The 72,089-nt window shown below is 48.0% G+C and overlaps 1 protein-coding gene and 1 pseudogene across 1 annotated transcript; both read right to left on the bottom strand.

The window, feature by feature from the left end:
• Positions 1-17,456: 17,456 nt before the first annotated feature.
• LOC9266505 (uncharacterized) lies at positions 17,457-18,774 on the bottom strand. The gene has a single exon (XM_015763937.3). The coding sequence runs from the start codon at positions 18,674-18,676 to the stop codon at positions 18,071-18,073; it is 606 nt and encodes a 201-aa protein (XP_015619423.1). The 5' UTR covers positions 18,677-18,774; the 3' UTR covers positions 17,457-18,070.
• Positions 18,775-24,805: 6,031 nt separating this feature from the next.
• On the bottom strand, positions 24,806-59,156 carry LOC136354535 (uncharacterized; annotated as a pseudogene).
• Between the last annotated feature and the right edge of the window lie 12,933 nt (positions 59,157-72,089).

A 72,089-nucleotide genomic window follows, 5' to 3' on the forward strand; every position in this document is an offset into this window, starting at 1 on the left:
AGCACGTTGTCCCTGCACTTTCCTTTTAGCCTTACAAGCAAGATGAAACAATCGGGTGATATTAGTGTAATCTTTATAGTCTACGATGTCATAAATCTCGCGGTTTAAACCACCCAAAAATCTAGCCATGGCAGCATCCTCGGTTTCCTCTAAATTACAACGAAGCAAGCCCATTTGTAACTCCTGATAACATTCCTCTACACTTTTTGCACCCTGTCTCAATTGTTGCAACCTATTCAGCAAGTCACGTGCATAGTAAGAATGAACAAATCTAGTCCGCATGACCCGTTTCAACGCATCCCAAGTTTGTGGCATGTTATTAGGATTTTTCTTGCCATGTTCTATCCACCAAACCGAAGCAAAATCAGTGAACTCACTAGTAGCAGCTCTAACTCTAGTGTTCTCAGGAAACTCATGGCATGCAAATTTTTGGTCAACAGCAATCTCCCAAGAAAGGTACGCATCAGGATCATATTTTCCATCAAAAGGAGGAATATTAAATTTAATTTTAGAAAAAGCATCATCATTGTTGCGTACCTCACGTCGGCAGCGACCACCCATACCTCTACGATTGTTGTGTAGCCGTCAACGATCACGAGCATCTCGATCATCTTGTTCAGTGTCAGCAATATATTCATCCTCCCAATTATCCCCGATGTACTCTCCATCGATGTCCTCTTCACTACGCCCACCATTGCCTCCAGCATTGAGAGCATCAAAATGCCTCACAAGAGCAGCAAGGCTAGTGTCAATGCGGGCGACCGATGTCTCCAGCCCTGTAAGCTTGGTGTTGGTGGCGATCTGCGTTGACTCCAATTGTCCAATCTTCTCGTTTGTCACCTGCAAATCTGTATCATGTCCTTCTGTGTGTTGCTTCACTTGCCTTGTAAAATATTGGATGATGCGTTTGGTGCGTGGGGAATGAGATGCACCCTCCTCGTCTTTATCCTCGGGACCTGCCATGGTTTAGAAAAGAAGGACAACAAAACAATAGAGGATGTAATATAAGCCCTACAACTATTGGGATGTAGCTTTTGCAAAATGCTCACTCGCAGCCTATCTCACAAGCTCTTAACAGTTCTTATCTTGCACACAGGAGGGGACGGTAACACACAAGTTAGCAACCGTGGAACGAGGTGTATTAGTGCTGTAGCAACAAGACCTGTCAAGCTGTAGTCGGGTTTGTGGTGGAGCTGTCGGTGGGCTGAAAGCAATGCTCAAGAGAAAACTAGAAACCACGTTAGTCAAAGCAAGTTGAATAATCGCTCAAGGGTATAGTGTACAGTGCTGGTCCTAGGCTAGTCGAAGTAGAGACGTGAGCCTAACCACAAAGGATGCCACAAAACACAAACCAAACAGCAACGATAAAGGGGGAATGGTGGTTACTCGAACGGTGGAAGGTGGTGACCAAGGGGGAATGGTGGGGTGTGCTCACAAGTCGGCTTCCTCTCTTCTGCCTTTTTTTTTTTGCTTTCTCTCTCTAGTGCTGAGGAGAGAGACACGACTTTTTTTATTTTTTTTATTTTTTTGATATTTTTTGCACAACTAGGAGCACACTGGAACCAACCACAGAAAATCTTATCTCAAACGGACAAAGTATGAAGCTTGTAGAATTTTTCAAAGTTCTATCCGAATAGGTCCCAAAGCTTCTCGCCACGAAAACAGAATTTTGCAAGCGGAATTTGGCGATTTTAAATTTGCCGAACCCGGCGAAGATGGGAAGAATTGGATGTAACTTTTTCTGTAGATGTCCATGGATATATTATAAGCCTAATTTCGAGTCCGTATGAAAAAGATATGACTGTTTTAAGGAAGGTCACTCGAATCAGGGTTCTATTTCCTTTCTAGTGGTGGCAGGATACAAGGCAACTCACAAACGCTATCGGCAACAGATCAAACACAAATAGAAAGTGATTTGGTGGGTGACTGCGATGGCGGTGACGGTGGTGATGACGACAAAATTGATGAGGGTGGCGATGTGCGGTGGCAAGAACTCGAAACTCTAATCGCCTAACACTAAGACCAGCAAATTAACACAACCGATGCAATCGAAAACTCAACAAGCCTTAACTAAGCAGTACTAGCAAAAAGGTACAATGGTCTCTAGGATCACGGGAAACTAATCTACTATTTTTTTTTGTTGGCCTTTTCTGGACTATAGGAAAAAAATTTAATAACAAAGGGAAGGGTAAAATCTCTCACTGATGAACCACGCTCTGATACCACCTGATGCGAACCCGCTAGGGTTTGTGGCCCGATCTTTCGATGAGAGGTGGGGATAACTCGATTGGATGAAGACGACGTTCACGGCCCGATTACAACCGTCCAAAGATGCTGCGCCTTAGCAACCGATACACTGTCTCCAATGGTCACCGCGAACTTGTGGTGCGCGTCAACCCTGCCACGAGGGCACTCATCTTGCAAACAATCAAAGAACAAGCAAGAACAAGTAGAACAAGCACTGAATTGCTAGATGACGATGAAAGTTTTCACAATCAAAAACACAATATGGTGGGGTTCTGATTACATGCAGACAGGCGGTTTAGCCAACATGCACGCTGCGAGCCGGTAGCAAGTAGCTAACTCTATCATCAAAACCCAAGTGTTCTTGGCGGCGATTAGAGGTATAAGAAGAGGGGAAGAACAACCACAGGGTCGTGCTCCAACCCTAGGACGCACCCCTAATGGGCCCAACTTGATACACAACCCATTGGGCCAAAGGAGGTGACGCAGCACCATGGACAGAAAGCAGTTGGGACTAAAACGACGATTGCGGCCGCTCCAGAACAGATATGAACATGTGGCTGGATCCATTTGAAAGTAGACTTGATAAGCTTTCCATGAAGTACTTGCACGCCGAAATCGCATGAAATTGTGAAGACCGTCCGATGTTGGTGCTGTCCTGTAATCTGAATCCAACCGGCGGAAATCCTCTCCCCTTTGGATCCTCTCCATCGTTCCTGAGTAAAACAAGAGTGCACGCGTCTCCGGGGTATAAAGAAGAGGAAAATGAACTCAAGAAAGAACTCACCTAATTGTTCAGTTGACGTGCACGAGCGCGGGTAATAGGACCATGAAGTTGTACTTGTGGGGACGTGGATGTATCGATGGTGTTGATATCCTCATCACATGTTAGCGAAACCGGGCATCCATACTACCTCGGGACCTTTTTTGGATGGTTTTATATAGTTGAGGGGTACACATTTCTGGTATTGCGGTTAGGGGACCTTAGACAGACTCGGCGTACAATTGAGGGATGTCACGTGAACTTATTCCTTTTAAGAATATCTTTTAATGGAAGTGTAGCGTCTCATGTATTATCGTAGATTATAGGGTTAATTTGATTCATGCCATTATATTTGCTTGTTTTGAAATATACCATTATAATTCATGAAATTGGAACCATACCATTACAATTTACCATAAAGATGTGCCATTGCTTACCATTTCAATACAATTTTTACTTCTTCCTGACCAAATTACCCTTGTCTTCTTGTTCATCCTCTTCATTCCCTTTCTCTCTTCTCTCAGCTCCAAGCTCGATAGAACAAGATCCGTTGGTTGCCCTCGTTTTGAGGCTGTCCTACAACGTCGCCACCGCCGGACCTTGCCACCACAAGGCAAGACTGAGTAGAGGTCAGCAACTTCGCAGGATGGCTAGGTGATGACCTATGTCTCAGAGACTCCGCCACCGTAATGTGCAGCAACGACCTAGATGATGCTGCTCCCGGAGACGATGATGTCGGCGACGCCTACAAGATCGTCTTCCTGTTGTTGTTCTGGCGGAATTCTCCAGAAGTGAGTTGCTGGGGCCCGGCCCCATCCTCACATAGTTCTCTTCTTCCCCCAATTAGACTGCTTTAGTTATGTCAGTATGTGTATATCTGTGTTTTGTAGTTTGTACAGCTCCCAGGAAGGACACCTATGGAGTTTTCTAGAGCCCATTGACCTGGAGGAGATGGTTGTTGGGATATGCGTAGGCTACGATAACATAAATCAAAACTTTTCTACCGCGTAAACTAGGAACCATGCAAGTATTAGATCATAGATCGTTATCACTCGACGCGCTGCGCAGCGGAAGAAGGCGCTAAGAAGTCGAAGGAATTCTCGCGAAGTAGTGCGCGTCGATGTAGAGGAAGTAGTCGATGGCACCGGCTCGACCTTCTCCTCCTCGTGTACTCTTCTCGCCGTACTCCCATTCCGATCAGCACCGCAAATCAGCGGCACCTCTACTGGTATCCACACGTACAAGGACGGAACGCCACGCGCAGATGTGCTAGCACCCGCGTGCGGCTAGGGTTTTGCTCCGGGAGGGGAGTGACGGCTAGGGTTTCTCACGTGATGCGATCCCTCCGCTGGTCACACCTCTCACGAATATATAGAATCCATCACTCGGGCCTCCAAGGCCCGTAGGACTCCTATTCGGATCCCTATCTGAATTAAGCTCATATTGGATCTCCATCCAATCCCCTTATTCCGGCCCATTAAGCATGCGACCCTGTAGGTTCATGTACACTCGGCTGTAACCCGAAAACTCCTTTTCGCTCCACGTGTCAACAGCGGCCCCTAGCAGAACGTATTGACCCACCGAGCATACATAAAGATCATATCAGCTGAACCTCTAGCGTATACTTGTATGAACCCCTTTGCCTCACGATATCGATTAAGCTCAAGAAAAGATATGTGCCATCCTCTAATAGCTCAATCATTCACTCGAATCTGTGATAGATAGATTATATAACTTGTGATTGACTCCTCAATCACTTTTGGCATGGCCATGCACTTCCATAATCTATAACATCGAGGGGCCCAGAGATATCTCTCCATAGGAGGGGCCAATCCCATCTTGATTATTCATATTCCACTACATGTTTCACAGCATACCCAAAAACTACTTTTATAATTTCCCAATTACGGAGTAGCGTTTAGCAGTCCCTAAGTAAGCTACGACACATGTTGGGAACCATGATAATCTCAGGTCTAAGGATTCAACACCAACACTAAATGAGATCACTGATGACACAACACAGATGGCTCTTGCACTGTATCATGTTGGGTCTATCCAACAACATGTTCCCCAACATGTGTTCACATTATTAATTTGGTATCTCTGTACTATGATCCATGAGACATGATCATCAATTAATACTTGTGCTGATCATTTAAACATATTTGTTCCACATATGATATTTGATCATGGATCCTTAAGAAATAGTAACAAACAACATAAAGAGTCTAATGAAAGAACCACATATTCATTAACCAATAATGAGTTATCTATTTCAAAGAACAAAGTTGGATAAATATATAAACATAGTATGTGATACAATCATCTGTATGATTGCCTCTAGGGCATATCACTACAGTGGTGGGAGTGATGATGCATGCTGCACGTTGTACAATGAAGCCAACGACGGCCATTCCTGCCTCTTGTTCCATCGGAACTCGAAGCTGAGAGGAGGGAAAGAACGGGGAAGGAACAGGAGGAGGATGGAGGAAGAAGACGACGGTAATTTGTTCAGAAATTGTATTGAAAGGGGTAAGTATTGGCACATCTTCGATACTTACTAAATTGTGGTTCCAATTTTATAAATTATAATGGTATATTTTATAACGAGCAAATTTATAATGGTATGAATCTAATTAGGGCCCCTTTGAATCGTAGGAATAAAAAAACGGAGAAATAGGAAAAATATAGGATTCTGACAGGAATGCTAGTGTAAAACAAATGATTGCAAAACACAGAAAAAACACAGGAATGATCGTTTGATTAGACCACAGAAAAAACATAGGAATCGGATGAGAGAGATAAACTCAAAGGATTTTTACCAAGAGATTGGACCTCTCCAAAACCTATATGCAACAAGCCATTCCATAGGAATTTTGTAGGATTTCAATCCTTTTCATCAAAGAGCTACATAAGAAAATTTCCGGTAGGATTTCAATCTTATGAAATTTCCTCCATAATTTGTTTGATTCAAAGGGCCCTTAATCCTAGATTATATTGGCTTACATGAGTCTACTACTAGTCTACTACACGTGGCTTCCATCAGGGATGTCCTAACGGACTCAACCGGTGTTTCTTCTACGCCTAGTACCTTCCAGGCCGAGATCTCCCATTTGGATCCTCTGTTCTGCAGTCTGCACGGCTTTCTTCTAGCTGTCGGAAGGGTGAAGTCTTGCAACAGATGCCATACCTACCAGGAAAGCAAAGTGTCGAAACATGAATTCGGCAATAATAAAAGGGGGTTGCGTACGAGACCTAAAGTGGATGGATGCAGAGACAAAGGATTTAGACAGGTTCAGGCCCTCTCGATGAGAGGTAATACCCTACTCCTGTTTGGGGATTTGAATCCGCCGAGTGTGTATTGATCTGACGATCAGGTTGTCTCATGCCCCTAGAGGGGGCTCCCTGCCCTCCTTATATAGGTTGGGGGGCAGGGTTACAAGATAGAAACCTTAACCAATACGGTATCGGTTTCCTAAATCTACTTTACAATCTTATCAAACCAGGACTTTAGGCCGTTCCATAATATACAGGGAAACGTAATACCCAAGTCATGATCTGTTACATATTTCATATATATAAGTTATCCCCTATAACTAGTCGGATAATCATGCCGTGTGGGTATGGGGTACCCATAATCTCCACAGTAGCCCCTGAGACCTTCACAGTCGGAAAGATAATCTTCTCTCGAACTAGATTACTCCAAAGCCGAGTGCTTCAATCATCTTCGCCATGATCTCCCGAGTACTTTTTCCAAATCAGAAGACTGTGGAGGGCTGAAAAAATAAAGTCAGATGCATCGACTAGATGCACCTAATAGGTGTAACCCCCGACTATGTGGTTAATTGAACAAACCAAACATATAATCAAGGAATAAATAATCTAACCAACCGAGTGGTTTCGATAATTGTAGTCAACCAAGCGACTTAATATTAATATGTAGCATATGCGGTGTGAATCCCTGAATAATATGATCCAAGTGATATACCGACTGCTTTGTAAAATATGATGAGTGTAACCTAAAGTTGGCTACATCATTGAAAATTCACATAGCAAAACAGCTATAAAGAAGCTTGTATGTTGTGAATAAAGAAATTTCCATAGTATTGGGCATACGCCATGCGCACACTGCTTTAACAGATGTGCTTAAGTCCCTAGAAGACACATGGTTCCACCACACCTGGAAATATATGGCATATGTGGTATAAAATCCGAGTAAATAAACTCATAAAGGATTCACCAACCGCCTGAAAAATGACCACAATATATAATCAGCCTAAGCCATAATATTGGTCAATAAAAATGCACACTTACGTGGCGAAAAGCAATGATATTGTATCCAATCAATTGCTTAAAAACCCAAACAGCACCATGACTATATAAAAAAGTCAGCGGGCCAGCTATATAAAGCTTTACTGTTTGACACCTTTTAAGATGCATTGTACCAACTCCTAAAAAGTTGAGTAACTGCGGTATAAAAGGATTTTAAGGTATTGGGCACTTGATCACGCGCACTTTGGCCTAAGCAAAAAGTGCCTAAGTCCCTAAAAGAACGTGACAGGCCACACCTGAAAATATGGGCTGCAGACATATTAGGCCTAGGCCAAAAAATATGCCTTCGACACCCTTTAAAGGATGACGCATATAACATGCTCCCGAGTAATAAATCTTCCGGGTAATATAGACCAAGCGTAGCTCATATGAATAGCTTCTGATCTGAGTGATTATCCCTTATGGGATACTCCAAAATAGATGTAACAATTGAATCCCGACTGGCGCAAGTATTCAGTTGATAACCCTTACGGGGAATAATAAATAGTCCAGTCTTTGAGCATATAAAATAGACCCATGATCATGAATTCATGTTGCATGTATCCGGAGCAAGTCCAAATTGAAGATATAATACTTGTATTTGAGCTAGTAAGCCCCTGAGCACGTAGTCACAATTGTTCATCGATGGTAGCTGACGCAGTTGGCATAGAGACAAGACGACCAATATAGAGATAATATTGCCCAACAGAGGTGGCAAAAATATTGGTGGTAGTGAAGATAGTGATACCAATCAAAAGTGATGAAGTTGCACAGCCGTGGAGGCGAAGAAACCAGTCGGCGGCAGACAGATCAACTAACAATGAAGATGAAGAAAATAGTTGACGACGACAAACGCAACCGACATGATGAAGATGATGATGTCGGCGATCCAGTCAATAGCAGTGTCGCAACCAATGATAATGACAAAGACGCTCATCAGCATTTGCATAGTAGGTCAACCGTGAAGGTGAAATAATAAGTCGGCGAAAACATAATCATCCATTAGCAACAGCGGAGATGTCAGGGCCGATGAAGCAGAGGTGCTGGTGATGATGTCAGTGACAATAATCCATCAAATTAATGTTATGGCTGTTGTAGATGCTTCACTTGGAGGAGAGTTGATGTTGTTGTCTAACTCGTCCAAACCGAAATATTTGAAGTTGTTGAAGTAGAATGTCTGCTCCGAATCAAAGATGAAGATAATGACTCCTGGAGTTGACTCGTTGGTTGATGAATTGATTTCTTCAGCTTGACATAAAATTTGGCAAATTTTGAGCCTTATATTTGTGTAGCCCCCGACTCTTTGGTTAGTTGGGAAACAACTGAACATAGAGTCGAGAATTATAGCTTCTTGTCGTCGAGTAGTCATTGCTTGATTGAAGATATGTGTTGAAGATGTCCAAGTAGAAATCCTGAATATTGGAGAGCCTCTTGTTGTAGTAAAACAACATGGCATCGCATGCCGAGATGTCGAGGCATGATGACAAAGTTGCATTGCCGTGATGAAGTGAATACGAGTCGGCGGCAACAGAAGCAAACTGGTAGTGAAGATGCGCAGTTGTGAAGATAAAAGCACCAGTCGGCGGCGGCATAATCAGTCGGCGACAGAAGATGATGATGTCCATCAGTAGTGGTAGCTGTATAAACCAAATGTAGAGGCGAGGGCACTAGTCAGCAGCAGACGAGACGACCGGCGATGAAGATGGTAAGGCCAATCAACACTGGCAGAATCATGCAGCCATGGAAGTGAAGAAACCAGTCGGCAGCCATGGCAAACGTAGGCAGCTTGTGTTGAAGATACTGATGCCTATTAGTAGTGACAGCGATGTAGCCAGCCGTGAAGAAGATAGCATCAGTTGGCGTTATAACAGGCCAGCCGTGCAGGCGGTGACACCAGTCAGCGGCGGATGCGGCGGCCGGTCGGTGAAGACGTAGACGCCAAACAACGGCAGCATAAAGGCCAGCCGTGCAGGCGGAAACACCAGTCGGCGGCGGCGAAGGCAAGCCGGTCGGTGAAGACGTAGACGCCCAACAACGGCAGCATAATAGGCCAGCCGTGCAGGCGGAAGCACCAGTCGGCGGCGGACGAGGCGGCCGGTCGGTGAAGACGTAGACGCCCAACAACGGCGGCATAAAGGCCAGCCGTGCAGGCGGAAACACCAGTCGGCAGCGGCGGAGGCAAGCCGGTCGGTAAAGACGTAGACGCCCAACAACGGCGGCATAAAGGCCAGCCGTGCAGGCGGAAACACCAGTCGGCGGCGGACGAGGCGGCCGGTCGGTGAAGACGTAGACGCCCAACAACGGCGGCATAAAGGCCAGCCGTGCAGGCGGAAACACCAGTCGGCAGCGGCGAAGGCAAGCCGGTCGGTAAAGACGTAGACGCCCAATAACGGCGGCATAAAGGCCAGCCGTGCAGGCGGAAACACCAGTCGGCGGCGGCGAAGGCAAGCCGGTCGGTGAAGACGTAGACGCCCAACAACGGCGGCATAATAAGTCAGCCGTGCAGGCGGAAGCACCAGTCGGCAGCGGCGAAGGCAAGCCGGTCGGTAAAGACGTAGACGCCCAACAACGGCGGCATAAAGGCCAGCCGTGCAGGCGGAAACACCAGTCGGCGGCGGCGAAGGCAAGCCGGTCGGTGAAGACGTAGACGCCCAACAACGGCGGCATAATAAGTCAGCCGTGCAGGCGGAAGCACCAGTCGGCGGCGGCGAAGGCAAGCCGGTCGGTGAAGACGTAGACGCCCAACAACGGCGGCATAATAAGTCAGCCGTGCAGGCGGAAGCACCAGTCGGCGGCAGACGAGGCGGCCGGTTGGTGATGTTCTGACTGATCCATTCCTGGAGCGTAAGAGATAAGCTTAAAGCCATGAATCCCTTTTATGCATGTCTGGATCTGGATCCTGCAGAACAAACATATAGGATGAGTAGTATCTGATATAAATATAATACTCGAGAAAAAATCAAGTATTTTAAAATATTGATAAATATGTATTTCTCCTCTTGTCAATTTTGATTTCCCCGAGCAGATGACTCTGTACGTTTAAACACTCTGTCCGACTAGTCATAGCCCCCAAGCATCGGGAGTCGGCCTAGGCATTTCCCAAACATGCATATGAGTGACATGAGTTCGTCATTAATGGAACAAAGTTTCACGGATCAGAATTTACTACTTAGGTACTTTTGCAATTATTAAGAGCAGAAAATAAATTTATCTCATCTCTATGCTTTTGATTTATTCCGAATAATACTTAGCACCTTGCGTTACTCGGTCCATCCAACGAGCCCCCGGGTGCTAGGAATCGGCCCAAAGGCAACCATCCATTGGCAAACCAAACGGAAAGCATAGGAAGATAGAACTCCATAACTCGATAGGTACTTTTGTACTCAGATTACATCTCAAGCAATCAAGATAAATATTATAAAAAATATGATATAACATCTGTAGCCCCCGACTCACTACTCAATGGAAGACCAATTGGTGTAGTGAGGCAGAGGAAAAGGAAAAATATCATATAAAGAATAAAATAAATGATGACTTAGCTTTGTCGTATTCCCTCGGTGGCAGCAGAAGTAGCCGATGTGGGAACGAAACAGTCCATCAATAACAATGAGGACACCAGTCGGCGGCGACGAAGGCGGTCGACGGTGAAAGCGAAGATGCCCACCAACGACGACATAATAGGCTAGCCGTGTCGGCAGAGACACCAGTCGGCGGCGGCAAAGGCAAGCCGGTTGGTGAAGACGTGGACGCCCATGAACGGTGGTGTGACCAACCAACCGTATAGGCGAGGACACCAGTCGGCGGCGACGGAGGCAGGCCGGTCGGTGAAGACGTTGTTGCTATCAGCGGCGGTGGCAAAGGCAAGCCGGTTGGTGAAGACGTGGACGCCCATGAACGGTGGTGTGACCAACCAACCGTATAGGCGAGGACACCAATCGGCGGCGACGGAGGCAGGCCGGTCGGTGAAGACGTTGTTGCTATCAGCGGCGGTGGCAAAGGCAAGCCGGCGGAGTGGACTCGCGGCCAATTGACCGAATAGCTGGGACGTCTCGAGTCCATGACCAGCATAGATCACCTAGCAAAGTCGAAGATTAAATCATTCAACTCGCCGAGTGTCGAAACATGAATTCGGCAATAATAAAAGGGGGTAGCGCACGAGATCTAAAAGTGGATGGATGCGGAGACAAGGGATTTAGACAGGTTCAGGCCCTCTCGATGAGAGGTAATACCCTACTCCTGTTTGGGGATTTGAATCCGCCGAGTGTGTATTGATCTGACGATCAGGTTGTCTCATGCCCCTAGAGGGGGCTCCCTGCCCTCCTTATATAGGTTGGGGGGCAGGGTTACAAGATAGAAACCTTAACCAATACGGTATCGGTTTCCTAAATCTACTTTACAATCTTATCAAACCAGGACTTTAGGCCGTTCCATAATATACAGGGAAACGTAATACCCAAGTCATGATCTGTTACATATTTCATATATATAAGTTATCCCCTATAACTAGTCGGATAATCATGCCGTGTGGGTATGGGGTACCCATAATCTCCACAGTAGCCCCTGAGACCTTCACAGTCGGAAAGATAATCTTCTCTCGAACTAGATTACTCCAAAGCCGAGTGCTTCAATCATCTTCGCCATGATCTCCCGAGTACTTTTTCCAAATCAGAAGACTGTGGAGGGCTGAAAAAATAAAGTCAGATGCATCGACTAGATGCACCTAATAGGTGTAACCCCCGACTATGTGGTTAATTGAACAAACCAAACATATAATCAAGGAATAAATAATCTAACCAACCGAGTGGTTTCGATAATTGTAGTCAACCAAGCGACTTAATATTAATATGTAGCATATGCGGTGTGAATCCCTGAATAATATGATCCAAGTGATATACCGACTGCTTTGTAAAATATGATGAGTGTAACCTAAAGTTGGCTACATCATTGAAAATTCACATAGCAAAACAGCTATAAAGAAGCTTGTATGTTGTGAATAAAGAAATTTCCATAGTATTGGGCATACGCCATGCGCACACTGCTTTAACAGATGTGCTTAAGTCCCTAGAAGACACATGGTTCCACCACACCTGGAAATATATGGCATATGTGGTATAAAATCCGAGTAAATAAACTCATAAAGGATTCACCAACCGCCTGAAAAATGACCACAATATATAATCAGCCTAAGCCATAATATTGGTCAATAAAAATGCACACTTACGTGGCGAAAAGCAATGATATTGTATCCAATCAATTGCTTAAAAACCCAAACAGCACCATGACTATATAAAAAAGTCAGCGGGCCAGCTATATAAAGCTTTACTGTTTGACACCTTTTAAGATGCATTGTACCAACTCCTAAAAAGTTGAGTAACTGCGGTATAAAAGGATTTTAAGGTATTGGGCACTTGATCACGCGCACTTTGGCCTAAGCAAAAAGTGCCTAAGTCCCTAAAAGAACGTGACAGGCCACACCTGAAAATATGGGCTGCAGACATATTAGGCCTAGGCCAAAAAATATGCCTTCGACACCCTTTAAAGGATGACGCATATAACATGCTCCCGAGTAATAAATCTTCCGGGTAATATAGACCAAGCGTAGCTCATATGAATAGCTTCTGATCTGAGTGATTATCCCTTATGGGATACTCCAAAATAGATGTAACAATTGAATCCCGACTGGCGCAAGTATTCAGTTGATAACCCTTACGGGGAATAATAAATAGTCCAGTCTTTGAGCATATAAAATAGACCCATGATCATGAATTCATGTTGCATGTATCCGGAGCAAGTCCAAATTGAAGATATAATACTTGTATTTGAGCTAGTAAGCCCCTGAGCACGTAGTCACAATTGTTCATCGATGGTAGCTGACGCAGTTGGCATAGAGACAAGACGACCAATATAGAGATAATATTGCCCAACAGAGGTGGCAAAAATATTGGTGGTAGTGAAGATAGTGATACCAATCAAAAGTGATGAAGTTGCACAGCCGTGGAGGCGAAGAAACCAGTCGGCGGCAGACAGATCAACTAACAATGAAGATGAAGAAAATAGTTGACGACGACAAACGCAACCGACATGATGAAGATGATGATGTCGGCGATCCAGTCAATAGCAGTGTCGCAACCAATGATAATGACAAAGACGCTCATCAGCATTTGCATAGTAGGTCAACCGTGAAGGTGAAATAATAAGTCGGCGAAAACATAATCATCCATTAGCAACAGCGGAGATGTCAGGGCCGATGAAGCAGAGGTGCTGGTGATGATGTCAGTGACAATAATCCATCAAATTAATGTTATGGCTGTTGTAGATGCTTCACTTGGAGGAGAGTTGATGTTGTTGTCTAACTCGTCCAAACCGAAATATTTGAAGTTGTTGAAGTAGAATGTCTGCTCCGAATCAAAGATGAAGATAATGACTCCTGGAGTTGACTCGTTGGTTGATGAATTGATTTCTTCAGCTTGACATAAAATTTGGCAAATTTTGAGCCTTATATTTGTGTAGCCCCCGACTCTTTGGTTAGTTGGGAAACAACTGAACATAGAGTCGAGAATTATAGCTTCTTGTCGTCGAGTAGTCATTGCTTGATTGAAGATATGTGTTGAAGATGTCCAAGTAGAAATCCTGAATATTGGAGAGCCTCTTGTTGTAGTAAAACAACATGGCATCGCATGCCGAGATGTCGAGGCATGATGACAAAGTTGCATTGCCGTGATGAAGTGAATACGAGTCGGCGGCAACAGAAGCAAACTGGTAGTGAAGATGCGCAGTTGTGAAGATAAAAGCACCAGTCGGCGGCGGCATAATCAGTCGGCGACAGAAGATGATGATGTCCATCAGTAGTGGTAGCTGTATAAACCAAATGTAGAGGCGAGGGCACTAGTCAGCAGCAGACGAGACGACCGGCGATGAAGATGGTAAGGCCAATCAACACTGGCAGAATCATGCAGCCATGGAAGTGAAGAAACCAGTCGGCAGCCATGGCAAACGTAGGCAGCTTGTGTTGAAGATACTGATGCCTATTAGTAGTGACAGCGATGTAGCCAGCCGTGAAGAAGATAGCATCAGTTGGCGTTATAACAGGCCAGCCGTGCAGGCGGTGACACCAGTCAGCGGCGGATGCGGCGGCCGGTCGGTGAAGACGTAGACGCCAAACAACGGCAGCATAAAGGCCAGCCGTGCAGGCGGAAACACCAGTCGGCGGCGGCGAAGGCAAGCCGGTCGGTGAAGACGTAGACGCCCAACAACGGCAGCATAATAGGCCAGCCGTGCAGGCGGAAGCACCAGTCGGCGGCGGACGAGGCGGCCGGTCGGTGAAGACGTAGACGCCCAACAACGGCGGCATAAAGGCCAGCCGTGCAGACGGAAACACCAGTCGGCAGCGGCGGAGGCAAGCCGGTCGGTAAAGACGTAGACGCCCAACAACGGCGGCATAAAGGCCAGCCGTGCAGGCGGAAACACCAGTCGGCGGCGGCGAAGGCAAGCCGGTCGGTGAAGACGTAGACGCCCAACAACGGCAGCATAATAGGCCAGCCGTGCAGGCGGAAGCACCAGTCGGCGGCGGACGAGGCGGCCGGTCGGTGAAGACGTAGACGCCCGACAACGGCGGCATAAAGGCCAGCCGTGCAGGCGGAAACACCAGTCGGCAGCGGCGAAGGCAAGCCGGTCGGTAAAGACGTAGACGCCCAACAACGGCGGCATAAAGGCCAGCCGTGCAGGCGGAAACACCAGTCGGCGGCGGCGAAGGCAAGCCGGTCGGTGAAGACGTAGACGCCCAACAACGGCGGCATAATAAGTCAGCCGTGCAGGCGGAAGCACCAGTCGGCAGCGGCGAAGGCAAGCCGGTCGGTAAAGACGTAGACGCCCAACAACGGCGGCATAAAGGCCAGCCGTGCAGGCGGAAACACCAGTCGGCGGCGGCGAAGGCAAGCCGGTCGGTGAAGACGTAGACGCCCAACAACGGCGGCATAATAAGTCAGCCGTGCAGGCGGAAGCACCAGTCGGCGGCGGCGAAGGCAAGCCGGTCGGTGAAGACGTAGACGCCCAACAACGGCGGCATAATAAGTCAGCCGTGCAGGCGGAAGCACCAGTCGGCGGCAGACGAGGCGGCCGGTTGGTGATGTTCTGACTGATCCATTCCTGGAGTGTAAGAGATAAGCTTAAAGCCATGAATCCCTTTTATGCATGTCTGGATCTGGATCCTGCAGAACAAACATATAGGATGAGTAGTATCTGATATAAATATAATACTCGAGAAAAAATCAAGTATTTTAAAATATTGATAAATATGTATTTCTCCTCTTGTCAATTTTGATTTCCCCGAGCAGATGACTCTGTACGTTTAAACACTCTGTCCGACTAGTCATAGCCCCCAAGCATCGGGAGTCGGCCTAGGCATTTCCCAAACATGCATATGAGTGACATGAGTTCGTCATTAATGGAACAAAGTTTCACGGATCAGAATTTACTACTTAGGTACTTTTGCAATTATTAAGAGCAGAAAATAAATTTATCTCATCTCTATGCTTTTGATTTATTCCGAATAATACTTAGCACCTTGCGTTACTCGGTCCATCCAACGAGCCCCCGGGTGCTAGGAATCGGCCCAAAGGCAACCATCCATTGGCAAACCAAACGGAAAGCATAGGAAGATAGAACTCCATAACTCGATAGGTACTTTTGTACTCAGATAATGTCTCAAGCAATCAAGATAAATATTATAAAAAATATGATATAACATCTGTAGCCCCCGACTCACTACTCAATGGAAGACCAATTGGTGTAGTGAGGCAGAGGAAAAGGAAAAATATCATATAAAGAATAAAATAAATGATGACTTAGCTTTGTCGTATTCCCTCGGTGGCAGCAGAAGTAGCCGATGTGGGAACGAAACAGTCCATCAATAACAATGAGGACACCAGTCGGCGGCGACGAAGGCGGTCGACGGTGAAAGCGAAGATGCCCACCAACGACGACATAATAGGCTAGCCGTGTCGGCAGAGACACCAGTCGGCGGCGGCAAAGGCAAGCCGGTTGGTGAAGACGTGGACGCCCATGAACGGTGGTGTGACCAACCAACCGTATAGGCGAGGACACCAGTCGGCGGCGACGGAGGCAGGCCGGTCGGTGAAGACGTTGTTGCTATCAGCGGCGGTGGCAAAGGCAAGCCGGTTGGTGAAGACGTGGACGCCCATGAACGGTGGTGTGACCAACCAACCGTATAGGCGAGGACACCAGTCGGCGGCGACGGAGGCAGGCCGGTCGGTGAAGACGTTGTTGCTATCAGCGGCGGTGGCAAAGGCAAGCCGGCGGAGTGGACTCGCGGCCAATTGACCGAATAGCTGGGACGTCTCGAGTCCATGACCAGCATAGATCACCTAGCAAAGTCGAAGATTAAATCATTCAACTCGCCGAGATTGATTTCCTCGACCGGACTCACTCCGAGACGGAGAAAATTGGTCGTTGGTGTTGCACTGTGTCACTAGGACTAATCAAGCAATCGACACTGAGATGGTGAGGCCTCCCTGCAGCAGTAGAAGCAGCCAGAAGAATCGGCCAGCCAGCCAAAAAAACCCAGATTGATCAAATTAGTAGCAACTACAGAAACAACTCAATAAGTATATATGTTGATCGATGCATGCATGCAAATATGCAACATGGGTTTATCCATCCTCTTGCAGGTGCTGAACGTGCATGCAAGTCAACCCTGTAAAGAACCAATAGTCTTTGACCAGGGCCAGGGCGAGCACACAGCGGCCGGCTGGACTCCTGACGTGATGCAGTGCACCCGGCGGCAACTCTCGCGGCGCCATGTAGATGGAACAGTTCGCCATGCACAAAATCGATGCGATAGCGATGGTGTGCCCACGTGCGCTGTTGAGCATGTCATCTCGCAAAACAAATCATCGATCAATCTGTTGTTAGAAATTAATCTAATAATAAAATAAATTGGAGCGGCAAACCCGGATGAAGATCAAAGATTTGACGAGCCATTGAACACGTTGAAATTGATCTCAACGTTTCTTTTGAAGTTAATTCCATCGCACTTCTCGACGGGTAATACGACGCAACCCCTACCTGGCGCGCCAACTGTCGAAACATGAATTCGGCAATAATAAAAGGGGGTTGCGTACGAGACCTAAAGTGGATGGATGCAGACACAAAGGATTTAGACAGGTTCAGGCCCTCTCGATGAGAGGTAATACCCTACTCCTGTTTGGGGATTTGAATCCGCCGAGTGTGTATTGATCTGACGATCAGGTTGTCTCATGCCCCTAGAGGGGGCTCCCTGCCCTCCTTATATAGGTTGGGGGGCAGGGTTACAAGATAGAAACCTTAACCAATACGGTATCGGTTTCCTAAATCTACTTTACAATCTTATCAAACCAGGACTTTAGGCCGTTCCATAATATACAGGGAAACGTAATACCCAAGTCATGATCTGTTACATATTTCATATATATAAGTTATCCCCTATAACTAGTCGGATAATCATGCCGTGTGGGTATGGGGTACCCATAATCTCCACACAAAGCAAAGCAAAGAAAAGACGGCATCAACACTGTGATTGCAATTTAGCAATTATGTAGTACTGTTAATTAATCTGTTTTTTCTCCATAATTTACCTCTACAGAAAAAAAAAAGGATGGTGAGGGAGGGGTGGTTGGTGAAACACTGAAACCCCAAAACGGATATTAACTGAAAGAAAAAAACATGGAATTGAACAATTTTGCAGGAAGCGTCACATCAGCTGCCGCTCCCCTCCGCCGGGTCGTCGTCGCGGCGGCCGAGGAGGAGGGCCGCGAAGCTGGCGGCGGCGCAGAGCGCAGCGACTGCGTTGCCCTCGCGCAGCAAGACGCGGAGCGCGAGCCGCGCGATATCGGCCGTGGCGCGCCGCCCCTCTGCGACCAGCGACCTCCGCGGCTTTCCGGCGAACGCGAGTAGCACCAACACGGTGATCCATGTGATGAGCATGGCCGGCGCCGCCACGGCTAACGCGGCTCCCATCGACAGGAGCCCGAAGACGGCACCGTACATCACGGACGCGTAGAAAGCCGCCGGCCACGCCGCGACGGCGCCAGCCCCGCCGGCCGCGGAGTAGTACCAGGCGCGCACGGACTCCACCAGGCGCCACGACGAGCAGAGCAGAGAGGCGTACACGGCGAGGAAGAGGGCCGCCCAGGTGCGCCGCTTCCTCATGGCTCGGAGGAGGAGGGAGGTCAAGGGGGGCCATGCCGACAAGCCCCATGGCTCGGCCACATCCTGATCTGCCATGGATTGACCACGGATTGTTGATTCCTTGCTAGGCGATGGTAATTCCTGAGGTTTTGTGGGTTCGATTTTGCTGGGCATGCTTCCCTTGCTTTTCCTGGGGGTGGGTCAAGGCCTCAAGGGAGAGTAGGAGCAATGGGGAGGCATGGAAGGGAGCCTGTCTGTCTGAATCGTCGTTTGCTTTTACTTTTCCTTTCCTTTCTTTTCTGTCCTTCGTTTTTTTCTAAATTAGTACTCCTTTTACTCCATATTATAATTGCTTTGAATATATTTTAACAACATATTCGTTTTTTTAAAATACTACTATATTTATTAAAAACTTAATTAAACATAAAACAATTTAACTGGAAAAATAATTAAATCGAATTATAATATGAACCAAAGAGAGTAATACCAGTCGTTAGTCTGTGGCATACATGGAATAATCTCATTAACCATAACATTAAAATTTCAATCGTATGCTAGTCCTGGCCGCTACCGCCGCTCCAATCGCTGCCGCTTTGCACCACCGCCACCACTAGCTCCGCCACCCCTCGCCGCACACCGGCCTTTACTCCATTTCCCTGTATCCTCGCCGGAACCACCATTTCACTGTGAACCCGAGCTCTACCACCGCTTTGACGACTCCGGTAGCACACCACCGCCGCCATAGCCGTTGCCACGTAGCGCCTCCACCACCATCATCTCCACCGCGCCCCACTGCCCCTCGGCCGTCCCTCCGCCGTCGCAGTTAGTCACTGAAGCGCCGCCGCCTCCCTCTGCCCTGAGCTCCGCTGGCCGACTCCCTCCGTCGCCGCGCCTCTCGGTGAACCGCCCTCCCTCCTCCTCCTCTCCATTTATTCCCCTCCTTCCCCGTTTCCCGTGCCGCCGCTCGGTGCTAGTGTCGTCGCCGGCGGTCGCCATTTGGCCACGCGCCGCCGCCTCGAGTTGGTCGGCGAGCCAACCCGCACCCTTGCCATGCCGCTCGTGTTGGTAGCCTGTGGACCACCCCGTGGTCTTGGTCCATGGTGCGCCGCCCCTCCCCTTTTGGCTGACGTGTGGGGCCCACCTTTGGTGGACTCGGTCCACGCCCGCCCCACTGCTGAGCCAATAACTTTTGTTTTCCTTTAAGAAAAATATATAATAATTGCGCAATAAATCAATAATAATTCTAGAAATTCATTTAAATGGCTCGAAACTTCTAAAATCCATATCTAATTCATACAAACTCCAAATTAAACCATTCAACTTGCAAAATTCATCTAAAATTGAGCTCTACATGTTTGTTTACTTTTTATGTACTGTTTACTTGGTTTTTATTAGAGTTTTTTCCTCGTTTTGCGTGCCAGCGAGTAGTTTCCGTCGTTTTGAAAGATCGCGGTTGTGAGGAAAATAGTTCAGAAGATCAAAGTGAAGAAGCAAGGCAAGTCACACATTCTCCTTGAGCATTTTCATCCTAATTTATAAATGTTTTATCGTTTGCAAATAAAAATTGCATGTCTTACTAATTGCATGTGATCAGGGTTTACCTATCTGCTCGCTTTTGCCATGTTTACTTGATATCTATCCTTTGTCAACCTTGGGTAATAAATCGACTAGCTCATGTTACTTATGTGACCTAGCTAGAACTATATGCTTAGCCATGCTTAATTACCACTAGCTCATTTGATGGGATAATTGCAGTATTAGACCTTTCAGTATCTTGACGAGCTGCGTGCTCGAGACATCTGGCCATATTTCATGGTCGTAATTATCCAACTAAAATGCGACTGAATGGTGGGTTGTGGGTGCATGGTTTTGCTAGTCGCACCCATGGCAATTAAGGACCGGTTCGCTTGAAACCCTTGAAGACACACAGTGCTTGCCACAAGCGGGAATAGGTAACTGCCTGACTTGAAGTATAGCTGTCACACCCCGAAGTTCTCCTCCCAAGCCTAAATTTAATTTATAAACAACCCCAAGAAAATGCAGGTGCAATCAAGAGAAAACCCTAAGAAAGTAATGCAAATAATAATCGGATTTGGCATGTGGAATTTTTCTTGAGTTCTACATGTCGAAATTCACTAACAGGATTTTTAGTGGAATTTTCAGAGCCCTAGAAATAATTTTAACCAATTAAAATTGAGCAAGCAATATTTTAATTCCAGGGAAAATCCTTTTTCCTTTTTCTTTTTCTTTTTCCTCTCTTTTTCCTCCTTTTTTCGAATGGGCTGCCGGCCCATTCTCTCCTTTCCTCCCCCCTCCCTCCCCCCTCCCTGCTGGGCCGGCCGCAGGCCGAGGCCCAGCCAAGCCGCGCCGCCCTCCTCTCCCGGGGTCGCCGACAGGTGGGGCCCACCTGTCGGGTCCTTCCCCCACCTCCCGCCGCTCCCGCCGCGCCGCCGCGCCCGCAACCGCCGCCGCGCCCACGCCTCCGCCTTCTCCGGGCCACGTCAGCCACGTCCGCGCGTGCGCCGCATCTCCCGCGCCCACTCCCCTCTCTCTCCCGCTCGCGCCCGCGCCCGAGATGGCCGGAATTCGATTTTCGAATCCCGCCTCTCTCTCCTCCCCCACTCCCCCACATTGACCGGCGAAATCCCGCCTCTCCTGGCCACATCCGGCCCTCCCCTCCCCTATTTAAGCTTCCCCGTTGCTCCCTCTCGTTTTTTCCCTTTCTCGCCGAACTCCCTCGTGCTCCCATCGCTCCCGCGCCGTGCAACCACCCGCCGCCGCCGTTTCCGCTACTCCGGCCGCCGCTAGCCGCCGCTAGGCTTGCCGCCGCACCGCGCCGTCGCCGCCGTCGGGTTCGCGTGGCCGAGATCCACCCCGTCCACCCCTCCTTCGTCGAGGTCCGTCGCCGGAGAGCCGTTCCCGTCGTGCAACGGTGAGGGTTGCCATGTCCGCCGCCTTCGGCCGGCATTCCCGCCTCCTATGGCCCCTCTCTTCCTCTCTAATCTCTTTCTTTTCGTTCTTTAGGTCGTCCCGGTCGCCGTCCGCCGCGTGTCGACTTCCCTCCGTCGCTCCTCGTCGCCGGTCGCCGCCGTCCCCTTCGGTGAGGACTCCCTCCCCTTTTCTTTACTTCCCCGATTCCCCGTGCGTCGCCGCCGCCCGCGCTCGCCGTCGCCTTTGGTCGTTGCCGCCGTCCGCTGCCGCCGCTTTCGCGTCGCTTTTGCGCCGTCGCCTCTGCCGCCGGTTGTCGTCGCCGGCAACGCGTTCGCGCGTGCGCCGTCGCCGCTAGCCATAGCCGGCCGGTCGGCTTTGATGCCGAGCCGAGCCCCGCGGCCACCTCCACCGCCGCCCGTCCGATTGGCCCGAGGGCGATCTGGGCCGTCGGTCCCGTGGACCGGCGGTGGACCACCCGCGTGGTCCCGGTCCACGGTGAACCGCTCCCCCTGAGCCGCTGACCGGTGGGGCCCGCTTGCCGGCGCCGCGCCCCCTCCGTGCTGGCGTCAGCCCTGGGATTTATTGCGCAATAAATGATTTAAGGTTTTTCTTGTATAGTAATAAACACAGTGAATCTTCTAAAATTCATAACTAATTCATCCGAGCTCCGTTTAAGCCCACTCAAGTCTCAGTAAATCAAGAAAAATGTGTAGAATCCATTAAAAATGGTTTTGTTCTCTGTTTCAGTAGTCTTATAGCCTGTTTGCAATGTTTGCTTTGTTTGTCGCTAGATTCCGGTTCCTCCGACGCTCCGGTGTACTTCGAAATAGTCGCCGAGGTTTCTCCAGCAGCAGAGCAAGGCAAGTCATGCTTGTCATTTGAACATGTTGATCCTATATTGCAAATGCTCTATTGTTTTCTTTCAAATATTGCATTGTTTTATAATGTTACTATGGGATGTTTACCTATTGTTACAGCCATGCTATTTTGATACCATGCTCCTTTGTTAGCTTGGGTTATAACATGAATAGACTTTGGACTAGGAATTGCTTAGCCATGCTTAGTTCAACTAGTTCACAATGGGGAAAATCACATTAATGTTTAGACTGTTGGTTCTAATGGCTTTGTTGGATTAGTGACACCGCTTTGGTGTTGGTTAATTAAAATAAACCACATGGTGGGCTGTGGGTGCATGGTTTAGCAGGTCGCACCCATGGCAGTTAAGGACCGGTTCGCGGGATGCCCTGGAAGAACTTATCGTACTTACCACAAGCCAGCGTGGGCAACGGCTAGGCTTGTAGTGTAGCTCTCCTCTAGTCGACGCATCCAGGCAAGGGTGGGCGTGATGGAGCGGGGCGGGCCCTGCGACGGCCTCTGTCGCTTCCGGATTCACCTAGGCACGAGAGGGGACTGCCCGTTGCCCGCTGGGGACGGGGGTGAAACCTGAGGTGGGGTGTGCTTGGTTAGAGGGGGTTATGCGAAGGGTCCTGTCACGGCCTCTTTCCGGTGTGTCGTGGTGGCATGTCGGCGCACGGAAACGTGTCGTGGGGCTGTGTCTTGTGGGTACAGTTGTACACCTCTGATCAGAGTAAAACTATTCGAATAGCCGTGCCCGCGGTTATGGGCGGTCAACCAGATTCACCGTGATTAGTCTCACCCTAGTGTACTCTTATGAAATTGGATAGTTTAGGTGGATGGTTGGGCCTGTCGCAACGTGGGTTAGCGTTGGACAGTGGATAGTTGATACTAATTAATTATTACAACTATTTAAATCTTTCAACTTCTGTTTATAAATGCTCGCTTTATGCAAATGAACCACTTCAGCTCTTCTTTGATGATTCCCTGCATCATACCCCTATTCCGGTATGACTTGCTGAGTACAGTGGGTAGTACTCAGTCTTGCTCTACTTTTCCCAACCCCAGAGTTCGAGTTCGGGTCAGATGAAGGTTTCTCCGAGGAGTAGGCTTCGTCCGTGCCGTCGAGGATGCCTGTGGAGTGGTGTTCCCGCTGCAGTTTTAGTCATGGCTTAGCTCCTGTTGTCTTTCTTTTCTTCCGCTGCATTTTTGTAAGACTTTTATGATGTTTGTAAGACGTGGATCTGAATGTCAACATTGTCGTTTGTGTACCCCGGCTGGTCCTGGACGGGGAATTTAATGCACATTCTGCTTGAAATTCTATTCGGGAATTTCTGGGCGTGACAATAGCTTTCCTCTGGCTAACGTTCCTAGGCTAGGGTGGGCGTGATGGAGTTGGGTCGGCTGGGGTGTTCGGTTGATCGGCTTCCGGATTCACTGTGGCACGAGGGGGGGCTGCCCGTTGCCTGCTGGGGGCGGGGGCGAAACCTGAGGTGTGGTGCGATTGGTTAGAGGGGGTTATATGAAGGGTCTTCTCACAATCACTCGACGTGGTGACCTGTTCATCATGGGCACATGATGACACTGTGACATGCCGGTGGATTGTGTCTTGTGGGTACAGTTGTGCACCTCTGGCCAGAGTAAAACTATTCGAATAGCCATGCCCGCGGTTATGGGAGATCGACCAGATTCACCGTGATTAGTCTCACCCCTAGTAAATCGACTCAATGCACTTATTAGTTCAGGTGGGAATGGTTGGGCCTGTTCAACATGGTGTAGCATTGTTCAGTGGAGATTTAATATTACCTTAATTACTCTATTGTTTTACTGTTTTGCTCAATAAAATGCTTTACAACTGCCTTTATGCAAATAGCCACAAGCCGTCCTTGTATCCCCTTGCACGTCTGCATCATTAGTGTGGCTTGCTGAGTACGGTGGTTGTACTTAGTCTTGCTATGGTTCCCCCTTTTCAGAAGTGTAGTGCTTCTGAGCTGAAGACGAAGTTAGAGGACCAAGGCTCAGACCCCAGTTGAGTTTTGCCTGTGGAGTAGAGCTGAAGCCCCGCTAGGATCGCCTTTTCCGCTGCTGTCATTCTATCTCAGTGTGAGGACTAAGTGCCTCTTCTGTAAGTATTTTACGCTTTATTTACGTTTGGATATGTATATTTACTTGTCGTTTTGTGTACCCTGGCTGGTCCTGGACAGAGATTTAATACACAAAATAGTTTGGAAATTTGGGCTAAATTTCTGGGCGTGACAACAAGCTTGCCAGCAAATGATTGGCACAAAGAAAGAGTAAACATTCCGTAGTTTACAATGACATTAATGCACATGTTGACAAGAGTCAATCAAATCCCACTCACCTCTTTGCTGCCCAAAATTCACACACACTACACATTAGCGCCACAAATACAGACAACAGTTGTTCAAAATTTAAACTTGATGCTCAGAACCAGCCCACCATTTTCACTCCCTTGCTCTCACTCACAGGTATAAAAACCAAAGCTCTCAATTATACTCATATTAGCAACCTATTACACCAAGAGAGACCCTCAACTAATCCATGGAAGAAGAGGAATATGAGATTCCTGATCTCAACCTTGATCCTGGTGTGCAAGAAGTGCTGCAAGATGAAGGTGATGGGATCCCTGACCTTAACTTGGATCCTGCTGTGAAAGGAGAAGATGCCTTCCAATATGAAGATGAAGAGCTTCCTGATAACCAATGTTTTGCTGCTCATGAAGATGGACAACCAGACCCTGCCATGCAAGTAGTTGAACTCTCCAATGGCTGGAGTGCACAAGAAATTTGTCATCTAAACATGTAGCCAGGTACGGAATCATAATCTTAATGCAAAGCAAGTTATCCTCTCTTCTGCTGAAATAACAGAAATATAAATGTTGAAAGTAGCAAAGTTTGTATGATCAAATTTTATGAACAAATTCATAAACTAACATGCCCAATATTACTTCTTTGCATAACACAGAGCTTTGCAGCTTTGTTGTTCGTGTCAGTCAGTTGTTTTTTTTGACTGAAAGTACTGCTAGGTCTTTGCCCAACAGTGTGATTTTCATTTATTGAAGGAATAATTATAGGTAATATTTACAGGAAGAAACAAGAGAAAATGTAAAAAAACCCTATAAAGATTGTAACCAATTAACAACAGATCGCTTCAGGGGTCCTTCATTATGTAGAGATGCAGAAGAATCTCATTTGTAAAGAGAGACTTCCAAGAATGGAAGGTTGGCTGCAAATTTCTGAAGATGAGCCCATTTCGTTGTTTCCAAATGTGCCAGGCAGCCATGAAGAAGATTTCCTGAAAACCAGGCTGATTGAACTGTCATCTTGCAAAAGCTATTCTTTAGTAAAATTCTAGATTAGCATTCCATGAAATTCCCAGAAATTGCCAACAAGCTGTGCTAAATGGACAGTTAAAGAAGAGATGATCTCTGGTTTCCCTTTGGTTAGTGTTGCACAGTACACATGATAGATCATCATCTTGTTTGGCACAGTGCCTCCTATCCAACATATCTCTTGTATTCAATCTGTCCTAGAAGAATAGCCAAGCAAAGACTTTTATTTTCATGACACACTTGGTCTTCCAAATCCAAATCAGAGGTCTGGGTGCTTGAATTGCAGCAAAATTGAGTTTGTAGAATCTTTTGGGGGTAAAACAGCTGTTATTCCAGATGAAACACCATGAATCTCCCCTTCCTTGTTCCAGGTGAAGATGTGTCAGTTCATCTTGAAGGTTGAGATACTCACAATAGGCTTGATAAGAGAGTTGTAACATGAAAGAATCTTCCAATGGTCTGGCACACATAGCTTGTACTGAATCGTCTTTGTGTAGAGATGAAGCATAAAGATGCTGATATTGCTGACATTTGAATTGATCATTCCACAGATCTGTCCAGAATAGTACTGTAGTGCCTGTCCTTATGTTGCATTTGGCAGTTCCTCTAAAAACATCAACCAAAGCAATAATGTCCTTTAACCAAAAGGATCCTTTGTTTATTACATGAGGGACTTTAGCTGCCAGGTAGGAATTAGCCACAAGATTAACCCAGGGAATGTCAGCTGCAGAGTAAATTTTAACAAGATGTTTCATAAGCAAGGCTACATTTTGGACTTTTAGGTTAACCATACCTAACCCCCCCTTTTCTTTTGGGTTAAAAACTCTTTCCCATGAGGCCAAAGGTTTTCTGGTGGATTCAGGGCAGTTTCCTCTCCAAAGACAATTCCTTCTTGCAGTATCAATGGCCTTGAACACAGTGACAGGTAATTGTAGGGAGCACATGTAGTATGTGGGTATTGATGATAGGACAGAAATTATTAAAGTCAATCTATCTCCTTGAGGTAAGAACATTGAACTAGCTGTTAGCCTTCTTTCCACCCTATCCACCTAGGGGGGCAAAATCAATCACTCTTGGCCTTGTAGTTCCTAGGGGAAGCCCCAGATATGTGAAAGGCAGTTTTCTAACAGAACATCCTGGAAGTCTTGCAATTAGATCTGTCTTTTCTTCAGAAAGATTGAGTGGATAAAGACTTGATTTTGCATAACTAACTTTTAGGCCGGTCGACTGAGCAAACATGTCAAGAAGTTCCTTGAAGCAGAAGATTTCCTTTTGTGAAGCTTTTAACATGATCAAAGTGTCATCAGCATATTGGACTGAAAACCCTGTTTACTATTCTTTAACATGATCGGGAACCCACTTCCATCATTTTCATTAATTGGCTTTGAAATTAACCCAAGATTGAAAGCCCTGTTTACTATTCTTTGCAAGAGTTCAGCCCCTAGAACAAAACGAAGTGGAGACAAAGGGTCTCCCTGTCTAACTCTTCTCTTGCAGTTAAAAGAAGTACTAGGAACCCCATTCAACAGAACTGCAGAGCTTGCCGAGGAGAATACCATTTGCACCCAATTGAGCCATTTTTGTGGGAACCCCATGCTTTGCATTACAGATAAGATGGCTGTGTGTTCAATTGTATCAAAAGCTTTTTCAAAGTCTAGCTTGAGGATGATTATTTCTCTTTTTGACTGCTAACATTGATGAATGTACTCAAAAGCCCATGCTAAACAATCCTTGATGGTTCTTCCTTTGATGAATCCATATTGGTTTTCACTAACCACTTTGAGAATCACACCTTGCAATCTGTCAGTCATCAATTTTGTAAGAAACTTAAGACTTGATCCCATTAGAGAAATTGGTCTGAAATCATTAACTGTTTCCGGAGAGGGTTTTTTTGGCACAAGAGTGATAAAAGAATAATTCAGGATCTGTAAATCTGTAGACTCAGCATGAAAATGAGCTGCAAGTCTGTAGAAATCTTGTGCAATGATATGCTAGCATTTTTCCATGAAATAACCATTGAAACCATCTGGGCCAGGGGCCTTGTCAACTGGGATTATAGAGATGAGATTATCAATTTCTTGTGTGTAGAACATGTCAATCAAGCACTCCAAATCTATTCTAGGAACAAAAAGCTCGTTCAAATTGAAATCTATAGTTGGGGAGCAAGAGATACCCATCCTATTCTTGAAACTTTGATAGAACAAGTTTGCCTTTTGATCATGCAGGTTAACTATCTGACCACTTTGATTCAAAACTTGAGAAATTGTGTTCATTCTGTACCTTTCTGTGGCAATAGATTGAAACAAATTGGTGTTTTCTTCTCCCAGCATCATCCATCTATTAGTACAATGTTTTTTCCAATATATTTTCCTGTATTCCAGAAGTTTTAAGATATGATGCTTAACTGCCTCCCTGAAATTCCACTCAAATAAAGAGAGGCTTCTGTCTTCTTCCAGAAGATCATGAAAATCGATCACTTTATTGCAGTTATTCAAGAGAAGCATGATTCTGGACAGATTCTTACTCCAGAGCTTAAGCTTTTTCCCCAAAATTTTCAACTTGAAGGAGATACATTTTGCAGGATCATCAAAACCAGGATCTAGCATCCAATCTTGCTGAACCACATCAAAGAAACCCTCAGCTTCAACCCAAAAGTTTTCAAATCTGAAAATTGGAGACTTGGGGATTTTTGTATCAATCTTTACCACACATGGAACATGGTCAGAGATATTCCTGGTCAAAGGGAGAACTGTTGTATTGGGGAAGGTTAAAGTCCATGAAGCAGAGGTGAAAGCCCAATCAAGCCTTTCCAGCAAAGGATTTTGTTGCATATTGCTCCAAGTGAACCTTCTCCCTTTTAAGGGGATTTCAAGCAATCCTAGGGTGCTAATAATCTCATTGAAAATAAAAATGTCATTCATATCAGCTCCCACTTTATTTCTGTAAATAGATCTGTAGAAATTAAAGTCCCCTAGGAAAAGCCAGTTCTGATGAGCATCAATCTGGATATTTTTCAACCAGGTCACAAAATCTGATCTTTAAGGCCCATTACATGGCCCATACACACAAGTCAAGGACCAGACTTGGGAGGTAAATCTAGAAGTTAATTCCACTGTCACAGAGAAAGGGTTAACTTCTTTGGGTGTCCCACTGAAGACTCTTGAAGGCCAGACAATTAAAATTCCCCCTGATGCACCCATGGAGGGGGCAAAAGCAAAAGAGTCAAAGCGCTTGGGGGCAAATTTCTTGATGTCAGAAAGATCAAAGTTCTCCTTTTTCGTTTCTTGAAGACACAAGACCTGGCAACTACTCTCTTCAATTTTCTGTCTTAAAGACAGAAGCTTATTTTCAACATTCATTCCTCTGATGTTCCAGCACAAGACATTCCAAGGTTTAAAATTACTATTCATTATCACACCATTGAGAGAGGGGCAAAAGAACCAAGCCTAGCACAGCTAACCGAAAATGAACCAAAAGACAATCACACCAGTCTTGACATATGATGAGGGATGTTAGGTCAAGATCTTCCGATAGGTATTGATAAACAACGATTTGGGCGGAGTCGCGACACAACTCGATCCGGCTTCTGAACGAACACGCTACTGAGCCCCGCAATCGTAGCACCACGTCTCCTCTGGTTATCAACCGTGCCTAAACCCGGTTGACCTCGCCGAGAAGGCTAATCCCTGCATGTGAATCGAAGAACACAAGCAAGAACAAGATAGATTGCAACCAAATTGCATATGAATGATTAAGCACTCGAATTTGGGGTTCCACAAACCGATCTAGCGGCGAAACTGTTCTTGACAGGATAATCCAAGCAAAACCCAACTCTAAATGATGACGTCTACTGAATTAATATGATTAGGGATGTCCTAGGGTTGCCCTAGGGCGCACACCGCCTTGGGCTAAGCCCACGACACAATTACAAGGCCCAAAACTCGTGTCAGATTCGGACTGGATGAGATACATGGCTTGTTTTGCAGATTCCCGGTAGCTCGGTAGGAATTTTGACATGGGACTAAAACCATCTGAAAGTAGACTCCATAAGCTTTCCAACAAGTACTCATGAGCCTCGAAATTCCTTATAGATCAGTGGCTAGGTCCGTTTGAAGTTGATGCTGTCAGGAGGCCCGAATCCGAATCCAAAACGTGTAGAACTTTATCTCTTTTCTTCTATGGACCAAAAATGACGTGATGAGATGGAAGTGGACTTGGAGAAGGTCTTGATATGGTCCCCAATCAACTTCTTTGATCATCCATGAATTCTTTACATTCGGTCTCTTTTCCTTTGCCCAAGCAAGTACCTCTGCAGACAAAAACACAGGAAACTCATTGTGTAGCAATGTTTGTTCAAATATATAACATGTAAATCTAATGTAGAACATATGCACCTTTGGTTGATTAATACATAAGGTAGTCATGGTTATATCCGAGCTAGTTGTGTCCTCATCATCCTCCCCTTCTTGATTGGAAACCGTCCTCGGTTTCACCTTGTCATGGAGCGTATTGTACTTATCTTTGTCTATCACAACATCCTGTGCTGAACATTTCTTGATGACCATATGATTGGATCCTAAAATCTTTGTAGTCGAAAAACTACAACACTCCCCTTCTTGCAAACCAACCTGTAACTCATTTAAACAACTAGAGGAACTAGATAGATAATTACTTATATTCATGCGGTCCTCTAGACAATACATTTCATCATGAAAACGAGGTATAGTCAAATTCGAACAAATATATACTCGATGCACTTTATATTCTCCTTTACTATCATAATTGCCAATAATATGAAAAATCACATCAGAAGGGCATGGCAATTCCAATCTAGCAAATAGTTTCTTCTCTAAATAGTTGAGTGAACAAAGAACATCAAATTGAATATAACCCCAAGTATTTAAAGAAGATAGCAATTTAAACTCTTCATTCTCTCTAGCAATGTGAATAACATGTTTAAACTCAACACATAGTGGTTCTACTATAGAATTAACATGTTCATTCACTAGTTGGGGCATGGATATAAGTGAAGCATCACACAACTCTTCTTTATCACAAGAAATATGAAGCAAATTATTTTGTGACAAAGGTATTTCAACAATTGTTTCCACTATAGGTTGCTCTAACGTAGCATAAGTAGTAGACATAGGTGGCACATCATAACTATGCATACCTTGAGTAGTTGTAGCACCATTATCATTACCTTTATTATTCTCATCTTCATAAATTATAGGTGCTTTTCCAATTGAACATTCTTCAAGCATGCATGGAGCTATAGATAGGTCTTTTTTCTCTTCGTCTTTCTTCTCTTCCTCCTCATTACCTTGGTTGTTCTCAGATGCCTGCAAAATATTAGTATCCAAAGCAATAGGCACAACAATACATTCATTTTGTAATAACTCAGACTTAGCTGAAGGCATCGCAATATTAGTATCTTTCCTGGTATCTCTGAAAATCTCATCGATTCTAATTTTTTGTCCTTTCAATACTATCTTTGAAATTTTCCTCGATTCCATTCTTCATCCTTTCAAGATTATCTTCGAAAATTTCAGTAAAACTCATGGGTACCAGTTTTATTTTCCGACCATTATGTCTAAATGTGTATGTATTAGCAACAAAATTATGCGAACCATTATTATTATATACCCATGGTTGACCAAACAACAAAGAACATACTTGCATAGGGACAAGATCAAAATTGGCAGTATCATGGTAATTTCCAATCGAAAAGTTTATTCTCACAATTCTATTTATCTTGAACTTACCACGAGAGTTGAACCATTTGATGTAATATGGATGAGGATGCGGTTGTGTAGGCAACTCAAGTTTCTCAACCAAATCTGAACTCACCAAGTTATTGCAACTCTCAGCCCTACCCGTCAGCGAGGGTGGCGAGCGGGCCCGCCCGTCAGCGGCGCGCGCGCGGGGAGGAGGCCGAATGGGCCGCGGGGAGAGGAGAGGGAGGGGGAAGGAGATGGGCCGAGCCGGCCCAAGGGGGAGAGGGGGGAAAAGGACTTTTTTTAGAGCTTTTCTTTTTATAAAACCATTTTAACTTTGTTTATTTCTTAATATTTATTATTTGTGCTCTGAAAATTCCACTAAAATTTATTTACGCATTTTAGACTTTTAGGAAATATACAAAAATCCTCCAAGCCTTATTTGACTTTTAACTTTGCACATTTTAATTGTTGGAGGCTTTCACACGGATTTTAATTATTCTAGGCATAATTTAGAGGATGTATTTTAGAGTCGTTTTGGGACGTGACAAACCTACCCCCCATAAACGGAATCTCGACCCCGAGATTCGGAAGAACTGGCGAAGAGATTGGGATGGGCTGCCTTCAGCTCGTCTTCACGCTCCCAAGTAGCTTCTTCCTCGGCGTGGTTGCTCCATTGGACCTTGCAAAAACGGATTATCCGGTTCCTGGTCCTGCGCTCCATGGTGTCCAGGATTTTCACTGGCCTCTCCACGTAGGTCAAGTCTTCGCGAACTTCAATCTGCTCTGAGTCGGCCTGCTCGGACGGCACTCGAAGGCATTTCTTGAGTTGCGACACATGGAACACATCATGCACGTTGCCCAAGGAGGCGGGCAGCTCCAACTGGTAAGCGACTTCTCCGCGCCGAGCAATGATACGGAAAGGACCCACGAACCGAGGTGCGAGCTTCCCTTTCGTCTGAAACCTGTGTACACCCCGCAATGGCATGACCCGAAGGTACACAAAATCGTCCACTGCGAATTCCTGATTACGGCGTTGGTTATCTGCATAACTCTTCTGCCGGGACTGTGCCACCTTTAGATTATCCCGAATGGTTCTGACTTTAGCTTCAGCTTCTCTCAGGATATCAGTCCCGAACACTTGGCTTTCCCCAACTTGGTCCCACAATAGCAGTGTCCGGCATTTGCGTCCATACAACGCTTCATAGGGTGCCATTTGTATGCTGGCTTGGTAGCTGTTATTGTAGGAGAACTCGGCATAGGGGAGACTCTTATCCCAGGTCTTCCCGAAATCTAGGACACATGCGCGAAGCATATCTTTTAGGATCTGATTTAGACTCTCGGTCTGTCCATCTGTCTGCAGGTGATACGTGGTGCTGAAATTTAATCGGGTACCCAGCTCTTCTTGGAGCTTCTTCCAAAAGTGAGAGGTGAATTGGCTTCCCCTATCAGATACAATTTTCTTAGGAACGCCATGGAGACTCACGATCCTAGCGAAGTAGAGCTCGGCTAGTTTGTTCCCTCCATAGGTGGTCTTCACAGGAATAAACCGAGCTACCTTGGTTAATCGGTCCACAACTACCCATATGGAATCATATCCGCCTTGGGTTTTTGGAAGTCCGGTGATGAAATCCATCCCAATTTCATCCCATTTCCATTCTGGTACTTGGAGAAGTTGGAGAAGTCCGGCCGTTCGTTGGTGCTCTGCCTTGACACGCTGGCACACATCACAAAGGGCCACGAACTCTGCAATTTCCCTCTTCATACTAACCCACCAGTATTTCTCTTTCAAGTCTAAGTACATCTTCGTACTGCCAGGGTGGATGGAATAAGGACTTTCGTGAGCTTCCTGAAGTATTAGCTGTTTAAGTTCTCTGTCGTCTGGAACGCATACCCGATTCCCGTTCCATAGGGTTCCGTGTTCATCCTCTGTGAAACCAGCGGCTTTACCCTGTTTCATATTCTTGAGTCCACGCATATCCGGATCATTCTGCTGAGCCTCGCGGATTTGATCGAGCAAGGTAGGCTTGGCTTCCAGCGTAGCCAAGAATCCACGACCAACTATGCTTAGGTTCAGGGCTTCCATCTGTTGATTAAGTTCGGGTGGAATGCCACGGACGTCAAGAGTGTTGCAATGGCTTTTTCGACTTAGAGCGTCGGCAACCACATTGGCCTTACCAAGATGATAGTGAATTCCCACATCATAATCCTTGATGAGCTCTAACCATCTTCTCTGCCGAAGATTCAGATCCGACTGAGTGAAGATGTATTTCAAACTCTTATGATCAGTATATATTTCACAGCGATTCCCAATGAGATAATGCCGCCAGATTTTTAGAGCATGAACCACAGCGGCCAACTCCAAATCATGGGTAGGGTAGTTGCCTTCATGGGGCCGTAGCTGGCGTGAGGCATAGGCTACCACATGACCTTCCTGCATGAGCACGCACCCCAGTCCTTGGCGCGAAGCGTCACAATACACCATGAAGTCCTTGCGAGTATCCGGTAAGATTAACACTGGCGAGGAAACCAGCTTTTCCTTGAGAGTTTGGAACGCCTTCTCGCATTGCGGGCTCCACACAAATTTCTCTTCTTTCTTCAACAACTGTGTCATGGGTCGAGCGATTTTGGAGAAGTTCTCGATAAACCTCCAGTAGTATCCTGCCAAACCCAAGAAACTGCGAATTTGAGTGACTGTCTTGGGTTGCTTCCAATCGGTGACGGCAGTCACTGTTTCGGGGTCCACAGCAACTCCTTTAGCAGATGTCACGTGCCCTAAGATTTTGACTTCGGACAACCAGAACTCACACTTGCTAAGTTTGGCATACAATTGATGTTCCCGCAACTTCCCCAACACCAGACGGAGATGGTGCTGATGGTCTTCCTCTGATTGTGAGTATACCAGAATGTCATCAATGAAAACCACAACAAACTTATCCAAGTATTCCATGAACACTTTGTTCATTAAGTTCATGAAGAAGGCAGGAGCATTGGTTTAACCGAACGACATCACCGTGAATTCATACAGTTCGTATCGCGTGGTGAATGCGGTCTTCGGAATATCTTCTTCACGGATGCGCAATTGGTGATATCCGGAACGAAGATCAATCTTGGAGAATACAGTGGCACCTTTAAGCTGATCGAACAGATCATCGATCCGGGGAAGAGGGTACTTGTTTTTGATAGTAACTTCATTGAGAGCTCTGTAGTCAACGCACATCCTCTTCGTCTTGTCTTTCTTTTCCACAAAAATCACAGGAGCACCCCAGGGGGAAGTACTCGGCTGTATATACCCCTTTTCTTTCAACTCTTCCAACTGTTTCTTAACTTCGGCCAGTTCATTTGCTGCCATACGGTAGGGTCGCTTGTACAGGGGAGTGGTTCCTGGAGCAAGATCTATCCGGAACTCAATCTCTCGATTCGGCGGCATGCCGGGTAGTTCTTCCGGAAACACGTCTCCGAACTCCATGACGATGGGGATTTCCGACAGCCTTATCTGATGAAGTTCTGAACTGCCGACAGAGGTTGGGGGTGCAAAGAAAACAACCGGTTGTTCCGGCCCTCGGTACAGAGTGACAGTGCGTCTTGCACAATCCACTACTCCTTGGAATTGAGCCAACCAATTCATCCCAAGGATCACATCCAAGTTCTTGGTGTCTAGAAGAATCAGATCCGAGGGAAAAGGAATTCCCTGAATTTCTATAGGAACAGCAGGGCTATAATACTTTGCTGTCATAACCCCTCCAGGGGTGGTGATGAGCAGAGGGTTCCTAAGCCTTTCTACCCCCAATTGATTTCTCCCCACGAATGGCATAGATATAAACGAGTGGGAAGCTCCAGAGTCGAACAAAATGGTAGCAGGGATGGAATGAATGAGGAACGTACCAACGATGACGTCTGGAGTTGTCAGCACGTCCTCGGCCGTCACGTGGTTCACACGACCCCGAATGACATCCTTACCACCGTTGTTGGAGCGGGGAGGCGCTTGGCCTTGCTGGCGCCTCGGCTTTGGGCATTTATCCGCAAAGTGCCCAGGCTCGAAGCAGTTGAAGCACAGACACTGCGGACCTTGAACGTCCCTGCGGCCTTGACCAGGCTGCACGGCTGGCGTAGGAGGACGGGGCGCACGGGTCCCTTGCTGACTCTGCTGTTGTTGCGGCTGTGGGACGCGCACCACGAATTGAGGTCGGGGCGCGGAGCGAGGTTGCTGCTGCTGTTGCTGCTGCTGTGAGGAGGATCCCCCTGGATAGGGATTGGTGTAGCGGACCCTTTGGTTAGCCCCCTGTTGGTTGCGGAAACTCGCCAAGCGACGCTTGTGCGACTCTAGTTCCTTGTGCTTGGCTTCCAAGCGGATGCTCTTGTCCACCAGACGTTGGAAATCCGGATAGTCCCCGGAGACTAGACGGACGGACAGCTCAGGGTCCATTCCTGCCAAGAACTTCTCTTGCTTCTCCTCATCTTCACGAACATCCTCCGGGGCGTACCGGGCCAGGTTGTTAAACTCATGCAAATACTCCATCACGGAGCGGTTGCTTTGCTTCAACTCTCGGAATTCCCTTTTCTTAAGGGCCATGACTCCGGCGGGCACATGGGTTCTTCGGAAAGCGGCGGTGAAGCGGGCCCAAGTAATAGGTTGCCCCTCTGGCTGCGTAGCCTTGAAATGGTCCCACCATAGAGATGCGGGCCCCTGCAGTTGGTGGGCGGCGAAGATGACTTTCTCCTCATCGCTGCACTGCACGGTGTCTAACTTTTTCCCCACGGCATGCAACCAATCCAACGCATCCACGGGGTTATTGGAGCTAGAGAAGGTAGGTGGACGGATGCGGAGGAACTCGGCGAGTTTAGAGTGTTGTGGGGGTGGTGGTGGAGCATTATGTTGTGGCGGATTTTGGATGTGGTGGAGGAAAGCAGCCATCATGTTGGCCTGCTGGGCGAGGATTTGGGTGAGAATGGCGTTGGTGTCTGGTGGTGGTGGTGGAGGCGGTGGAGGAGGTGGAGGTGGGCTGCCCTGGTTGTTGTGGTTGCTGCCTTCGGGGTGACTGCCTTCACCGGTAGCAGCACTTTTCCTGGTCGTCACCATCTAAAAACCCCACACAGAACCAGCAAACAGAGAGAGCTGACAATTAAAACTAACCATCCACGACTACCATAATTCTTGAATTTATTACTGTTATTAAATTGGTTCATTAAAGTTCAAGTTGCTTAAGCAAATAAAATAAAGACAGGCTCCGACATATTTATACCACACACCGGCATAACCATGCCCCATACGACTCTAGCAGAAAAACAAACAAGAAAAACACACGCGCAAGCCTACTAACTGCTTGTCTACAGCTGCGATAGGCCAGGACGGAAGGTGAGCATCAGTGCTGCCAACGCCGGAGGCTCCATCCTCCTGAGGAACCACGGGCGCGGGCTCGGCACGAGGGGTCTCGACGAAACAGGTCCACGCCAGGGACTGACGAACAAGCTCGGGCCTGGAGGTACTCTTGTGAGCGGTGATCTTCTGGCTGCGGCAGACGCGGCGACGCTTGGGGCGACAGACCTCTCCCTGGGCGATCTTGAGCTGACGCAGCTGCGCCTCCACTGCGTCTAGGTCCTTCTTCAGCTGCAGATTCTCCTGACGCAGCTCCAGGATCTTCATGTTGTTCTCGACCAACCCGCGACGCACCATCTGATGGAAGTCGATACGAGCCGCGTCGTACGCCTCCACCATGCGCGCTAGATGCATGATGGTAGCGTCATCCTCCGAGCTAGCATCCCGGAAGGTGGCGTAGTCGCGGGCTCCTCCGCGACGAGGGTGGTAACGGTAGGGCGAGTGCTGCAACTCGTCCGGGTAGCGCTGGTGAAGAGTACCGATGGTGAGGAGTGCGGCGTTCTGGCAAGCGGCGGAGAAGGAATCTCCACCCGCGGTGACTGCCAACGAAGTCCTCTCGGGTGAGCCAGTGAGGATCACTGCAGTAACCTCCCAAGCAGCGTGGGGCTCTGCATCGTCACCCTCCTGCTCCGAGAGCTGCTTGCCCTGGTAGTCCACTCCATGCGGATACCCCAGGACAACGCACATGCCCCGCAGCTCCAAAACGAAGCCAGTCAGGTCCAGACCACCACGGTTGATGCTGCCGGCCATCTACAAACAAAAACAAAAAGAAAAGCAACATTTTAAAGGTCAGATTTTGACGATAAATGAAGCAGCAGGACAGAGAGAGACTAGAGGATTTTCACAAATAAGACAGGATTTTTATTTTGAAAATATTGCTAAGGCTTGGGATCTACGGCTCGTCCTAGGGTCAAGGGGGCTCTGATACCAACTTGTCACGACCGGAATTAACCCAACGGGCGTTCCTTACGTGCGTGTATTATTCCTTGTCCCAGGAGGCAAGGTACACCAAGAGTTGATACATTTCAGAGTTTATCAAGCGGAAGCGTAAATAGTTAATTTATTACATGGGCAGCGAAGGCCCAGCACACACAAAGACAAACGAGAAACAACGGAAGACTAGGGCGACGACCACAGGCGCTTGACGGCAGGCACGAGCTAGACACCAAAGCCTTCATCTTCCAGGGGCTCCTCTTCTGGGTTTGGGAAAAATTGAGCAAGACTGAGTACAACCACCGTACTCAACAAGACACACCCACAAGGGCAGAATAAATGCAAGGGAGTACTAGGGAGTTATAATATAAAGGGTTAGGGTTTGCAGTAAACAGCATTAAAAGACACTTAGTTGCTCAAAGCTATTTTGTAAATACGGTCCTAGAGCTATACAATATTATTAAACAAGGCCGTGAACCCACACGAGCCTGCCTTAACCCAAGGCCTACGATGATTCAGACCGAACTGGCAACCCGACCCTGGGTCCCAGCTCGTCCCAAGCCAACCCAGGGCAACCATTCCACATTTTAGTTGTTAAACAGGTTTTAAGAATTAAAACACTAACTTGGGTACATTGCTCGGCTTGCCCATAACCGAGGGCGCGGCTATTCGAATAGATTATACTCTGATCAGAGGTGTACATCTTTACCCACAAGACACATCTTCCTCACATGTAACCACGTGCCACATACCACCACGGTATACGGACAGAAGACGTGACATAGTCTCCAACCCATCCTAGCCATAGACAAGAGTACCGACCCAATCCCACCTACGGCCGGAACCCCCGGGACAGGTAGGCAAGACTGAGCCCCTAGCAGCAGGACACCGGCCCTGTGCCATGACATCTCGACTACCGGGCCGCAGCTCGTGTAGCCTTCATTTGTCCTAGAGATGTCCATCGACCCCCGACTTCGTCCATCTCCATCCGTGTACTTTTGTTTATAACCAGACTGAGCCACAAACTAAGCCTTACCCACTAGACATGTGGAAGTACGGTAGTGCTTTTTGCAACAGAGGCCCGAAGACCGGTCCTTATATGGCCGAGGTGCTACTATCAAAACCATGCACCCCGAGCCCAGCCTAAAACCATTTTGGGGATTTTGAATAGAGGGGGCGGTGTGAATCCAATTCCACATTAATCAAACCATTCCATAGTGTCCAGGTGATGAGAAAATTCCCAAAGTCTAGAGTTGTAAAACTACCTAATGTTGCCTAATTAACCAGCGAAGCATCTACCTAAAATCATACTAGTGGTACCATGAGTAGAGTGTCCACTAGTTGGGGTTTTGTTTATTCTAGGGTGAACAAGGAAATAATAATAATAACAATAATAAGGTCATAACAAAGGTAAATAGGCATGGCTAGATAAAACAGTGATAACGCGGGAATTTAAATAAAGCGATAATGCAATAATTTAAATCAAAATAATTTTATAAACTGGGATTCAATATGTTCAAGGATGATGTGACTTGCCTTGCTCGCTTTCCCAAACGTCGGCTTCAACCACGACGAAGAGCGGATCTTCCGAAGCTGCAGCGTCTACACGACCAACGGAAAAGAAAAGACTTTTACTCTAATAAACTCCATATAACAAGCAGGAACAAAGCACAAAAATGGGTTCTTGACTTCTTAAGGAAAAATTAGAGACTTGAACGGTCAAATTCCGAGTTCAAATGGCCAAGTTATGGCTATTTGAAGTTTATATGCTCTTTAAATGAATATTTGCGAATTTCTTCATTTAAATTTAATTAAAAAAAGGTTTATTGCGTCAGCCGAGGGGAGGGGGCGCGCGGACCGGGTCCACGGGAGTGGGGCCCACGCGGCAGCCCCACGGTCCACGGTGGACCGGGCGCACCCGGGCTCACACCGGCCGGCGCCGTGGGTCCCACGCGTCAGCCGCACCCGAGGGCGCGTGTCACATCCTGATTTTTTGTTTCAGGATTTATAAATTATTTAATAAATTATTAATAGATTTTATATTAAATGATCTTTAATTTACAAGTGAAGTTAAATGTGGGAAATAAAATTTCCTAAAAATAAAGCATGGATGGATTTAATTTTTATTAAATTCTCCATGATTAAGTCAACTCTCTGAAATATTCTCGGATTTTTCGGAGCTGAATTCCTAAATGATACAAAGAACAGTTCAGTAATTATTTGATCAATAATGATCTAATTATAATTGTTAAGTGCTTTTCTTGTTTAAAATCCTTAAATTATAAATTGTTGTTTAAAAGGGATTATTAGAAATGATTTTAAAAGCTTCGAAGAGAAGATCTAATTTTAATTTGTTAAATCTCAATATAAAATTGGGCTAGATAAAATTTTGTTAAATACTTTGCTTAATTCTATAATTCCTAGATTTTTCTGGGATTTATTTGAGCTAAGGAAGTATTTTTAATAAATGGAATTTCATTTCATGAATAATTTAAATTGAAAAATGTTTTTAAAAGTCCGTTTTGGCTTTGGGCCGAAAGCCGGCCCAAAACCTCTCTTCTCTCTCTCCCTCGGCCCAAGTCGGCCCAGTTCGCAATCAGTCCGAGCCGCCGCTCTCCTCTCTCTCTCGCTGCCGCTGACAGGTGGGGCCCGCCTGTCGGAGCCGTCTTCCTCCTTCGGCCGCCGCCGCCCGAAACCCTAGCGCAAGCCGCCGCCATCTCCTTCCAAATTCGGCCGCGTCTTTCCTTCTCCGGTGAAATCTTTAGAGGGGAAATGATCTTCTCGATTTCCTCTTCCTTTTCTCTTATGGAATCAACGGCTAATTTCGTTTGGAAATTCGTGGATTCGAGGTCGATTCGGATCGGTCTCTCCCTCCCGAACCCTAATCTTTCCTTCTCGTCGCCGGCCGCCGTGGGCCTTTGCCGCCGCCTCCTAGCCCCTTTAAAAGGATCCCCGGTGTCTCCTCTACCCGCCGCCACCCTTGCTTTCGCCTCTCGCCGTCGGAAGAGCCCTAGCGCCGTGAGACTTCGCGCCGCCGTCGTCGCCGTCGCTCCAGCCGTGCGCCGCCGCCGTTTCAGTCGTCACCGTCGCTCGGGAAGGCCGCCATCGTGGTCGCCAAGTCGTCGCCGTCCTCGTCCGCCCCTTCGCCGCCGCCGAAGACCGCCGGAGAACCGTCGCCGCCGTCGACCCGATCTCCGCCGCCGCTTCTTTCTCGTCGCCGGCGCTGTCTGTTGCTTTTCCGCCGCCGTTTTGGTCACCGGTGAGTTCGCCGCGCCGCGCTCTACGTCCTGGTGCCCTCCGTTCTCGTCATCGCGCCGTCGTTCGCCGGCGAGCTTGCGCTCCCGAGCCGCCGCCGGTGATGACGTCACCGCTGACGTCATCGTCGCCGTTCCCGTGAGCCGGTCGTGGACCGATTGATCTCGGCCGTCCGTTTTGGATAGGATCGATCTCGGCCGTCCGTTCCCGTGAACCGCTGCCGTGCACCCGGTCCACCGCAAACCCTAGCCGCTGACGCAATAATCCTTCTTTTCCTTTTCAAAAATAAATCATTATTGCGTCATAATTCAATTAAAATCTATATAAGTGTTTTAATCCGATTTAATCTTTCAAAATTCATAACTAATTCATCTTAGCTCAGTTTAATGTGGTTCAAGTTGCAAAAATTGTGTAAAATAAAGATCTACATATTAAAATTGTCCATAAATTGAATTAAATTTATTTAATTCTTTTTAAATGGGCTTTAATTAGATTTAATCTTGTAAAATTCATAATAAATTCATATGAAGTCAGAATGAGGCCGTTCAAGTCTCATAATTCATCTAAAATTATGATCTACATGTTTGTTTACTTTTTATGTATTGTTTATTTGGTTTTTATTAGTCTTTTTCTTTGTTTTGCGTGTTAGCTTGTCGTTTCCGTCGTTGCGAAGGTTCGCGAGTGCGCTGGAAGTATTCAAGAAGATTAATTGAAGACCGATTATTGCAATGCAAGTCACACAGATCCTAAACACAATCCTTTGAGCATGTTGATCCTATATTTAAATTCTCTATTTATTTCAACTGTGCATTTATTTTCAAATGTCATTGGGTGGAATTAACCTATTCTTTGTTATGGCCCTTTTGTTCTTGATTACTTTATTCCTTGATACCTTGGGTGATTATAATTGGACTAGTTGAACTTTATATATATTGGTTCAACTAGATATCAGATATAATTGCTTAGCCATGCTTAGAAACATTAGCACACTATTGGGATAACTTATGACTCATTATTATTTAATGATGGCTTAATGATAGTTCACGATGGTCAATCGTGATTGGTTAATTAATTACTTGCCAACTAAAACTTGATAATGGTGGGTTGTGAGCACATGGTTTTGAGAGTCGTGCTCATGACAATTAAGGACCAGTTCGCGAGCTACTATTGTGAAACATTAATCGTGCCAACCACAAGCCAGCGTGGGCAACGGCTTTACCTTTCGTATAGCATGGTTCATTGCAGAGCACCAGACTGAGAAGTGGCGGAGATAAGCCCACAGGGGTCGCTGGGGAGTCCATGCCTCTGGTTTTGAGGGGGTGATTATGATCCAGGAAAGGTGCACTGTGGTGGGTTGTGTTATGCGAGGGGTAATGTCACAGCTCCTTTCCGAGGTACCGTGGTGGTACTGAGGCACATGGTGGCATGTTGTGGGGCTGTGTCTTGTGGGTACAGTGGTACACCTCTGGCCAGAGTAAAACTATTCGAATAGCCGTGCCCGCGGTTATGGGCGGGTTGAGCAATGTTTTTCGTGATTAGTCTCACACTTCTCACAATAATTATGGATGTTATACCTGGTAATAATTTGCTTAGCTCCTGGTTTGGAGATTAGATCTGTACAGCCGGGTATGGTTGTTTCAGAATGGTTGGGCCTGAGCAGCATGGGCGTGTTGTTCAGTGTTGATTAAAATTTCTGATTAATTACTCCACTGATTTACTTCTCTTAAATGTTTTGCTAAATGCTGCTTTTGCAAATGAGACTATATTATGCCATCCTTTGGTATCCTTGTGCACTTGCATATTTGCTGTGTGGCTTGCTGAGTATGTCATATGCTCACCTTGCAATAATCAATCAACCTCAGTTGAAGAAAAAGGATCCAGAAGGAGAAGACGTTTGGCTTATACCCCAGTTGAGCTGCCTGTGGGAGTGGAGCCGGAGCTTCGCTAGATTTTATTTTTCCGCTGCAGTTTTCTTCATGGTGAGGACTAAGTGCCTCTTAAGTAAGTATTTAGCGTTTTAATTAATTTGATGAATCTGTATATTAAATTGTCAGTTTGTGTACCTCGCCTGATTCCTGGACGAGGATTTTATGCACAAATAAGTTCAGAAATTTATTAGTGAATTTCCGGGCGTGACAGCGCGGGCGGCTGACGGTCGGGCCCACGCGGCAGCCACTCGGTGCGCCCGGAGGCGGCCACGCCGGCGCAGCGGCGGGAGGCGGCGTGCCCGCGCCCCTATGGTCGCCGGCGGCGGCCATAGGCACGGCGGAGCGGCGGCCGAGAGAGGGGAGGGAAAGGGGAAACGAAGCGGCGGTCCACGGCTCACCCCGGGTCGACGGCGACGACGGAAACGGCAACCGGAGCGGAGGAAGGCGGCGGCGCGGCTCGGGTGGACGGGGTCGACGGTGCTCCGGCGGTCGGCGACCGAAACGGAGAGGTGGACGAGGTCGGCGAGGATGCGGCGAAGCCGAAGGAGGCGGCGCCGAGGTGGGAGGTGGTCCGGGTCGACGACGGCGGCGGACCGGAGCTCGGCGGTGACGGTGGAGAGAGAGAGCGACGGCGCGAGCTCGATTCCGGTGGGGAGAGAGGGCGGTGAGTGGCGGAAACGGTGGTGGGGAGCTCGGGGAGGGTTTATATAGGGTTGGGAGTGAGAGAGGGCGGCCGGAAGAGGGGGAACGGGCGCGGGAGACCCGGCCGCCATTAATGGCGTCGGCGACGTTAGGGGAGGGGTTTCCAAACGAATCCGGGGGAGAGAGAGAGAAAAATGGGGGGAAAGGGGAGGGAATCCCGGGGAATAATTCCCCCCACTTTATTGCGCGCGGGGACGGCGGGAGGCGGCGGGATTCGCGGCGGCGGCGGCGCTAGGGCGCGGGGGAGGCGGCGGGAGCGGCGGGAGGAAGGGGATGACGGGTGGGCCCCACCCGTCAGCGAGGGTGGCGGGCGGGCCCGCCCGTCAGCGGCGCGCGCGCGGGGAGGAGGCCGAATGGGCCGCGGGGAGAGGAGAGGGAGGGGGAAGGAGATGGGCCGAGCCGGCCCAAGGGGGAGAGGGGCGGAAAGGACTTTTTTTAGAGCTTTTCTTTTTATAAAACCATTTTAACTTTGTTTATTTCTTAATATTTATTATTTGTGCTCTGAAAATTCCACTAAAATTTATTTACGCATTTTAGACTTTTAGGAAATATACAAAAATCCTCCAAGCCTTATTTGACTTTTAACTTTGCACATTTTAATTGTTGGAGGCTTTCACACGGATTTTAATTATTCTATGCATAATTTAGAGGATGTATTTTAGAGTCGTTTTGGGACGTGACATTTATAGACCTTTCGAGTGTTTTTCACTTGGGTTTCTTTATATATTTTTTCTTGGTATATTAAAGCTAAAGCAGTCGGCTGGATGTTTTATTAAACGTCACATCTGCTCAGCTACATAATCACTCGGATTGGATGATATTTGTTGCTTGACTATATGTTTAGTTTTTAACTAATCACATAGTCGGGGGCTACACCTAATTAAGTGCATCTAGCCGATGCACCTGACTTTTTCTATTTTTCAGCCCTTCACAGTCTTTACTCGGGAGATCAATGCAGAAGGAATTGAAGAGCTCGGATTATCATTTCGTCGACTGTAAAGGTCTCAGGGGCTACTATGAAGATTATGGATAACCCATACCTACACGGCATGTATAGTCCGACTGGATATGGGGTGCCATGTATAGATAGAATATCTTTAAGAAGACTTGGGTTAAATTCTAAACTTGTATATCAAGGAAATACCCAAAATCCTAGTCGGTTACGATTGTATTTTATCTGTAACTATATATTCTGTTAGGGATATGGACTGTATTTTGTAATACGGACCCCTTCCCCTATATAAGGAGGGGTCCGGGTGCCTCTAGAGGCACGATTTTTCTCCTAGATCATACAATCAATAACACACTCGGCGGATCAATCCCCGGACAGGAGTAGGGTATTACTTCTTGAATAAGAAGGCCTGAACATGTATAAAATTCCTTGTCTCTTAACACATCCACTTTTCCAACTTGATAGCCACCCCCTTTAGTATTGCCGAAATCTTGTTTCGACAGTCGGTCTCTTTTCCTTCGCCCAAGCAAGTACCTTTGCAAACAAAAACATTGGAAACTCATTGTGTAGCAACGTTTGTTCAAATATATAACATGTAAATCTAATGTAGAACATATGCACCTTTGGTTGATTAATACATAAGGTAGTCATGGTTATATCCGAGCTAGTTGTGTCCTCATCAACATACTGACAGGACAAATATCTGGTAAAACAACTTTGACAGTAAACAAATTACAGACCCTTGGAACATGATAAATGTAAAACTTAGGCCTGACAACAATACTGAATCTTCTGTCATTAATTATCCTCCATGTTTGGCCTGGGGATCTTCTGTCTTCTTTCACCCCCCAAGCTGGATTTAGCCACCTCCTCAGGAGAGAGGCTGCACATGTCTACCCCCATCTTCTGTATGACCGAAAGTGAACAATTAGAGGGAGAGGAGTCAGAGTTCATATCACTATAAGAAGTTTCATTGAAATCAGACTCCTACATACTGCTATCAATAAAGAGTTTTGCAATACCTGCAAATTCCTTAATCTTTTTAACAGACTTTCCCCTTGGCTTCCCAATGCCCATTCTTGGGTCCATCTGCAATTCTTTGGTTGCATTACCCTGCAGAAGTCTTGAGCTTTGTCTTCTGTAGGGACTATAGAGAATGGCCTTCCCATCTTTCCTCTTTGCAGGTGCCTTGGGGGGAAGTAGGGCAACAGGGGCCACACTGATTGGGCTAGCCACACTGATTGGGCTAGATGGGGGCCTCACATTGATTGGTAGAACATCCTCAACCACCCTTTTCGGCTGAGGGGGTGAAATAGACTCAAAAGGTTGCAAAACCCATTCAGGTTCATGCTGGCCCACTGAAGGAGAGGAATCAAAGATGGACTTCCTTGGCAGGAGCAATGTGGAGAAATAGTTGGACATTCTTAAAGCAGCAGGAATAGGCTTGCCCTGGATCAAAGTCTGCATGATGCCCTTTGCTTTACAGAGGAAGTCAATCTTGTCCAATATTCCCTTCATAGGATAAAAGTAGGGGTGCCTTGGAGCTTCATTTCTGGCAATTCTATTCAGCCGAGCTAGAAATTCCTGGACTTGGGGGTCTAGAACAGGATCCTGGACTGATGTCATCCTAGCTGAAGGGAGAGGTGTGGCCATCTGCTGAGGTAGAATTAGTTGTCCTGGGTTTTCCTCAATCTGCCCCATTGGATGGTCTTGGCCCCAGGCATCTTCTTGTTGTTCATTTGCAGCCTGCTGTTGCTGCACTGCCTCATCCCATTCTCGAGCCCCCTGGTTCCCAGGGTTGCCAAACTGCCAGACATTACCATCATCGGGGTCTTCGTCAGCTGCATCATCAGGTCCTGGCTGCGGACCGGCATGGGGGAGATCCTCTTCAGGGGGGAAATTTATAAAATCCACCTGTAGCATGAAAACCGAGACTGTCCAAGATTCATGTCACGACCGGAAATAACCCAACGGGCTTTCCTGACGTGCGTGCATTAATCCTTGTCCCAGGAGGCAAGGTACACCAAAAGTTGATACAAATCAGAGTTTAACAAGCGGAAGCGTAAATAGTTAACTTATTACATGGGCAGCGAAGGCCCAGCACACACAGAGACAAACGAAAAACAGCGGAAGACTAGGGCGACGACCACAGGCGCTTGACGGCAGGCACGAGCTAGACACCAAAGCCTTCATCTTCAAGGAGCTCCTCTTCTGGGCTTGGGAAAAATTGAGCAAGACTGAGTACAACCACCGTACTCAACAAGACACACCCACAAATGCAGAATAAATGCAAGGGAGTACAAGGGAATTATAATATAAAGGGTTAGGGTTGCAGTAAACAGCATTTAAAGACATTTAGTTGCTCAAAGCTATTTTGTAAACACGATCCTAGAACTAAACAGTATTATTAATCAAGGCCGTGAACCCACACGAACCTGCCTTAACCCAAGGCCTACGATGATTCAGACCGAACTGGCAACCCGACCCTAGGTCCCAGCTCGTCCCAAGCCAACCCAGGCCAACCATTCCACATTTTAGTTGTTGAGCAAATTTTAAGAATTATAACACTGACTTGGGTACATTGCTCGGCTTGCCCATAACCGAGGGCGCGGCTATTCGAATAGGTTTTACTCTGATCAGAGGTGTACATCTTTACCCACAAGACACATCTTCCTCACGTGTAACCACGTGCCACATACCACCACGGTATACAGACGGAAGACGTGACATAGTTTCCAACCCATCCTAGCCATAGACAAGAGTACCGACCCAATCCCGCCTACGGCCGGAACCCCCGGGACAGGCAGGCAGGACTGAGCCCCTAGCAGCAGGGCACCAACCCTCTGCCGTATGACATCTCGACTACCGGGCCACAGCTCGTGTAGCCTTCATTTGCCCTGGAGAATGTCCATCGACCCCCGACTTCATCCATCTCCAATCCGTGTACTTTTGTTTATGACTAGCCTGAGCCACAAACTAAGCCTTACCCACTAGACATGTGGAAGTACGGTAGTGCTTTGCAACAGAGGCCCGAGCTTAATCCTTATAGTGGCCGGGGTGCTACTTCCCACAACTGGCATGCACCCAAACCCCACCGAAAACAGGTTTTAGGGGTTTTGAAAGAGGAAGAGAGGTGTGTGTCCAATTCCAACATAAGCCAACCATTCCATAGTGTCCAAATGATATGAGAATATCCCAAAGTCTAGAGTTGTAAAACCGCCTAATGTTACCTAATTAAATTGCGAAGCATCTACCTAAAATTAAACTAGTGGTGCCATGAGTAGAGTGTCCACTAGTTGAGGTTTTGTTTGCTCTAGGGTGAACAAGGGAATAATAATAACAATAGCAATAATAAGGTCATAACAAAGGTAAATAGGCATGGCTAAATAAAACAGTGATAACGCGGGAATTTAAATAAAGCGATAATGCAATAATTTAAATCAACATAATTTTACAAACTGGGATTCAATATGTTCAAAGATGATGTGACTTGCCTTGCTCGCTTTCCCAACCGACGGCTTCGACTTCCACGAAGAGCGGATCTTCCGAAGCTGCAGCGTCTACACGACCAACGGAAAAGAAAAAGGCTTTTACTCTAATAAACTCCACATAACAACAGAAACAAAGCACAAAAATGGGTTCTTGACTTCTTAAGGAAAAATTAGAGACTTGAACGGTCCAATTCCGAGTTCAAATGGCCAAGATATGGCCATTTGAAGTTTATATGCTCTTTAATGGATATTTGCGGATTTCTTCATTTAAAGTTTTAATTAAAAAATCTCATTTATTGCGTCAGCCGGGAGAGGGCGCGCGGACCGGGTCCACGGGAGTGGGGCCCACGCGTCAGCCTCTCGGTCCACGGTGGACCGGGCGCACACGGCTGACGGCGGCCGGTGCCGTGGGTCCCACGTGTCAGCCGCACCCGCGGGCGCGGGCGGCTGACGGCCGGGCCCACTTGGCAGCCGCGAGGGCACGCCCGAAGGCGGCCTCGCCGGCACGGCCGACGGGAGGGGGACGCGCCCGCGCCCCGATGGTCACCGCCGGCGACCACCGGCGCGGCGGAGCGGCACCCGAGAGAGAGGAGGGAAGGGGGAAGCGAATGGAGCGGTCTTCGGCTCACCCCGGTCGACGGCGACGACGGGAACGGCGGCCGAAGCGGAAGAAGGCGGCGGCGCGGTTCGGGACGACGAGGATGACGGCGCTCCGTCGGTCGGCGAGCGAAACGGAGGCGCGAACGAGGTCGACGGGAACGCGGCGAAGCCGATGGAGGTGACGCCGAGTGGGGAGGAAGTCCGGAGCGACGGCGGCGGCGAACCGGAGCTTGTCGGCGACAGCGGAGAGAGAGGAAGACGGCGCGAGCACGAATGCGACGGTGAGAGCGAGCGGCGAACGGCGGAAACGGAGGAGAGAGGCACGGGAGACGTTTAAATAGGGCCGAGAGGAGGAGAGAGCGGCCGGAGGAGATGGAAACCGGCGCGGAGATCTCGGCCGCCATTGATTGCGCCGGCGAACTTTGCGGGCACAAAATCGGACGAATCCGAGGGAGAGAGAGAGGGGAAAGTGGGGGAATCGGGAGAGGGAATCGCGGGGAATGATTCCCCCCTCATTATGGCGCGCGGGGACGGCGGGATGCGGCGGAATCCGCGGCGGCGGCGGCGCTAGGGCACGGGCGAGCGGCGGACGCGGCGGGAGGAAGGCGATGACAGGTGGGTCCCACCCGTCAGCGAGGGTGGCGGGCGGGCCCGCCTGTCAGCGGCGCGCGCGCTGGGAGGAGCCGATGAGCCGCGGAGGAGAGGAGAGAGAGGGAGAGAAGTGGGCCGAGCCGGCCCAAGAAAGGAAGGGGGGAAAGAGGACTTCTTTTAGGGTTTTTCTTTTTATAAACCTTTTCAATTTTGTTTATTTCTTCTCAATTATTATTTGTGCTCTGAAAATTCCACTAAAATTTATTTACGCATTTTAGGCTTTTAGGAAATATACAAAAATCCTCCAAGCCTTATTTGACTTTTATCTTTGCACATTTTAATTGTTGGAGGCTTTCACAGGAATTTTAATTATTCTTTGCACAAATTTCGAGGATGTATTTTAGAGTCGATTTGGGACGTGACAAACCTACCCGCCTTAAACGGAATCTCGACCCCGAGATTCGGAAGAACTGGCGAAGAGACCGGGATGGGCTGCCTTCAGCTCGTCTTCACGCTCCCAGGTAGCTTCTTCTTCGGCGTGGTTGCTCCACTGGACCTTGCAAAAACGGATTACCCGGTTCCTGGTCCTGCGCTCCATGGTGTCCAGGATTTTCACTGGCCTCTCCACGTAGGTCAAATCTTCGCGAACTTCAATTTGCTCTGAGTCGGCCTGCTCGGATGGCACTCGGAGACACTTCTTGAGTTGCGACACATGGAACACATCATGCACGTTGCCCAAGGAAGCGGGCAGCTCCAATTGGTAAGCGACTTCTCCGCGTCGAGCAACGATACGGAAAGGACCCACATACCGAGGTGCGAGCTTCCCTTTCGTCTGAAACCTGTGTACACCTCGCAATGGCGTGACCCGAAGATACACAAAGTCATCCACTGCGAATTCCAGGTCACGGCGGCGGTTATCTGCATAACTTTTCTGCCGGGACTGTGCCACCTTTAGATTATCCCGAATGATTCTGACTTTAGCTTCAGCTTCTCTCAGGATATCAGTCCCGAACACTTGGCTTTCTCCTACTTGGTCCCACAAGAGTGGTGTCCGGCATTTGCGCCCGTACAACGCTTCATAAGGTGCCATTTGTATGCTGGATTGATAGCTGTTATTGTAGGAGAACTCGGCATAGGGGAGACTCTTATCCCAGGTCTTCCCGAAATCTAGTACACATGCACGAAGCATGTCTTCTAGGATCTGATTTAGACGCTCGGTCTGTCCATCTGTCTGCGGGTGATAGGCGGTGCTGAAATTCAATCGAGTACCCAGTTCTTCTTGGAGCTTCTTCCAAAAGTGAGAGGTGAATTGGCTTCCCCTATCAGATACGATTTTCTTGGGAACGCCATGGAGACTCACGATCCTAGCGAAGTAGAGTTCGGCTAGCTTGTTCCCTCCATAGGTGGTCTTCACAGGAATAAATCGAGCTACCTTGGTTAATCGATCCACAACTACCCATATAGAATCATATCCACCTTGGGTCTTTGGAAGTCCGGTGATGAAATCCATCCCAATTTCATCCCATTTCCATTCTGGTACTTGGAGAGGTTGGAGAAGTCCGGCCGGTCGTTGGTGCTCTGCCTTGACACGCTGGCACACATCACATAGGGCCACAAACTCTGCAATTTCCCGCTTCATGCTAACCCACCAGTATTTCTCCTTCAAGTCTAAGTACATCTTTGTACTGCCCGGGTGAATGGAATAAGGACTTTCGTGAGCTTCCTGAAGTATCAGCTGTTTAAGTTCTCTGTTATCTGGAACGCATACCCGCTTTCCGTTCCATAGGGTTCCGTGTTCATCCTCTGTGAAACCAGCAGCTTTATCCTGTTTCATATTCTTGAGGAGTCCATGCATGTCCGGATCATTCTTCTGAGCCTCGCGGATTTGATCGAGCAAGGTAGGCTTGGCTTCCAACGCAGCCAAGAATCCACGACCAACTATGCTTAGGTTCAAGGCTTCCATCTGTTGACTAAGTTCGGGTGGAATGCCACGGACGTTAAGAGTGTTGCAATGGCTCTTTCGACTTAGAGCGTCGGCAACCACGTTGGCCTTACCAGGATGATAGTGAATTCCCACATCATAGTCTTTGATGAGTTCTAACCATCTCCTTTGCCGAAGATTCAGATCCGACTGGGTGAAGATGTATTTCAAACTCTTATGGTCGGTATATATTTCACAGCGATTCCCAATGAGATAGTGCCGCCAGATTTTTAGAGCATGAACCACTGCGGCTAATTCCAAGTCATGGGTAGGGTAGTTGCCTTCATGCGGTCGAAGCTGACGGGAGGCATAGGCTACCACATGACCATCCTGCATGAGCACGCACCCCAATCCTTGGCGCGAAGCATCACAATACACCATGAAGTCCTTGCGAGTATCCGGCAAGATTAACACCGGCGAGGAAACTAGCTTTTCCTTGAGAGTTTGGAACGCCTTCTCGCATTACGGGCTCCACACAAATTTCTCTTCTTTCTTCAACAACCGTGTCATGGGTCGAGCGATTCTGGAGAAGTTCTCGATGAATCTCCGGTGGTATCCTGCCAAACCTAAGAAACTGCGGACTTGGGTAACTGTCTTGGGTTGCTTCCAATCGGTGACGGCGGTCACTGTTTCGGGGTCCACAGCAACTCCTTTAGCAGATATCACGTGCCCTAAGAATTTGACTTCGGACAACCAGAACTCACACTTGCTAAGCTTGGCATACAATTGATGTTCCCGTAACTTTCCCAACACCAGACGGAGATGGTGCTGATGGTCTTCCTCTGATTGTGAGTATATCAGAATGTCATCAATGAAAACCACAACAAACTTATCCAAGTATTCCATGAACACTTTGTTCATTAAGTTCATGAAGAAGGCAGGTGCATTGGTCAAACCGAACGACATCACCGTGAATTCATACAGCCCGTATCGCGTGGTGAATGCGGTCTTCGCAATATCTTCTTCACGAATACGTAATTGGTGATATCCGGAACGGAGATCAATCTTGGAGAATACAGTGGCACCTTTGAGCTGATCGAACAGATCATCGATCCGGGGAAGAGGGTACTTGTTTTTTATGGTGACTTCATTGAGAGCTCTGTAGTCGACGCACATCCTCTTCGTCTTGTCTTTCTTCTCTACAAAAATCACAGGAGCACCCCATGGGGAAGTACTCGGACGTATGTACCCCTTTTCTTTCAACTCTTCCAGCTGTTTCTTTACTTCGGCCAGTTCATTTGCTGCCATACGGTAGGGTCGCTTGTACAGAGGAGTGGTTCCTGGAGCAAGATCTATTCGGAACTCAATCTCTCGCTTGGGCGGCATACCAGGTAGTTCTTCCGGAAACACATCTCCGAACTCCCTGACGATGGGAATTTCTGACAATCCTATCTGATGAAGTTCTGAACTTCTGACAGAGGTTGGGGGTGCAAAGAAAACAACCGGTTGTTCTGGCCCTCGGTACAGAGTGACAGTGCGTCTCGCGCAATCCACTACTCCTTGGAATTGAGCCAACCAATTCATTCCAAGAATCACATCCAAGTTCTTTGTGTCTAGCAGAATCAGATCCGAGGGAAAAGGAATCCCCTGAATTTCTATAGGGACGGCAGGGCTATAATACTTTGTTGTCATAACCCCTCCAGGGGTGGTGATGAGCAGAGGGTTCCTAAGCCTTTCTACCCCCAACTGATTTCTCCCCACGAATGGCACAGATATAAACGAGTGGGAAGCTCCAGAGTCGAACAAAATTGTAGCAGGGATGGAATGAACGAGGAACGTACCAACGATGACGTCTGGAGTTGTCAGCACGTCCTCGGCCGTCACGTGATTCACACGACCCCGAATGACATCCTTCCCGCCGTTGTTGGAGCGGGGAGGAGCTTGGCCTTGCTGACGCCTTGGCTTTGGGCATTTATCCGCAAAGTGCCCGGGCTCGAAGCAGTTGAAGCACAGACGCTGCTGACCTTGAGCGTCCCTGCGGCCTTGACCAGGCGGCACAGTTGGCGTAGGAGGACGGGGCGCACGAGTCCCTTGTTGATTCTGCTGTTGCTGCGGCTGTGGGACACGCACCACGAATTGAGGTCGAGGCGCTGGGCGAGGTTGCTGCTGCTGTTGTTGCTGCTGCGAGGAGGATCCCCCTGGATAGGGATTGGTGTAGCGGACCCTCTGGTTAGCACCCTGTTGATTGCGGAAATTCGCCAAGCGGCGCTTGTGCGACTCCAGTTCCTTGTGCTTGGCTTCCAAGCGGATGCTCTTGTCCACCAGTCGTTGGAAATCCGGATAGTCCCCAGAGACTAGGCGGACGGACAGCTCAGGGTCCATTCCTGCCAGGAACTTCTCTTGCTTCTCCTCATCTCCCCGCACATCCTCCGGAGCGTAACGGGCCAGATTGTTGAATTCATGCAAATACTCCAGCACGGAGCGGTTGCCTTGCTTCAACTCTCGGAATTCCCTTTTCTTAAGGGCCACGACTCCAGCGGGCACATGGGTTCTCCGGAAAGCGGCGGTGAAGCGGGCCCAAGTAATCGGCTGTCCCTCTGGCTGCGTAGCCTGGAAGTGGTCCCACCAGAGAGATGCGGGCCCCTGCAGTTGGTGGGCGGCGAAGATGACTTTCTCCTCATCGGTACACTGCACCGTGTCTAGCTTTTTCCCCACGGCATGCAACCAATCCAACGCATCCACGGGGTTGTTGGAGCTAGAGAAGGTAGGTGGGCGGATGCGGAGGAACTCGGCGAGTTTAGAGTGTTGGGGAGGTGGTGGTGGAGCATTCTGTTGTGGTGGATTTTGGAGGTGGTGGAGGAAAGCATTCATCATGTTGGCTTGCTGGGCGAGGATTTGGGTGAGAATGGCGTTGGTGTCTGGTGGTGGTGGTGGAGGAGGAGGTGGAGGTGGAGGTGGGTTGCCCTGGTGGTTGTGGTTGCTGCCTTCAGGTTGGTTGCCATCACCGGTAACAGTGTTTCTCCTGGTCGTCACCATCTGGAAACCCCACACAGAACCAGCAAACAGGGAAAGAGCTAACAATTAAAACTAACCACCCACGACTACCATTATTCTTAAATTTATCACTGCTATTAAATTGGTTCATTAAAGTTCAAGTTGCTTAGGCAAACAAATAAAGACAGGCTCCGACATAGTTATGCCACACACCGGCATAACCATGCCCCACACGACTCCAAAAAGACAAACGAGAAAGAACACACGCGCAAGCCTACTAACTGCTCGTCTACTGCTGCGACGGGCCAGGACGGAAGGTGAGCAACAGCGCATCCTCCGTGCTACCAACGCCGGAGGCTTCCCCCTCCTAGGGAACCACGGGCGCAGGCTCGGCACGAGGGGTCTCGACGAAGCAGGTCCACGCCAGGGACTGACGGACTAGCTCAGGCCTGGAGGTGCTCTTGCGGGCGGTGATCTTCTGGCTGCGGCAGACGCGGCGACGCTTGGGGCGGCAGATCTCTCCCTGGGCGATCTTGAGCTGATGCAGTTGCGCCTCCACTGCGTCGAGGTCCTTCCTGAGCTGCAGGTTCTCTTGACGCAGCTCCAGGATCTTCAGGTTGTTCTCGACCATCCCACGACGCACCATCTGATGGAAGTCGATACGAGCCGCGTCGTATGCCTCCACCATGCGTGCCAGATGCACGACGGTAGCGTCATCCTCCGAGCTAGCATCCCGGAAGGTGGCGTAGTCGCGGGCTCCTCCGCGACGAGGGTGGTAGCGGTAGGGCGAGTGCTGCAACTCGTCCGGGTAGCGCTGGTGAAGAGTGCCGATGGCGAGGAGAGCGGCGTTCTGGCAAGCGGCGGGGAAGGAGTCGCCACCCGCGGTGACTGTCAGCGAAGTCCGCTCAGAAGAGCCAGCGAGGATCACTGCAGTGACCTCCCAACCAGCGTGGGGCTCCGCGTCCTCACCCTCCTGCTCCGGGAGCGGCCTGGCCTGGTAGCCCACTCCATGTGGATACCCTAAGACAACGCACATGCCGCGCAGCTCCAAGACGAAGCCAGTCATGTCCAAACCACGACGGGTGACGCTGCCGGCCATCTAAAAACAAAGAAAAGAAAAGCAACATTTTCAAAGGTCAGATTTTTGGCGATAAATGAAGCAGCAAGACAGAGAGAGACTAGACAGTTTTCACAAATAACAAAGGATTTTTATTTTTGAAAATATTGCTAAGGCTTGGGATCTACGGCTCGTCCTAGGGTCAAAGGATGCTCTGATACCAACTTGTCATGACCGGAAATAACCCAACGGGCTTTCCTGACGTGCGTGCATTAATCCTTGTCCCAGGAGGCAAGGTACACCAAAAGTTGATACAAATCAGAGTTTAACAAGCGGAAGCGTAAATAGTTAACTTATTACATGGGCAGCGAAGGCCCAGCACACACAGAGACAAACGAAAAACAGCGGAAGACTAGGGCGACGACCACAGGCGCTTGACGGCAGGCACGAGCTAGACACCAAAGCCTTCATCTTCAAGGAGCTCCTCTTCTGGGCTTGGGAAAAATTGAGCAAGACTGAGTACAACCACCGTACTCAACAAGACACACCCACAAATGCAGAATAAATGCAAGGGAGTACAAGGGAATTATAATATAAAGGGTTAGGGTTGCAGTAAACAGCATTTAAAGACATTTAGTTGCTCAAAGCTATTTTGTCAACACGATCCTAGAACTAAACAGTATTATTAATCAAGGCCGTGAACCCACACGAACCTGCCTTAACCCAAGGCCTACGATGATTCAGACCGAACTGGCAACCCGACCCTGGGTCCCAGCTCGTCCCAAGCCAACCCAGGCCAACCATTCCACATTTTAGTTGTTGAGCAAATTTTAAGAATTATAACACTGACTTGGGTACATTGCTCGGCTTGCCCATAACCGAGGGCGCGGCTATTCGAATAGGTTTTACTCTGATCAGAGGTGTACATCTTTACCCACAAGACACATCTTCCTCACGTGTAACCACGTGCCACATACCACCACGGTATACAGACGGAAGACGTGACATAGTTTCCAACCCATCCTAGCCATAGACAAGAGTACCGACCCAATCCCGCCTACGGCCGGAACCCCCGGGACAGGCAGGCAGGACTGAGCCCCTAGCAGCAGGGCACCAACCCTCTGCCGTATGACATCTCGACTACCGGGCCGCAGCTCGTGTAGCCTTCATTTGCCCTGGAGAATGTCCATCGACCCCCGACTTCATCCATCTCCAATCCGTGTACTTTTGTTTATGACTAGCCTGAGCCACAAACTAAGCCTTACCCACTAGACATGTGGAAGTACGGTAGTGCTTTGCAACAGAGGCCCGAGCTTAATCCTTATAGTGGCCGGGGTGCTACTTCCCACAACTGGCATGCACCCAAACCCCACCGAAAACAGGTTTTAGGGGTTTTGAAAGAGGAAGAGAGGTGTGTGTCCAATTCCAACATAAGCCAACCATTCCATAGTGTCCAAATGATATGAGAATATCCCAAAGTCTAGAGTTGTAAAACCGCCTAATGTTACCTAATTAAATTGCGAAGCATCTACCTAAAATTAAACTAGTGGTGCCATGAGTAGAGTGTCCACTAGTTGAGGTTTTGTTTGCTCTAGGGTGAACAAGGGAATAATAATAACAATAGCAATAATAAGGTCATAACAAAGGTAAATAGGCATGGCTAAATAAAACAGTGATAACGCGGGAATTTAAATAAAGCGATAATGCAATAATTTAAATCAACATAATTTTACAAACTGGGATTCAATATGTTCAAAGATGATGTGACTTGCCTTGCTCGCTTTCCCAACCGACGGCTTCGACTTCCACGAAGAGCGGATCTTCCGAAGCTGCAGCGTCTACACGACCAACGGAAAAGAAAAAGGCTTTTACTCTAATAAACTCCACATAACAACAGAAACAAAGCACAAAAATGGGTTCTTGACTTCTTAAGGAAAAATTAGAGACTTGAACGGTCCAATTCCGAGTTCAAATGGCCAAGATATGGCCATTTGAAGTTTATATGCTCTTTAATGGATATTTGCGGATTTCTTCATTTAAAGTTTTAATTAAAAAATCTCATTTATTGCGTCAGCCGGGAGAGGGCGCGCGGACCGGGTCCACGGGAGTGGGGCCCACGCGTCAGCCTCTCGGTCCACGGTGGACCGGGCGCACACGGCTGACGGCGGCCGGTGCCGTGGGTCCCACGCATCAGCCGCACCCGCGGGCGCGGGCGGCTGACGGCCGGGCCCACTTGGCAGCCGCGAGGGCACGCCCGAAGGCGGCCTCGCCGGCACGGCCGACGGGAGGGGGACGCGCCCGCGCCCCGATGGTCACCGCCGGCGACCACCGGCGCGGCGGAGCGGCACCCGAGAGAGAGGAGGGAAGGGGGAAGCGAATGGAGCGGTCTTCGGCTCACCCCGGTCGACGGCGACGACGGGAACGGCGGCCGAAGCGGAAGAAGGCGGCGGCGCGGTTCGGGACGACGAGGATGACGGCGCTCCGTCGGTCGGCGAGCGAAACGGAGGCGCGGACGAGGTCGACGGGAACGCGGCGAAGCCGATGGAGGTGACGCCAAGTGGGGAGGAAGTCCGGAGCGACGGCGGCGGCGAACCGGAGCTTGTCGGCGACGGCGGAGAGAGAGGAAGATGGCGCGAGCACGAATGCGACGGTGAGAGCGAGCGGCGAACGGCGGAAACGGAGGAGAGAGGCACGGGAGACGTTTAAATAGGGCCGAGAGGAGGAGAGAGCGGCCGGAGGAGATGGAAACCGGCGCGGAGATCTCGGCCGCCATTGATTGCGCCGGCGAACTTTGCGGGCACAAAATCGGACGAATCCGAGGGAGAGAGAGAGGGGAAAGTGGGGGAATCGGGAGAGGGAATCGCGGGGAATGATTCCCCCCTCATTATGGCGCGCGGGGACGGCGGGATGCGGCGGAATCCGCGGCGGCGGCGGCGCTAGGGCACGGGCGAGCGGCGGACGCGGCGGGAGGAAGGCGATGACAGGTGGGTCCCACCCGTCAGCGAGGGTGGCGGGCGGGCCCGCCTGTCAGCGGCGCGCGCGCTGGGAGGAGCCGTTGGGCCGCGGAGGAGAGGAGAGAGAGGGAGAGAAGTGGGCCGAGCCGGCCCAAGAAAGGAAGGGGGGGAAAGAGGACTTCTTTTAGGGTTTTTCTTTTTATAAACCTTTTCAACTTTGTTTATTTCTTCTCAATTATTATTTGTGCTCTGAAAATTCCACTAAAATTTATTTACGCATTTTAGGCTTTTAGGAAATATACAAAAATCCTCCAAGCCTTATTTGACTTTTATCTTTGCACATTTTAATTGTTGGAGGCTTTCACAGGAATTTTAATTATTCTTTGCACAAATTTCGAGGATGTATTTTAGAGTCGATTTGGGACGTGACAATTCACCCCCACCCCCAGCACTAAGAGGATCAAAGAGGACAATCTTTCTCGGCACAGAATCCTGGTCCCTGTACTTAGCCATAACAAAAACCCTTCCCAACATTCTGTCAGCATCCTCCCAAAAAGTTTACTTACCAAAAGAGGTAACTGCCTGGTGCACATGATGGCGATCAATGAAATCAAGCGGGAAATCTAGGAACATGAACCAGCCTTCTCTATGGTAGTTAGCCGCCCTCCAATTAGGACATTGGTCATGATTAACAAAAATAACAGAGTGAACCCCATCATAGAACTCGGGCGGGGAGAGGACCAGAGCATCCCTATTCATGGCAGACCTCATCTGGAAGAAACCTACTACAGACGGGTACCAGAAGCTGTTACAAACCTCATAGTGTAGCTCATCTTGAACGAAGTTTGCAATGAGGGCCCGATGATGATCCCAGTCCTGCTCCAAGGGGATTGGCTCTACAATGGCCACATAGAAGTCTTCATGGCGCCGAGCAGGGCGTTGCGGGACAGTGAGGTCAACCCGCGGGATGCGGAAGTCACCTCCAGCATGAACAACAAGACCATGCATTAGGAAGCGCAGCGGATTAGGGTTGAGATTGGCCATTGGGGTGGAGGGAAGCTTTGGGTGGGAAGCACTGTGCGTTTGGGAGAAGAAGGGTTTCGGGGGGAAGAAGACGAGATTTCCGGAGAAATAGTTTTAGCCTTCCAAACAGCAGTAGTCCGAGCCGACGGTTTCGGATTTTTAGGGTGCGGGGCTTTTGTGGGCTTAGTGGTCAAACAATAACGGGCTAAATGGCCCGGCAAGAGACAGGCTCGACATCTAAGCGGCCCAGAACAAGAAGCCCGAGAATGACCCTTTTCCAGGCAACGGCCGCAAGGAGTGTTTTCCAAATTTGAATTGGGCGACAAATTAGGATCCCGCATACCTTTGGCATGCGTAATTAACTCCATTGCCGGAATGAACGACGGCGAGACGTTAGCCACCTTGGAGGTTGCCGGAGAAGTGACTGAAACCGTTTTACTCTGCTTAAACCACTCTTGATTACAAAGGTTATTCCAGCTATTGCCTCTTGTTGACCGAGAGAAGATGTAGGGAAGACCATTTGGATTCAGCAAGACAATGCACGGACACATATTCTACCAAACGACGAAGCATTTGCCCTCACGGTGGCCCAAGTAGGCTATTGACGAGTGTTAAATGTCGATTCTATACCGCCAACATCTGCATAAAGATCAGATAATAAAACATCCAACATAGTGATAGGTGCTTAATCTCACATATTCCACAAGTGTTGGTCTATATTTGTATGCAGATAATAAACCCTGAAGTTGGGAGGAAAATTAGACTAATGTGAGGAGAATTATGTAATCATACAAGGAGGGGTTGTGAACTTCATCGAAACATTAGTGAATCAACCCAAAACTCCGAGAAATGGACAGAGGAGAGCCTAGGGAGTCCACCGACTGAAGGCTAGGCCAGGAGGGGCCAGCCCAAGTTCGACCGAACCACCTGGTTCGACCGAACCCCCCTGATCACCGCTGATCCTAGGGTTTGGCGAGGACGCTCCAGATGCTCTCCCAATGACGGTTGAGGGGCAGTTCGGACATTTCCCCTTCGCGAACCGTCATACCTACCCCTATATAAGGACATCATCTCACTCACTTCAACACATACTTCCAAGCTTGAGCTAAATTATAAGAGGCTTTATTGTACTATATTGTATACTAAAATAGGAAGAGCGTAGAGTAGGAGTCGGAAGAATTCCGGAGTTGTCGGTAATCTTCTCCTATTTCTTTTATTCTATTTATTACTCTGAATTTAATATAATATTCTTCTTGAGTAATTTAGATTTATCTTGTGAGAATTATCTCTTGGTTAGTTCCTAAATAGCATACGGAATTATTGTTCACTGTAATCAACTAAAATATAGTGATTGCTTTGCTGAGTTATAAACACTAAAGTAGATAGTAATTGCTTAGACGTGGTGTTTAGGTAATTGTTGTCCAGTAATTGCTGCGTATACCACAGTACGTTGAGGTGGGTGTAGAGGTGGTGACAACCCTCGAGATCACTGAAGTCCTCCCTGTCCGGGTACGTAGTAGAGCGACATCTGGGAACAGCGGGTTGCCAGTTCCTGAAGTACTGCGTTAGGATTAAAATTAAGCTTTCTCTAGACACTGTTTCTCACTAATAAATCCTCTCTATCCTAGCCTATCATTTGCTTGGTGTCCTTGGATGAACCGGAGGAAGCTCTGATCACACACGTTCCCTTGGATTCGATACCCTTGGAATACACCGTAGGGGAAGTGTTACATCGGTATATCTGTGCACTTACGGATTTTATCTGTAACCGTATCAAATACCAAGAAGCATTTCTAGCACCGTTGCTGGGGAACAGTTGCTGATCATTTCCGAACCCAGTTCATCCTCGTATCTTTTTTCATTTTTTTTATTCTACCTTCACCCCTGTTATCCTAGAGAAGTATTCTTGTCAACTCTTCTCGACCATGGAGCAACCTCTGTTTGAGTTGTCTACTCCTCGGGGCGAATTCTATGAGCCACCTCCTTCATCGGAGCCCATTTGTACAACTGGCTATGAAATTCGTCCCGAGCTAATTAGTATGGTTAGGGAAAATCCTTTTTCTGGTTTTGATCTAGAAAATCCCTACCATCATCTGCGAGACTTTGAACAAGTCCGCTCATGCCTTAAGATTCGTGGCATGAGACAAGAAACTGTGTGGTGGAAATTGTTCCTGTTCTCTCTTCAAGAGAGCAAAGCAATGGTACACCTCTACCGTTGGATGTGTAAATGGTAGCTGGGAAAAGCTGCGAGACAGATTCTGTTTTGCCTTCTTCCCAGTTACTCGTATCACTGCCCTTCGAATAGAAATTCTCAGTTTCAAGCAGATCGAAAACAAATCAATCGGTGCAGCTTGGTCCATATTCACTAATTTAGAGCAGTCCGGACCAACCCTGTCCTTACCCGAGTATGTGCTTCTCCAAGATAGAGGAACCTCTAACAATCGAGCCACTTGCTGAACCATCCACTTCTGCTAGCTCAATTGATGAGAAGGTTCCCGAGCAGCCGTCCATCGAGAATGAAGAAATTCAGACTCCGGATTGTGCCGCAATTATGTTCAGGGACGGTTTTGACGAAGACTATGGCAATACCCTGAACTATTTTAGCAAGAGGAAACCACCCGTTCCTTTGTCACCTCCCGATCCTATGGAACTCGGGTTCCTATGAGAAATTGTCCGGGAATTGACATCCATAATGAGCAATGAATGGCTAAGGGAGGCAGAGCTTTCATCCGAAGTAATTCGGATAAATACTGCTCCCCGAATCATTCCTTGCCATCTGGAAGGGAACGATGTCGGTATTCTCTATAGTCCAACTGTCGGGGCCAACCTTGTCTCTGAGTTTTTTGCATTCGCTTATTTAAGTGATAAGGCAGTGACGCCGACAAACAAATTCTTCAAGCATCCAAATGGAAATATCATCGAAGGATTTGGGATTGTACAAGATGTGCTTGTCTGCTTTGAAGACAGGGAGGCGATCTTGGATTTCCTCATCTTTGAAATCCAAGACTTTGATATCCTAATCGGACTGCCCATTGAGCAACTTCTCATCAACTCACCCCGATTAGGTAGCCTCAAAATAACACTAGGAGAGAATGAATTCTCAATTCCATTTTCGCGGGCAAGGTTCACCTTGACCGACCCTCTCCCAGAAATTGAGTCAGTGGAAGAGGTTACTGCATTTTTTCCTCATGAGTCTCCCGAGGCCCTTCTGGAAGATGAGGTCCCCGAATTCATCAAGGAAGAAGCAGATCCCGGTGAGACTCTCGACCTGCCAATCATGGAACCGCCACCTCGACCTCCGCTTGAGCTTAAACCTCTACCTCTAGGCCTACGATATGCCTTCCTACACAATGACAGAGAAGCCCCTGTCATCATCAGTGATAAGCTCTCTGAAGACGAGACTCAACGTCTTCTCACCGTGTTAGAGAAGCATCGTTCTGTTCTTGGCTACTCGCTTCAGGACCTTAGGGGGATTAATCCCGCGCTTTGCACCCATCGTGTTCCTATTGACCCCGAGGGTACTCCCTCTATGGAACCTCAACGACGGCTCAATAATGCAATGCGATAGGTTGTAAAGACAGAAGTCTTGAAACTCCTGCATGCCAGGATTATCTATCCCGTACCATACAGTGAGTGGGTTAGCCCAGTCCAGGTTGTGCCAAAGAAGGGAGGAATGACGGTCATTGCAAATGCTCAAAATGAACTAATTTCGCAACGAACCGTAACCGGATGGAGGATGTGTATCGATTACAGGAAACTCAACAAGGCTACGAAAAAGTATCTTTTCCCGCTACCCATTATTGATGAAATGTTGGAACGGCTGGCAAATCATTCCTTCTTCTGTTTCCTTGATGGGTATTCCGGATACCATCAAATTCCCATCCATCCGGAGGACCATACTAAGACTACGTTCACACGTCCATATGGCATCTATGCGTATCGTAGGATGTCCTTGGGACTGTGCAACGCTCCTGCATCTTTCCAAAGGTGTATGATGTCTATTTTCTCGGATTTGATCGAAGATATCATGGAAGTCTTCATGGATGACTTCTTAGTTTATGGAAAGACTTTCGGTCATTGTCTGCAGAATCTAGACAAAGTCTTACAACGATGCCAAGAAAATGACCTCGTGCTTAATTGGGAAAAGTGCCATTTTATGGTCTGTGAAGTGATAGTTCTTGGGCATCAAGTGTCCGAACGAGGAATCGAAGTTGATCGTGCTAAAATCGATGTTATAGATCAACTTCCTCCTCCTGTGAACATCAAAATAATCCGCAGCTTCTTGGGTCATGCTGGCTTTTATAGAAGGTTCACCAAGGACTTGTCTACAATCACCAGACCCCTGACCAATCTGCTAGCCAAGGATGCACCCTTTCAGTTCGATGACGCGTGCCTAAAATCTTTTGAAGTTCTCAAAAAGGCACTCGTCTCCGCTCCAATTATTCAACCTCCTGATTGGACTCTGCCCTTTGAGATTATGTGTGATACAAGTGACTTCGCTGTTGGTGAGTCTTGGGCCAAACCAAAGATAAAAAGCATCACGCAATCTGTTACGCTAGCAAAACTCTAACCGGAGCCCAGTTGAATTATGCAACTACTGAAAAAGAGCTGCTCGAGGTTGTTTTTGCTATCGATAAGTTTAGATCTTACTTAGTAGGAGCCAAGGTGATAATTGATACTGATCATGCTGCTTTGAAATACCTGCTCACCAAGAAAGATGCTAAACCTCGTCTCTTAAGATGGATTTTGCTGCTCCAAGAATTTGACTTAGAAATTAAAGATAAAAAGGGAGTAGAAAATTCCATAGCAGATCATTTGTCCAGGCTGCAGATCACTAACATGGAGGAACAGCCGATCAATGATTTCTTAAGAGATGATATGCTGATGACGGTTCGCGACTCCAACCCGTGGTATGCCAACATAGTGAACTACATGGTATCCAAGTGTTGATGTAAAAACACGAGGCCTGGGAGATCTGCTTAACTCCAGTGCAAGTCCAAAACTTGCCTTCGGGTATGCTAGCGTGACAGTTGATTTGATCCTGCAATCAACAAGAACAAGGACAAAGAAACCGCGGTTAAATCCATAAACGATAGCCGATCGGCCAGGTGCCGATGACATATCATTTATCTTCGAGCCGATGTCATATTTGCATCGATCGGCAGGCATTAATAAATAAAACAAAACTAAATCTACTCGATCGGCTGTAGATATTAATGATATATAATCCTTATATCGATATATACTTAAATCAAGTGATTGGGATAGATCAGTCGCCATGCCGAGACAGTATAAATCACTTAGATCGAAGTATATATTAATAATGAGATTATATATATTCGTAACATAGCCGATCAGATAGATCTAGCATGTATCGGCTAATACTCTGATACTGCTTTATACTAAGATATCAAAGCAAATAGAATATATCAAACAAAGGCCTAATATACTTAAATGCAACAAGATCTTAACATAAAGGGCAGATTCAACATATCAATGAAGCACATAGGGTAAAAAGTAGTTAAATCAGGTAAGATCGGCTGAAACCCCAATGTTACCCTAATCGGCAACCAAGAAGCAGGCTAGAAATTGAGATTCTAATCACGACTTATAGGATCAAACTGAACTGATGTAGCTATAAGTATGAAAAATAGCACAATATCTAGACAATCAAGCCGTTGGATGTGTCATAGAGTGGTAGATACCTTATATAATCTAAGCCAACATCAATATTTAACAGAGGTTAGCCAATTATAGGTTAGATAGCGATATTGCCAGAGATTATGTAAGATATATGATAACTCGACGAATTACATAAACAAGATTAGAGTGTCATGAAGATGGAAGCACTAATCCCGAGAACGCAAGCCGCCATAACAAGTTTTACCTCTTGTTGAAGATCGAAACCGATGCAGCTCAACCCAAAAGCAAGAACTCGTCGAAACAAAACGAAAGTAAAATGGGTGGCGATGTGCTGAGATTGTATTGAACGTGTGTTAATTCGATTACATGGGGGCTCGGGGTCTATTTATACACGAGAATTACAAAACATGTCCATATCGGACATGACTCTTATCTCTAACAAACTCTAAGATACCATAAGTCTTTGCAGCAGACTTTTGCCCAAACATATCTCTAAGGAAATTACATAAAATATCCTAATTAATAGATACAATTGCCTTCTTAGGACTCTATCCATGTGTGGCAATCATCTTGAAACATATCAACTCAACCTGATGATGTATACCGAGTTGTATTGTCGGAATCGACTGTATCGGCTTACCTAGTCTGACTCGGACACAGCCGATCCTGATCGTAGCCGATTTGGACTCTAGCCGATTCTTACTCTGTTTTTGAAATGATCTTCGTCTTTGATTCCGCCTCGATCTAATCTTCATCTCCAATGCTGATATTACCAAATTTGGTCGATAACACCAAGTACATACCACCAGGGGAAAATCAATGAAAACTGAAGTATGAAAGTCGCCGTCACATATGGGATGAGCCATACCTATATCGGGTCTGCTCCAATGGCCTACTACGAAGATGTGTGCCAACTAAAGAAGGACTGAAGATCATAGAACGATGCCATGCCTCACCTTATGGTGGTCATTACGGTGCATTCCGCACCCAGGCCAAGATTTGGCAAAGTGGTTTCTTCTAGCCAACAATGTACGAAGACTCAAAAGAATTCGTCAGAAGATGCACCAGCTGCCAGAGGCAAGGAGGAATCACTGCTCGCGATGCAATGCCCCTCACATACAATCTGCAAGTCGAGATATTCGATGTTTGGGGTATAGACTTCATGTGGCCTTTCCCTAAGTCTCGCAACTGCGAGTACATTCTGGTGGCAGTCGACTATGTCTCCAAGTGGGTTGAGGCTATGCCGTGCAGCGCTGCGGATGCGAAGCATGCCAAGAAGATGTTCACAAAAATCATCTTCCCTAGTTTTGGTACCCCCAGAATGGTCATAAGTGACGGAGGTTCTCACTTCATTGACAAAACCTTTCGAGACCTCCTACAAGAAATGAGAGCCAAACACAATGTGGCCACTCCTTACCATCCACAGACCAGTGGACAAGCAGAAACATCAAACAAACAAATCAAGAATATTCTGCAAAAGACGATCAATAAAATGGGAACAGGATGGAAGGATAGATTGCCGGACGCACTGTGAGCATACTGGACAGCATACAAGACACCCATTGGAATGTCCCCATATCAGATAGTTTACGGGAAGCCATGCCGACTACCCGTAAAACTTGAGCGCAGAGCATACTGGGCCATTAGGAATTGGAACATGGATTTTAAGCGAGCTGGAGAATGGAGAAAAATGCAGATCGCTGAACTTGAGGAATGGAGAGAAAAGGCTTACCACAACGCAAAGATATACAAAGAAAGGACGAAGCGCAGGCATGACAAAAGGATAAAGATGAAGAAATTTAAGCCAGGAGACAATGTACTAATGTTCAACTCCAGGGTTAAGCTTTTTGGCCACGGAAAACTGCGCAGCAAATGGGAAGGACCGTTCGACGTCATCGACACCTCTTTGCATGGGGCAATCACACTTCGCGACGAATAAGGTAACATATTTAAGGTAAACGGTCAACGCCTAAAGATTTTCCTTGAGCCAAATGAAACTTTAGATGAAGAAGTGGATGTTACTGAATTAATTTATTATGAACCATGATGATCTCATCTATTGCATGCTTAAAACCCTGTATAGTTGTCATTTTTGTACTTAAAATAGGTTTTAGTGGGCCTATGAAAAATTTGGTGGCATGTCGAACCCACCATTGTTCAGCCGAACATGATGGTTCGGCCGAACCAGGGCGGCGCCCGATCAGCCCCAATTTTGAACCTCAGTCTCCCCCGCTCGTCCCTAGTCTATTTAGATGCGTGTTTGGAGGTAGAACGTTCGGATCACACCAGAACACTCCTTCCTCTTTTCCTCCACATTTGCACACTCTCCTCTCCAATTCAACACAATTCCTCGAATTTCCACTCATATCCACCAATGGCTGGCAAATCCCTAATCCCATTCATCGGCCCTTCCTCTAATTCCACTTATAACCTCACCGGAGAGCCGACACCAGCGAATCAATTGATCCCGATGGAAGAATACACCATGGAAGGGGTAATTGCACAGTGGGAGCAGCCCCTCGCAGCAGTGCTGGGCTCCCCTGCGAATCTGGAGCCCGTCGGCGAGCTCCTTGGTTCGGCCGAACCCTTCTCGGCCCCAATCGGCCTCCCGTTCGGCAGCGCGATCCCTCTCCCCTCGCTATGTTACAAGAACAAAAATCCGGGGGGATTCGCCTGCACGACGGCCGACTACGGCAGAACTCAGCTTGTTAAAGGCACGATGTCTTTTCCAAGATGACGGGAAGGCCGCACCGCCTCCCGCCGAGCGCTATGTGGGCGCCCTCTTCACCAAGGCAGGGGATGAGGTGCTCCACAAGTATACCACACCCACCGCTACTCCATCCACCCCAAAAGGGGAGCGTTTCTGCATTCAGGGAGTGTGAACTCCCGGCGGTGGGTATGGCAAAGGTTTACTCCGGCCTTTGATGGCATCGGAGAAGGAGAGGGCAGCGGAATCCCGTAGCCTTCCACCTAAGAAGGTGAAGTATCGTTTGACGCCCCCTCCAATTGTGAGGGCTCTCGGCCAATTCCTAGAGGATGAGGTGAAGTCACCGGAGCCCTCGATCCACAAGCTCGCCGCTCAAGTGAAGAAACTCCGCAAGGAGAACGTAGAGCTTAGGGATTGCAATGCGGAGCTAGGGGTAGAACTTGCTGAAATTAGAAATAATTTCGATATCCTTAGTCGCGGTTTGTGCGCTAAGATCAAGCGTGCGTTCATAGAGATGGGAAAGGAAAATAAGTATTATGCTAATTAGATGTTTCCTTTCCCATGAATAAAATAGTAGTAGGTGCTTAGTTTTATTTTTGCAATCATGTAAGCACTTGCTATGAATAATGTGGCACATTGGTGTTTACCCCAATGTTTGCCAAAGTTTGTTTTTTGTTTAATAAAATTCAGGTTTTGAATAAGTGTGGGGGCGATATCCCAGCTTCTGACGTGCATATGCTCTGAAAATTGTTGAAATATCTGAACACCTGGAAGCACTCAACTCTGCAGAAAATTGCAGAGGAATCGGGCACCAGAGTGGTTCGGCCGAACTACCAGGTTCGGGCGAACCAGTGCTGGCCCCAGTCCCTCTCATCTTCACAGGTAAGCAGGTGAGCACGTCCTTTATCTGTATATCTCCACCATGGTATAGTACTAGAGCTGCAAATTTAGAAACAATTGGTTCAAGCATAAGTGAAAGATAAAATTTCCAACTATTGAAATTCTTCATGTGATTGATCTTTTATATTCATTATTCTCAGCTGAATTTGTGCTTGTGAACACCATCCATGTTTAGGGAACCTTATACATCTAGGTAATTGCTTTATGTGAGATGATTAAGATGAAAGGACTCCTTGTAACTTTGTTGTGACTCTTGGGAATTTGTTTTCAAAAATAAACTGTTTTAAAAGCTCTATCCTCCAATTGACTTTACCTTATACCTACCAAGGCCATATGCAAGCGGCGGGGAAGGAATCTCCACCCGCGGTGACTGCCAGCGAAGTCCGCTCGGGAGAGCCAGCGAGGATCACTGCAGTGACCTCCCAACCAGCGTGGGGCTCTGCGTCGTCACCCTCCTGCTCCGGAAGCGGCCTGGCCTGGTAGTCCACTCCATGTGGATACCCCAGGACAACGCACATACCCCGCAGCTCCAAGACGAAGCCAGTCATGTCCAAACCACGACGGGTGACGCTGCCGGCCATCTACAAACAAAAACAAAAAGGAAAACAACATTTTAAAGATCAGATTTTGGCGATAAATGAAGCAGCAAGACAGAGAGAGACTAGACAGTTTTCACAAATAACAAAGAATTTTTATTTCGAAAATACTGCTAAGGCTTGGGATCTAAGGCTAGTCCTAGGGTCAAGGGGGCTCTGATACCAACTTGTCACGACCGGAACTAACCCAACGGGCGTTCCTTACGTGCGTGCATTAATCCTTGTCCCAGGAGGCAAGGTACACCAAAAGTTGATACAATTCAGAGTTTAACAAGCGGACGCGTAAATAGTTAACTTATTACATGGGCAGCGAAGGCCCAGCACACACAGAGACAAACGAGAAACAGCGGAAGACTAGGGCGACGACCACAGGCGCTTGACGGCAGGCACGAGCTAGACACCGAAGCCTTCATCCTCCAGGAACTCCTCTTCTGGGGTTTGGGAAAAATTGGGCAAGACTGAGTACAACCACCGTACTCAACAAGACACACCCAGAAATGCAGAATAAATGCAAGGGAGTACAAAGGAGTTATACTATAAAGGGTTAGGGTTGCAGTAAACAGCATTTAAAGATATTTAGTTGCTCAAAGCTATTTTGTAAACACGATTCTAGAACTATACAATGTTATTAATCAAGGCCGTGAACCCACACGAACCTGCCTTAACCCAAGGCCTATGATGATTCAGACCGAACTGGCAACCCGACCCTGGGTCCCAGCTCGTCCCAAGCCAACCCAGGCCAACCATTCCACATTTTAGTTGTTAAGCAGGTTTTAAGAATTAAAACACTAACTTGGGTACATTGCTCGGCTTGCCCATAACCGAGGGCGCGGCTATTCGAATAGATTATACTCTGATCAGAGGTGTACATCTTTACCCACAAGACACATCTTCCTCACGTGCAACCACGTGCCACATACCACCACGGTATATAGACGGAAGACGTGACATAGTTTCCAACCCATCCTAGCCATAGACAAGAGTACCGACCCAATCCCACCTACGGCCGGAACCTCCGGGACAGGCAGGCAGGACTGAGCCCCTAGCAGCAGGACACCGGCCCTGTGCCATGACATCTCGACTACCGGGCCGCAGCTCGTGTAGCCTTCATTTGCCCTGGAGATGTCCATCGACCCCCGACTTCTTCCATCTCCATCCGTGTACTTTTGTTTATAACCAGACTGAGCCACAAACTAAGCCTTACCCACTAGACATGTGGAAGTACGGTAGTGCTTTGCAACAGAGGCCCGAAGACCGGTCCTTATATGGCCGAGGTGCTACTATCAAAACCATGCACCCCGAGCCCAGCCTAAAACCATTTTTGGGGATTTTGAATAGAAGGAGCGGTGTGAAGCCAATTCCACAATAACCAAACCATTTCAAAGTGTCCAGGTGATATGAATATTCCCAAAGTCTAGAGTTGAAAAACCACCTAAAGTTGCCTAGTTAAAAGCGAAGCATCTACCTAAAATCATACTAGGGATACCATGAGTAGAGTGTCCACTAGTTGGGGTTTTGTTTATTCTAGGGTGATCAAGGTAATAATAACAATAACAATAATAATAGGGTCATAACAAAGGTAAGTAGGCATGGCTAAATAAAATAGTGATAACGCGGGAATTTAAATAAAGCGATAATGCAATAATTTAAATCAACATAATTTTACAAACCGGGATTCAATATGTTCAAAGATGATGTGACTTGCCTTGCTCGCTTTCCCAAACGTCGGCTTCAACTTCCACGAAGAGCGGATCTTCCGAAGCTGCAACGTCTACACGACCAACGGAAAAGAAAAGGCTTTTACTCTAATAAACTCCATATAACAAGCAGAAACAAAGCACAAAAATGGGTTCTTGACTTCTTAAGGAAAAATTAGAAACTTGAACGGTCCAATTCCGAGTTCAAATGGCCAAGTTATGGCATTTGACGTTTATATGCTCTTTAATTGAATATTTGCGAATTTCTTCATTTAAATTTTCAATTTAAAATCAGATTTATTGCGTCAGCCGAGGGGAGGGGCGCGCGGACCGGGTCCACGGGAGTGGGGCCCACGCGGCAGCCTCACGGTCCACGGTGGACCGGGAGCACGCGGCTTGCGCCGGCCGGCGCCGTGGGTCCCACGCGTCAGCCGCACCCGCGGGCGCGGGCGGCTGACGGCCGGGCCCCACATGGCAGCCACGGGGCGCGCCCGAAGGTGACCTCGCCGGCACGGCCGACGGGAGGCGGCGCGCCCGCGCCCCGATGGTCGCCGCCGGCGACCACCGACGCGGCGGAGCGGCGCCCGAGAGAGGGGAGGGAAGGGGGAAGCGAAAGGGTCGGTCCACGGCTCACCCCGGGTCGACGAGGACGGCGGAAACGACGACCGGAGCGGAGGAAGGCGGCGGCGCGGCTCGGGTTGACGAGGACGGCGGTGTTCCGGCGGTCGGCGGGCGAAACGGAGGAGTGGACGAGGTCGGCGAGGACGTGGCGAAGCCGAAGGAGGCGATGCCGAAGCGGGAGGAGGTCCGGGGCGACGACGGCGGCGGACCGGAGCTCGGCGGCGACGGCGGAGAGAGAAGGCGACGGCGCGAGCTCGAATCCGACGGGGAGAGAGAGCGGCGAGTGGCGGAAACGGTGGAGGGAGGCACGGGGAGTTTTTGTATAGTGTTGGGAGGGGGAGAGAGCGGCCGGATGAGGGGGACTCGGCCGCGGAAGATCCGGCCGCCATTGATGCGCCGGCGAAGTTTGCGGGAGTGTTTCCAAACGAATCCGAGGGAGAGAGAGGGAAAAGTGGGGGGGAAAGAGAGAGGGAATCACGGGGAGTGATCTCCCCCTCTTTATTGCGCGCGGGGGCGGCGGGATGCGGCGGAATCCGCGGCGGCGGCGGCGCTAGGGCACGGGCGAGGCGGCGGGTGCGGCGCGAGGTAGGGGATGACGTGTGGGCCCCACCCGTCAGCGAGGGTGGCGGGCGGGCCTGCCCGTCAGCGGCGCGCGCGCGGGGGAAGGCCGGATGGGCCGCGGGGGAGAGGAGAGAGGGGGGGGAACTGGGCCGAGCCGGCCCAAGAGGGGGAGGGGGGGAAAAGGACTTTTTAGGGTTTATTTCTTCTTAATTATTATTTGTGCTCTAAA

Source organism: Oryza sativa, chromosome 12 (genome assembly GCF_034140825.1).
Source record: "Oryza sativa Japonica Group chromosome 12, ASM3414082v1".
Classification (NCBI taxonomy): Eukaryota; Viridiplantae; Streptophyta; class Magnoliopsida; order Poales; family Poaceae; genus Oryza; species Oryza sativa.

Excerpts from the sequence above, each read along its gene's own strand:
- LOC9266505 (XM_015763937.3), bottom strand. The coding sequence starts at position 18,676 with ATGCCCAGCAAAATCGAACCCACAAAACCTCAGGAATTACCATCGCCT.